Source organism: Haematobia irritans, chromosome 4 (genome assembly GCF_050003625.1).
Source record: "Haematobia irritans isolate KBUSLIRL chromosome 4, ASM5000362v1, whole genome shotgun sequence".
NCBI lineage: Eukaryota > Metazoa > Arthropoda > Insecta > Diptera > Muscidae > Haematobia > Haematobia irritans.
The window spans coordinates 204,604,555-204,676,643 of record NC_134400.1 but is presented as its reverse complement, the minus strand read 5'-3'; the positions used below and the strand labels follow the sequence as shown (position 1 = coordinate 204,676,643).

General features: G+C 32.0%; 1 protein-coding gene across 1 annotated transcript; it reads left to right on the top strand.

The window, feature by feature from the left end:
- The first annotated feature begins 17,952 nt into the window (after positions 1 to 17,952).
- On the top strand, positions 17,953 to 49,030 carry lin-28 (protein lin-28 homolog). The gene is made up of 5 exons (XM_075305487.1): positions 17,953 to 18,408; positions 38,565 to 38,683; positions 38,754 to 38,865; positions 39,221 to 39,405; positions 48,698 to 49,030. The coding sequence occupies exons 1-5, from the start codon at positions 18,234 to 18,236 to the stop codon at positions 48,782 to 48,784; spliced, it is 678 nt and encodes a 225-aa protein (XP_075161602.1). The 5' UTR covers positions 17,953 to 18,233; the 3' UTR covers positions 48,785 to 49,030.
- Positions 49,031 to 72,089: the final 23,059 nt, after the last annotated feature.

Sequence of the window (72,089 nt, the reverse complement as noted above, 5' to 3'; positions counted from 1 at the left end):
AAATTAAATTAAATTAAATTAAATTAAATTAAATTAAATTAAATTAAATTAAATTAAATTAAATTAAATTAAATTAAATTAAATTAAATTAAATTAAATTAAATTAAATTAAATTAAATTAAATTAAATTAAATTAAATTAAATTAAATTAAATTAAATTAAATTAAATTAAATTAAATTAAATTAAATTAAATTAAATTAAATTAAATTAAATTAAATTAAATTAAATTAAATTAAATTAAATTAAATTAAATTAAATTAAATTAAATTAAATTAAATTAAATTAAATTAAATTAAATTAAATTAAATTAAATTAAATTAAATTAAATTAAATTAAATTAAATTAAATTAAATTAAATTAAATTAAATTAAATTAAATTAAATTAAATTAAATTAAATTAAATTAAATTAAATTAAATTAAATTAAATTAAATTAAATTAAATTAAATTAAATTAAATTAAATTAAATTAAATTAAATTAAATTACAATAAATTAAATTAAATTTCAAGTAAAATAATTTAAATTAAATATTCACCAAATTGTTGATATTTATTTTTCCCTACCCCAAACATTCACGGGCATTTTGCCTGATTCTCAAGACATTTTTGTTTCTGTATATATAAAACCCTCTTGTAATTAGTCCAAATAAAAAATTAATATAGACTTGTAATAGTAGCCACTTTTATATTTGTAGTGTAGTTTAATGAAACGATGAAGGAAAAAAAGAAAAAATAAAAAACACAAAATCGTAGCTGAAAAATCGGTGCTTTTAAAAGTCTTCATTCATTTGGTGTCCAAAATTTTTATTTTTTTTTAATTGTGGCTTTGCTATAAAAACCAAAAATAAGGCTGAAAATGTAAAACATTGGAAGTGTTCCTAATTTTTTTTTATAAATTAAAGCAAAGCAAAATCATTAAAATAAAACGAAGAAGATCTTGTAATCTTTAATACAACATAGCAAAAACAAACAAATGGACCACCAAATGAAGAAGGCTAATATTTTTGGGAAAATGTTATGTTTTTTCAAAACTAGAAACTATAGAAATAAATTTATAATAATGTATTATTATTAATATGGAGTAAAATATATAGAAAATAAAAACAAACAAAACTTACTTTGTAAAATAAATAAAAATGATATAAACATTTTTTTAAGCAGTATTTCTAGAAAATGTACCAATTATTCAAATCCAAAACCTAGATCCCTTATTTGTAATATCTATATAAACAGGGTTTTTATTTAGTAAGACGAAAAACTAATTTCCTTCATTTTAATATGCCCACCGTATTTTGTTGATCTTATAAAGATTTTTGGGGAATTTTCTTTAACAGAGAAATCATAAAATTTATCTAAATTTCTAAACCCTTTTTTTATAGCTCTAGTAATTCCCTTTTCTTAGTTTTTATAAAAATTTTGTTATATCTGTAATACATATATATTCTATATAAAAAAACAACAACCAAGAAGAAAAAAATGAAATTTTTGAAAATTTATAACATGAGGCTGATTAGTTTTATAAGACTCAAATAACAAAAACATACATCTTAAAATTTGTATAAATAAATAAATAGACACAATGAGAAGAAAATAACATCAATTGAAGTTGGCCCATTTGAAAATAAAAACAAAAAACATAGAAGAATAGGTCAACTTCTACAACAAACCCTAACTAAATACTTTGTAATCATAGTTTTCCTTAAAACCATAAAATACATAAAATTAATCGATAAGCATACATATAATTACAAAAATAAATTTAAGTGAAAAAAACAAAACGCAAAACATGCATATACTTTATATACATATTTATATTATATACAATATTATATACAAACAAAAAACAACAACAACAACAAATAAATCAATAAATAAATACATCATATGAAACCAATAAAACAATATTTGTACGTTACCCTTTTGTAAGATTTAAAGCTAAACCGAATAAATAACAGCAAACAAAATCAACATAAATCCAATGAAAACATTTATACAACCCACACATACAAACAAATAAATCCGTAATAATAATAATGATAAATTTATATAAATAAAAAACAAAATATTTGAAAAGAAATTTAAATCCCATTGGTTAACCCAGAGGTCTTTATTTTGTTCTCCTAATTGGCCAAAGAGTATTAAGAGGCAGCTTAGTCATTGCAAAACTAAGGCCATAGAGGTCTCCCCATGATCCGATAATGCATTTACCCGATGTTTTTGGCGATACTTACTTCACTCTAAAACACATGAATTTAACTATAGGCCTATTTGCGTTCAGTACTGAATGTAAATTCTGTCTAAGATATCCAGAACATCGTTGGTTTAACGTTTGTTAAGTTTTTTCCCCCATTCACAATAGCTTTTTATTGTGATGTGATTGTGAACTATAAAGAAATTTTACTGGATGTGAAATTGGTCTGTGCTATCCAGAAAATCGTTGCACTGGTGGTAATCTTCTATCCCTAACTTCTTGTCAGTGCATAAGGTTTTGTTTTCGTTAAGTTTTTCTCATTCACAATAGCTTTTTATTGTGATTAAACTGTAAACAAATTTTAATGGATGTAAAATTGGTCTGAGTTATTGAGAAAATCGTTGCACTGGTGGTAATCTCATCAGTGCAAATCGAGCCTGTATTACAAGGTTTAATATTCGTTAAGTGAAGTTTTATTCATTCACAATAGCTTTATAGTGTAATTAAATTAGAAGCAAAATATTTTTAATATTGGTCTGTTGTGCTATTCAGAAAATCTCGCCAATATTGTCCGAATGGATTTTTGTAAAGTGTTGATTTTACCACTCCAAATAGCTTCTTATTGTGATTAAATTAGAAGCACAATATACGAATGTGAAATTTCGTCTAAGCTAAACAGAAAATCGTTGCACTGGTAATCTTCTATCACTAATCATCAGTGAAAATCTCGTCTGTTTTACACGGTTTAATATTCGTTAAGTGTAATTTTCTTCATTCACAATAGCTTTCTATTGCAATTACATCAGAAGCAAAATATTTGTAATATTGGACTGTTGTGCTATTCCGAAAATCTCGCCAGTATTGTCAGCATGAATTTTTGTTAAGTGTTGATTTTACCATTCAGGATGAATTTTTGTAAAGTGTTGATTTTACCATTCCAAATAGCTTCTTATTGTGATTAGATAAGAAGCAAAATTTACGGAATGTAAAATTTCGTCTGAGCTAAACCGTTCGTTGCACTGGTGGTAAACTTCTATCCCTAACTACTCATCAATGCAAATCTTGCCATTATTTCCAGATTGCATTTGCGAAAGTGAAGTTTTTTCCATTCACAATAGCCTAAAATTGTGATTAATTTAGAGCCAAAAAAAGTATGGAAAATAATCGCACTAGCTAATATTTGTTCCTATTTGAACACTTTATGCAGCCACCGTGGTACAATGGTTAGCATGCCCGCCTTGCATACACAAGGTCGTGGGTTCGATTCCTGTTCGACCGAACACCAAAAAGTTTTTCAGCGGTGGATTATCCCACCTCAGTAATGCTAGTGACATTTATGAGGATTTCAAAGCTTCTCTAAGTGGTTTCACTGCAATGTGGAACGTCGTTCGGACTCGGCTATAAAAAGGAGGTCCCTTGTCTTTCAGATTAACATGGAATCGGGCAGCACTCAGTGATAAGAGAGAAGTTCACCAATGTGGTATCACAATGGACTGAATAGTCAAAGTGAGTCTGATACATCAGACTGCCACCTAACCTAACCTAACACTTTATGCAATAAAAGTGTTAGGTTAGGTTTTCGATTAACGCTTATTGCATTTTCTTTTAGATCCTTAAGGCTTTCAAACGGCCGATAACGCCATCACACGATAGGTTAGGTTAGGTTAGGTGGCAGCCCGATGTATCAGGCTCACTTAGAGTATTCAGTCCATTGTGATACCAAAGTGGTGAACTTCTCCATTACACGATGCATGAAAGTGACTCTGCGGTAAATTTTGACAAAATTTTATATCTATAGAAAATTTTGACAAAATTTTATTTCTATAGAAAATTTTGACAAAATTTTATTTCTGTAGAAAATTTTGACAAAATTCTATTTCCATAGAAAATTTTGCAGAAATTTTATTTCTATCGGAAATTTTGTAAAAATTTTATTTCGATAGAAAATGTTGACAAAATTTTATTTCCCTGAAAATTTTGACAAAATTTTATTTCTGTAGAAAATTTTGTCAAAAGTTTATTTCTCTGAAAATTTTGACAAAATTTTATTTCTATCGACAATTTTGTTGAAATTTAATTTCTATAAAAAAATTTGACAAAATGTTATTTCTATACAAATTTTTGACAAAATTTTATTTCTACAGAAAATTTTGACAAAATTTTATTTCTATACAAAATTTTGACAAAATTCTATTTCCATAGAAAATTTTGTCGAAATTTTATTTCTATAGAACATTTTGACAAAATTTTAATTCTATAGAAAATTTTGACAAAATTTTATTTCTATAGAAACTTTCGATAAAATTTTATTTCTATAGAAAATTTTGACAACATTTTATTTCTATAGACAATTTTGTTGAAATTTAATTTCTATAGAAAATTTTGACAAAATTTTATTTCTCTGAAAATTTTGACAAAATTTTATTTCTACAAAAAATTTTGACAAAATTTTATTTCATTAGAAAAATTTGACAAAATTTTATTTCTATAGAAAATTTTCACAAAATTTTATTTCTATAGAAAATTTTGTCCAAATTTTATTTCTATAGAAAATTCTGACAAAATTTTATTTCTCTGAAAATTTTGACAAAATTTTATTTCTATAGAAAATTTTGTCGAAATTTTATTTCTATAGAAAATGTTTACAAAATTTTATTTCTCTGAAAATTTTGACAAAATTCTATTTCCATAGAAAATTTTGTCGAAATTTTATTTCTATAGGAAATTTTGACAAAATTTTATTTCTATAGAAAATTTTGACGAAATTTTATTTCTATAGAAAATTTTGACGAAATTTTATTTCTATAGAAAATTCTGACAAAATTTTATTTCTACAGAAAATTTGGACAAAATTTTATTTCTACAGAAAATTTTGACAAAATTCTATTTCCAAAGAAAATTTTGTCGAAATTTTATTTCTATAGAAAATTTTGACAAAATTTTATTTCTATAGAAAATGTTGACAAAATTTTTCCCTGAACATTTTGACAAAATTTTATTTCTATAGAAAATTTTGTCAAAAGTTTATTTGACTGAAAATTTTGACAAAATTTTATTTCTATAGACAATTTTGTTGAAATTTAATTTCTATAGAAAATTTTGACAAAATGTTATTTCTATACAAATTTTTGACAAAAATTTATTTCTACAGAAAATTTTGACAAAATTTTATTTCTATAGAAAATTTTGACAAAATTTTATTTCCATAGAACATTTTGACAAAATTTTATTTCTATACAAAATTTTGACAAAATTCTATTTCCATAGAAAATTTTGTCGAAATTTTATTTCTATAGAACATTTTGACAAAATTTTAATTCTATAGAAAATTTTGACAAAATTTTATTTCTATAGAAAATTTCGACAAAATTTTATTTCTATAGAAAATTGTAACAACATTTTATTTCTATAGACAATTTTGTTGAAATTTAATTTCTATAGAAAATTTTGACAAAATTTTATTTCTCTGAAAATTTTGACGAAATTTTATTTCTATAGAAAATTTTGACGAAATTTTATTTCTATAGAAAATTCTGACAAAATTTTATTTCTACAGAAAATTTGGACAAAATTTTATTTCTATAGAAAATTTTGACAAAATTTTATTTCTATAGAAAATTTTGTCCAAATTTTATTTCTATAGGAAATTCTGACAAAATTTTATTTCTATACAAAATTTTGACAAAATTCTATTTCCATAGAAAATTTTGTCGAAATTTTATTTCTATAGAAAATTTTGTAAAAATTTTATTTCTATAGGAAATTTTGTAAAAATTTTATTTCTATAGAAAGTGTTCACAAAATTTTATTTCTATAGAAAATTTTGACAAAATTTTATTTCTATAGACAATTTTGTTGAAATTTAATTTTATTAAAATTTAATTTCTATAGAAAATTTTGACACAATTTTATTTCTCTGAAAATTTTGACAAAATTTTATTTCCATAGAAAATTTTGTCGAAATGTTATTTCTATAGGAAATTTTTTAAAAATTGTATTTCTATAGAAAATTTTGTTGAAATTTTATTTCTATAGAAAATTTTGACACAATTTTATTTTTATAGAAAATTGTGTCCAAATTTTATTTCTATAGAAAATTTTGTCCAAATTTTATTTCTATAGAAAATGTTGTCAAAACTTTATTTCTATAGAAAATTTTGACACAATTTTATTTTTATAGAAAATTTTGTCGAAATTTTATTTCTATAGAAAATGTTGTCGAAATTTTATTTCTATAGAAAATTTTGACAAAATTTTATTTCTACGGAAAATTTTGACAAAATTTCAAATCGATGATTTGAGTTTGGCAAAGGAAAAGAGATATGCTTGCAAATTTGTTTAGGCAGTAGCCGACTATCAAACCTTTTTTCGGAAGGTTCAAGTGTAGTTCACTTTGGGTTGAGTGAATTACCCGAATTTATTCTGATAATTGGTTGATAGTTTTGCTGCAAGTAGAGGATGCTGATGAGAAATGTGGTAATTCCGAAACAGTTGTACATCCAACCATCTTGCAATCTATAGGGCTTTGTCCAAATAAATTTGACAAGCATACTTTTCCTCTGTTGGTTAAGCTACACTTGTAGTTTAGACAATGCATGGTTTTCAGCTGAGATCAAAAAAAACAAAAATTATTGAAGAGAAACCAACAATAACAAACAAGACGAAAATGTTATTTCTATAGAAAATTTTGTTGAAATTTAATTTCTATACAAAATTTTGTCAGAATTTTATTTCTATAGAAAATTTTTTGAAATTTTATTTCTATAGAAAATTTTGTCAAAATTTTATTTCTATAGAAAATTTTGTCAAAATTTTATTTCTATAGAAAATTTTGTCAAAATTTTATTTCTATAGAAAATTTTGTTGAAATTTTATTTCTATAGAAAATTTTGACAAAATTTTAGTTCTATGGAAAATGTTTCCTTACAAAAGGGCAAATTAACGCACATTAATTTCCTTTTAAAAAACAACATTGTTTGTCTAAAATTTTATTCCTCCGAAAATACAACTCTTCCTTCAAAGTTCTTAATCATAAAAATGGAATTTTTGTATGACTTCATATGATCTAATAAATCGTTTCCTATTTTCCGCATATAGTCGATTAAACCATAAGAATTCGAATTTATAGAATAATTTATTTCACATAATTTTTCTCATTTATAAAAATTAGTGATCATAATTATATTTAAAAAAAATATTCAATTTTTTTTAGCAATTTTCTTATACTCTATTGTTTTTAATACTTCTGGGTATTTATAAAAAAAAAAATCATGAAAATAATCTGTACATCGACATCCATACATATGAACATAATAAATAATAATTATTGCAATAATTTAATAAAAAAAACTATCACTTTAATCCTTATATATAATTCATTAAAATACAATACAGATAAATGCAATCATACACTTACATATACCAATTTCAAATAATTTATAAACATTTTATTATTTGCTTAACAAAATTGTATATTCAAATAATGGGAAATATTGGTATTCATATTAATCCACAATTTATATTTGGGATATTTCAAATTAGAAATTTTCAACTAATTTTTTAAAATATTATTTTAATAACAAAATACAATAGAGATTCGGATTTTTTTTTGTTCGTACCCCTCCTCATATTTGCAATTTATGTTAATGTATACCATATCACCAATTAATAATAATAAAATTTATGTGAACAAATTAATAAAAGCGATTTTTATTTTTATTTTTACCATAAAATAATACAATAATATAATTTAAATGATAACAGCTCTTTTGTACTTTGAAAGAATAATCAGTCAAAGAAGCTTACCAGCAATAAAAATATTAAAGAAAAATATAAAAAAATATATAGTTTTATTACCTTTAGATGGGTGGAATTTTATCGGTATCTCCTCAAAGTGGATACCCCCACCATAGGAGGGTATAAAAAGTTACACGTGACACGTCGAAATATTGCTCAAGACCCCATAAAATATACATTCTGGGTCGTGGTGAAATTCTGAGTCGATCTAGCCAAGTCTGTCCGTCCGTCTGCTGAAATCACGCTAACTTCCGAACGAAATAAGCTATCGAGTTGAAACTTGGCACAAGTAGTTGTTATTGATGTAGGTCGGATGGTATTGCAAATGGGCCAAATCGGACCACTTTTACGTATAGCCCCCATATAAACCGACCCCCAGATTTGGTTTGCGGAGTCTCTTAGAGAAGCAAATTTCATCCGATCCGGTTGAAATTTAGTACGTGGTGTTTATATATGGCCCTTAACAACCATGGAAAAATTGGTCCATATCAGGGGTCAAATCACCGCAGTCGAAATCGAGTTCTTCGTCATCGTAATGTGGCTTACGCGAATCACCGCAGTCGTTATCGAACTGTTTCTACTCGAAGTTGACCACGAAAACGAAGTATGTAGTGATTTTTGAGCAGAAAAAAGGTAAACAAAAAGAAGCAAGTTGGTGAAAATGTAAGTATTATTCTATTTTGGCAAAATACATTTAAGAAAATATAATATTACTTGCATTTAGGGAAACGGATCAAAGAAAGGAATGTCTCAGTAGCCGCATCACAAAAAAACTTTTTTTTTTTCAAGAACATATTTAAAAGCTTCTTTTGACAGACGAAAAAGTCTTTTAAATCTATGGATGTTAAAAACACAATTAGTTAAAAGCACTCACTTCAAATAGAATCACTTACTCTACTTCAGGCAATGCTAAAGGACTGCTTTTGTCACGAATATTTTTCCTTATTAATGCCACTTTGTACTCATCCTCTGAATCCGAAGACGGGGAAAACAAAAAAAAAACACTTGGATACATAATATATTTTTACACATATATTTTAACACACAAAAACAATATATATATATATATATATATATATATATATATATATATATATATATATATATATATATATATATATATATATATATATATATATATATATATATATATATATATATATATATATATATATATATATATATATATATATATATATATATATATATATATATATATATATATATATATATATATATATATATATATATATAAAGGGTGATTTGTTAAGAGCTTGATAACTTTTTTTTTTAAAAAAAACGCATAAAATTTGCAAAATCTCATCGGTTCTTTATTTGAAACGTTAGATTGGTCCATGACATTTACTTTTTGAAGATAATTTCATTTAAATGTTGACCGCGGCTGCGTCTTAGGTGGTCCATTCGGAAAGTCCAATTTTGGGCAACTTTTTCGAGCATTTCGGCCGGAATAGCCCGAATTTCTTCGGAAATGTTGTCTTCCAAAGCTGGAATAGTTGCTGGCTTATTTCTGTAGACTTTAGACTTGACGTAGCCCCACAAAAAATAGTCTAAAGGCGTCAAATCGCATGATCTTGGTGGCCAACTTACCGGTCCATTTCTTGAGATGAATTGTTCTCCGAAGTTTTCCCTCAAAATGGCCATAGAATCGCGAGCTGTGTGGCATGTAGCGCCATCTTGTTGAAACCACATGTCAACCAAGTTCAGTTCTTCCATTTTTGGCAACAAAAAGTTTGTTAGCATCGAACGATAGCGATCGCCATTCACCGTAACGTTGCGTCCAACAGCATCTTTGAAAAAATACGGTCCAATGATTCCACCAGCGTACAAACCACACCAAACAGTGCATTTTTCGGGATGCATGGGCAGTTCTTGAACGGCTTCTGGTTGCTCTTCACTCCAAATGCGGCAATTTTGCTTATTTACGTAGCCATTCAACCAGAAATGAGCCTCATCGCTGAACAAAATTTGTCGATAAAAAAGCGGATTTTCTGCCAACTTTTCTAGGGCCCATTCACTGAAAATTCGACGTTGTGGCAGATCGTAAGTCTATTCATGATGAAATGTCAAAGCATACTGAGCATCTTTCTCTTTGACACCATGTCTGAAATCCCACGTGATCTGTCAAATACTAATGCATGAAAATCCTAACCTCAAAAGAATCACCCTTTATATATATATATATATATATATATATATATATATATATATATATATATATATATATATATATATATATATATATATATATATATATATATATATATATATATATATATATCTCAGAAATAACATATTTTGATCACAAAAAATTAGTTTGAAATTCTATTTCGCTTCCAATTTCTAATTACAATTTCTAACTATTTCCATAGGAATTTTGTCAAAATTTTATTTCTATAGCAAATTTTGTCAAAATTTTATTTCTATAGAAAATTTTGTCAAAACTTTATTTCTATAGAAAATTTTGTCATAATTTTATTTCTATAGAAAATTTTGTCAAAATTTTATTTCTATAGAAAATTTTGTCAACATTTTATTTCTATAGAAAATTTTGTCAAAATTTTATTTCTATAGAAAATTTTGTCAAAATTTTATTTCTATAGAAAATTTTGTCACAATTTTATTTCTATAGAAAATTTTGTCAAAATTTCATTTCTATAAAAAATTTTATCAAAATTTTATTTCTATAGAACATTTCGCCAAAATTTTATTTCTCTAGAAAATTTTGTCAAAATTTAATTTCTCTAGAAAATTTTGTCAAAATTTTATTTCTATAGAAATTTTTTTCAAAAATTTATTTCTATAGAAAATTTTCTCAAAATTTTATTTCTATAGAAAATTTTGTCAAAATTTTATTTCCATAGAAAATTTTGTCAAAATTTTATTTCTATAGAAAATTTTGTCAAAATTTCATTTCTATAAATAATTTTGTCAAAATTTTATTTCTATAGAAAAATTTCTCAAAATTTTATTTGCTATAGAAAATTTTGTCAAAATTTTATTTTTATAGAAAATTTTATCAAAATTTTACTTTTATAGAAAATTTTGTCAAAATTTTATTTTTATAGAAAATGTTGTCAAAATTTTTCCTATAGAAAATTTATGGAGTACCTCTTAGTTGAAGAGATATATTTTTATACCCTGCGCCACACTGTGGAACAGGGTATTATAAGTTAGTGCATATGTTTGCAACACCCAGAAGGAGGCGAGATAGATAGACATATGGTGTCTTTGGCAAAAATGCTCAGGCTGAGCTCCTGAGTCGACTAATACGGTCCCAGAAGCCAGAGTTTTACACCAATTTGGTTAAAATTTTGCACTAGGAGTACAATTAGTAGTGTAGTCAAGTGTGCCAAATTTTATTGAAATCGGTTCAGATTTAGATATATCTCCCATATATAGCTTTCGCCCGATTTACACTCATATGACCACAGAGGCCAATTTTTAACTCCGATTTAGTTGAAATTTTGCACAGAGAGTAGAATTAGCATTGTTGCTATGCGTGCCAAATTTGGTTGAAAACGGTTCAGATTTAGATATATCTCCCATATATAGCTTTCGCCCGATTTACACTCATATGACCACAGAGGCCAATTTTTAACTCCGATTTAGTTGAAATTTTGCACAGGGAGTAGAATTAGCATTGTTGCTATGCGTGCCAAATTTGGTTGAAAACGGTTCAGATTTAGATATAGCTCCCACATATATGTTTTTCCGATTTCGACAAAAATGGTTAAAATACCAACGTTTTCCTTGTAAAATCGCCACTGATTAGTCAAAAAGGTGTAAAAATACCTCTAATTTTCCTAAACTTCTAATACATATATATCGAGCGATAAATCATAAATAAACTTTTGCGAAGTTTCCTAAAAATTGCTTCAGATTTAAATATTTCCCATATTTTTTACTAACATTGTGTTCCACCCTAGTGCATTAGCCGACTTAAATTTTAAGTCTATAGATTTTGTAGAAATCTATTAAATTCTGTCCAGATCGAGTTATATTTAAATGTATGTATTTGGGACAAACCTTTATATATAGCCCTCAACATATTTGACGTATGTGATATGGTATCGAAAATTTAGATCTACAAAGTGGTGCAGGGTATAATATAGTCGGCCCCGCCCGACTTTAGACTTTCCTTACTTGTTCAAATTCTACCAAAACACAAAGAATTCGACCAATCTACCAAACAGCAAAAAATTTGTCATTTCTGGTAGAATTCTGTGGTAGAAAACTGTGGCAACCGTGTTCATAATTGTATATAGCCCCCATATAAAGCGAACCCCATATTTTAATTCTGGCTCTCTAATTACCGCGAAAAGTTCATATCGGTTGGTAATTATTTGTAGACTTCCATAGAAGAACTGAATTAAATTAACGATGTTAAAGAGTTTTAAGATACCTTGCCATCGGCAAGTGTTACCGCAACCCAAGTAATTTGATTGTGGATGACAGTCTTTAGTAGAAGTTTCTACGCAATCCGTGGTGGAGGGTACATAAGATTTTGCCTGGCCAAACTTACGGCCGTATATACTTGTTAATTTTATTTTTTAATTTTACTGTTCGAAATCAAAACAACCGATATCAAACATTAGAATCAGTTTAGATTTGTTTGAATTGACTACCTTTGGCTCGTGGCCCTCAAACTGTCGGCCATCATGTGCTCTGTGATATTTGGGCTCATTCCCGGCGACGGCGGTCTTGATATGATCGACACTATGGTATTTTTTAGTGCCAAACCTCTTTCCAATATGCCCTTGGCACTAAAAGCTAACAGATTGGAATTTGTTTGTTCACAAACAGCTCAATGGTCATTTTTTTCAATTGGTGAAGAATCCTTTCTCGCCATATGTTTAGAAAGATATCAAACTTTATCAACTCACAGTACTGCCAATTAGCACAATGACATGGGTGACATCTATATTTGATGTCTGCAGTAATCAGTTATACCATATTACGAGTGAAGCGCCGATATCCACCCGTTCCGACATCTAGTAGTGACTTTAATTTCTATATACAGTGGCAACAATTGCTATAAACAATGGGCGACATCTATATTTGACCTACTAACGGTTCCCTTTAAGCATAACCGCCTGCATGCTACTGACATCTATATACACAAATTAGCTGATGACAGTGACATCTATATGTGGAATAATAGTTAACGGAATACAGCAATCCCTCGATTTACGTCGCCTCGGTTTACGTTGTTTCGATTTACGTCGTCAAATGTTTTGTTCCATCCAACTTCGATTTAAGTCGACAAGTTTTTTGCCAACTTTATCAGAAACTCCTTTCATAAGTGAAGTAAGTACCAACGATAATGACGTCGAAACATTTATTTCTGAAATTCTTACCGAAAATTCGTCAAATTCTGAATATGAATGAATAAAAGACTGAATTACCTTTATTGTTAAAGTTTTTATTATGTACACGCCATGCATACAATGCACTTATGTGTAAGTATGAGCAATTTTTAATTCGGTTTACGTCGTTTCGATTAACGTCGTCAAATTCGGGAACCAATCACGACGTAAATCGAGGGATTACTGTACCGACAACACAAACCATTACCGATAAATTAAACTACTGGCATTCAAATATCTATGGGGTAGGTGAAAAAGTGTATTTGTTTTTTGCCTTTATGACGTCTTCTTTTATTGTGGCATGTCCCGGCATCCATATGATGCGTGTCCGGCCATATTCTGAGTATTCCTTGATCATCCGTTTGCATTTCAATACGGTTTACGATCGATTCGTAATGTCTGCTATTGCCTTCATTGCTCAACGGCAATCTGTGAAATATATTCACGTTTTGTGTTCTCGTGTTATTTCCCGGGATTTCATTGTGGCATGCACAATATTTCTCTTCAACTAAGATGTACTTGACAAATTAGCTCTAGAAATTAAAATATTGACAGAAATTTTCTATAGAAATAAAATTTTTACAAAATTTTCTATAGAAATAAAATTCTGACAATAAATAAAATTTTGACAAAAATTTCCATAGCAATAAAATTTTGATAAATTTTTCCATAGAAATAAAATTTTGACAAAATTTTCCATAGACATAAATTTTTGACAAAATTTCTATGGAAATAAAATTTTGACAAAATTTCTATGGAAATAAAATTTTGACAAAATTTTCTATAGAAATAAAATTTTGACAAAATTTTCTATAGAAATAAAATTTTGACAAAAAATTCCATAGCAATAAAATTTTGATAAATTTTTCCATAGAAATAAAATTTTGACAAAATTTTCCATAGACATAAATTTTTGACAAAATTTCTATGGAAATAAAATTTTGACAAAATTTTCTATAGAAATAAAATTTTGACAAAATTTTCTATAGAACTAAAATTGTGACAAAATTTTCTATAGAAACAAATTTTGACAAAAATTTCCATAGCAATAAAATTTTGATAAATTTTTCCATAGAAATAAAATTTTGACAAAATTTTCCATAGACATAAATTTTTGACAAAATTTTCCATAGACATAAATTTTTGACAAAATTTCTATGGAAATAAAATTGTGACAAAATTTTCTATAGAAATAAAATTTTGACAAAATTTTCTATAGAACTAAAATTTTGACAAAATTTTCTATAGAAATAAAATTTTGACAAAAATTTCCATAGTAATAAAATTTTGATAAATTTTTCCATAGAAATAAAATTTTGACAAAATTTTCCATAGACATCAATTTTTGACAAAATTTCTATGGAAATAAAATTTTGACAAAATTTTCTATAGAAATAAAATTCTGACAAAATTTTCTATAGAAATAAAATTTTGACAAAACTTTCTATAGAAATAAAATTTTGACAAAAATTTCCATAGCAATAAAATTTTGATAAATTTTTCCATAGAAATAAAATTTTGACAAAATGTTCTATAGAAATAAAAATTTTACAAAATTATGTATAGAAATAACATTTTTAAAAAATGTTGTATAGGAATAAAGTTTTAAGCAAATTTTCTATAGAAATAAAGTTTTGACAAAATTGTCTATAGAAATAAAATTTGGACACCATTTTCTATAGAAATAAAATGTTGACAAAATTTTCTATAGAAATAAAATGTTGACAAAATTTTCTATAGAAATAAAATGTTGACAAAATTTTCTATAGACATACAATTTTGACAAAATTTTCTCTAGAAATAAAATTTTGACAAAATCTTCTATAGAAATAAAATTTTGACAAAATTTTCTATAGAAATAAAATTTTGACAAAATTTTCCATAGAAATAAAATGTTGACAAAATTTTCCATAGAAATAAAATGTTGACAAAATTTTCTATAGAAATAAAATTTTGACAAAATTTTCTATAGAAATAAATTTTTGGACAAAATTTTTCATAGAAATAAATTTTTGGAAAAATTTTCCATAGAAATAAATTTTTGACAAATTTTCTATAGAAATAAAATTTTGACAAACTTTTCTATAGAAATAAAAGCTTGACAAAATTTTCTATATTTTGACAGAAATTTTCTATAGAAATAAAATTCTGACAAACTTTTCTATAGAAATAAAAGCTTGACAAAATTTTCTATATTTTGACAGAAATTTTCTATAGAAATAAAATTCTGACAAAATTTTCTATAGAAATAAAATTATGACAAAATTTTCCATAGCAATAAAATTTTGATAAAATTTTCCATTGAAATAAAATTTTGACAAAATTTTCTATAGAAATAAAATTTTTACAAAATGTTGTATAGGAATAAAATTTTGAACAAATTTTCTATAGAAATAAAATTTTGACACAATTTTCTATAGAAATAAAATTTTGACAAAATTTTCTATAGAAATAAAATTTTGACAAAATGCGCTATATTTTGACAGAAATTATCTACAGAAATAAAATTTTGACAAAATTTTCCATAGACATAAAATTTTGACAAAATTTTCCATAGACATAAATTTTTGACAAAATTTTCCAGAGGCATCAATTTTTGACAAAATTTCTATGGAAATAAAATTTTGACAAAATTTTCCATAGCAATAAAATTTTGACAACATTTTCCATAGAAATAAAATTTTGACAAAATTTTCTACAGAAATAAAATTTTTAAAAAATTTTGTATAGAAATAAAATTAAAAAAAAAAATTGTATAGGAATAATATTTTGACAAAACGTTCTATATTTTGACAGAAATTTTCTATAGAAATAACATTTTGACAAAATTTTCTATAGAAATAAAATTTTGACAAAATTTTCTATAGAAAAAAAAATTTGACAACATTTTTTATAGAAATAAAATTTTGACAAAATTTTCTATAGAAATAAAACTTTGACAAAATTTTCTATATTTTGACTATAGAAATAAAATTTTGACAAAATTTTCCATAGAAATAAAATTTTGACAAAATTGTCTATAGGAATCAAATTTTGAGCAAATTTTCTATAGAAATAAAATTTTGACAAAATTTGGATAAAATTTTCTATCGAAATAAAATCTTCACAAAATGTTCTATATCTTGACAGAAATTGTATATAGAAATAAATTTTTGGACAAAATTTTCCATAGAAATAATTGTTTGACAAATTTTCTATGGAAATTAAATTTTTACAAAATTTTCTATTGAAATAAAATTCTGACAAAATTTTCTATAGAAATAAAATTTTGACAAAATTTTCCATTGCAATGAAATTTTGACAAAATTTTCCATAGAAATAATACTTTGACAAAATTTTCTATAGAAATAAAATTTTTATAAAATTTTCTATAGAAATAAAATTGTGAGCAAATTTTCTATAGAAATAAAATTTTGACAAAATTTGGACAACATTTTCTATAGCATACTACAAAAATGTTCCAATTTTTACGATTTCTGTTTATAAACAGCTGCTTGAATACTTGAAACATAGACCAAGGAAGGTATAGACAACGAAAGTGAATTCACAGCGCTGTAGTTTGTCTGCACACCGTAGATGGCTCTTTTTCGTCTGCAAATGAGTGATTTTTTAATTTGGCTTTATTTGTGTTTTCTTTCCTTTGTTCTCTTGAGGAAACACCAAATATTGAAAAAGCATATAAAATTCTATCCATCGACACCTTTTTTGTAATGCAAATTGGCTGATTTGTACGGTAATTCTCGTTTTCCAAAAAGAAATTGCGTCACTTGACTGCGCAATTGAGTGGAATGACTGCGCTCTGCAAATAAACAAAACCATGGTGAATTATCAAGGTATGTCTCTATTTTAATTGGTCTATGACTTGAAAGGTTTTGGAACTATAAATAATGATTTCATGTCTAGTGTGAACGTAGTATTAAGAGATTTCGGGTATAATTTGAACGTATGTTGGTTGTCGCCTCGGCTACAGTCATTCATATCCACCACAAGCAACCAAAAATAAAAAAACACCAACATCAATCAGTAAAGATCAATCGAAGATATTGTGTATGGGACCAAAGTTTTTTCTTCAACCGATACTCTTAATCATCGATTGAAGAAAACAAAAAAGAATGGACGCCAACGGTATCACAAATGCGTTTGAAGTATGAATGAATGACTGACTGGGAACCAAGAACGCAGCCTGTTTCAAAAACCAAAAAACAACAACAACAAAAAAACACATGGTTGTTGGTGGTTCAATGTTGCCTCGACTTAGGAATTGCCATAGATTCTAATTTCGGGTTCCTTACTACGGTGAGCGTGTGTGTGCGTGCCAGCAAGCAGATGGACGGACAACAAATGGTCTACTACTCGGTAAACTGCGTATTGATAAAATGTTGATGTTTTCATTGTTAATACAGCCTGCCTGCGTGACATTGTTGTTATTGCTGCCACATCTAATGAGGACAGCGCAGCAGCAGCAGCAGCAGTAGCAGAATAGTTTCCTATTGAAAATATTTTTGTTATTTGTTTTTTTTTTTTGGGGTTCTTAGAAATAGTTAAACGCAAGCAAACATCAGTGTGTTTGTTGTGTGCGTTGTGAGTGTAACATGCGTTTGCATTTGGAAAAGAAGCGGATAATAGAGCAAACCTAGAGACGAGTGAACGAAGAGAGACAGTGAGACAGAGACAGACATAAAACGCAAAAGATGGATTTTTGAATGAATGAAAAAATGTTTGTGGGAATTCTGTTTTTTGTTTTTAACCAAAGAAAGGAAGTTTATAAGAAATTTAACTAATAAGCCAAGATAAAGAAATTGTATAAGATATTTATTTGAAATCAAAAATAATAAAGTGTTTGAAAAAGATAAAAAAAAATGGCAGATACTACTACACTGCATAGCTTGAATACAACTTGTGATTCGGAAAACAGTGAAAACTCCATAGCCAATCCAGAGTCACAATGTGAAACATCCTCCGAAGCCAATCGAGATTTACAATTGGATAATAGTAATCCTCAAATTCAATGTGGCTCTAAGCTGCGTCCCGAAGGTGAGTATTTTCAAAAGAATCGTTGTTTGAATCGATTAGGATATGTGATATATGACTGACCATATTTGTATCGATACTCTAGCCTACTTTATTAATATTACAAGAAATTTGGAATTTTCTCATTTGATATATCAACGAACACTATTATTTCGAGCCATAAATAATCTACCAAAATTTGGAGAAAATTCTACCAAACAAAAAAAAAAAATTCTATAGAAAATTTGTTAAAAATTTTATTTCTATGGAAAATTTTGTCAGAATTTTATTTTTCTATAGAAAATTTTGTCAAAATTTTATTTCTATAACAAGTAAGGAAAGTCTAAAGTCGGGCGGGGCCGACTATATTATACCCTGCACCACTTTGTAAAATTTTATATCTATAGAAAATTTAGTCAAAATTTTATTTCTATAACAAGTAAGGAAAGCCTAAAGTCGGGCGGGGCCGACTATATTATACCCTGCACCACTTTGTAGATCTAAATTTTCGATACCATATCACATCCGTCAAATGTGTTGGGTGCTATATATAAAGGTTTGTCCAAATACACACATTTAAATATCACTCGATCTGGACAGAATTTGATAGACTTCTACAAAATCTATAGACTTAAAATTTAAGTCGGCTAATACACTAGGGTGGAACACAATGTTAGTAAAAAACAAGTAAGGAAAGTCTAAAGTCGGGCGGGGCCGACTATATTATACCCTGCACCACTTTGTAGATCTAAATTTTCGATACCATATCACATCCGTCAAATGTGTTGGGGGCTATATATAAAGGTTTGTCCCAAATACATACATTTAAATATCACTCGATTTGGACAGAATTTGATCGACTTCTACAAAATCTATAGACTCAACATTTAAGATGGCTAATGCACTAGGGTGGAACACAATTTTAGTAAAAAAAATATGGGAAACATTTAAATCTGAATCAATTTTAAGGAAACTTCGCTAAAGTTTATTAATCATTTATCGCTCGATATATATGTATTAGAAGTTTAGAAAAATTAGAGTCATTTTTACAACTTTTCGACTAAGCAGTGGCGATTTTACAAGGAAAATGTTGGTCGAAATCAGAAAAACATATATATGGGAGCTAAATCTAAATCTGAACCGATGTCAACCAAATTTGGCACGCATAGCTACAATGCTAATTCTACTCCCTGTGCAAAATTTCAACTAAATCGGAGTTAAAAATTGGCCTCTGTGGTCATATGAGTGTAAATCGGGCGAAAGCTATATATGAGAGATATATCTAAATCTGAACCGATGTCAACCAACTTTGGCACGCATAGCAACAATGCTAATTCTACTCCCTGTGCAAAATTTCAACTAAATCGGAGTTAAAAATTGGCCTCTGTGGTCATATGAGTGTAAATCGGGCGAAAGCTATATATGGGAGATATATCTAAATCTGAACCGCTTTCAACCAAATTTGGCACGCATAGCTATAATGCTAATTCTACTCCCTGTGCAAAATTTCAACTAAATCGGAGCAAAAACTTGGCCTCTGTGGGCAAATGAGTGTAAATCGGGCGAAAGCTATATATGGGAGCTATATCTAAATCTGAACCGATTTGGCTGATATTTTGCAAGTTTTGCGAGACTCATAAAATATTCGGATGTACGGAATTTGAGGAAGATCGGTTGATATACACGCCAATTATGACCAGATCGGTGAAAAATATATATGGCAGCTATATCTAAATCTGAACCGATTTTTTCCAAAATTAATAGGGATCGTCTTTGAGCCGAAACAGGACCCTATACCAAATTTTAGGACAATCGGACTAAAACTGCGAGCTGTACTTTGCACACAAAAATACATCAACAGACAGACAGACGGACAGACAGACAGACGGACATCGCTAAATCGACTCAGAATTTAATTCTAAGACGATCGGTATACTAAACGATGGGTCTCAGACTTTTCCTTCTTGGCGTTACATACAAATGCACAAACTTATTATACCCTGTACCACAGTAGTGGTGAAGGGTATAAATATGGGAAAAATTTAAATCTGAAGCAATTTTAAGGAAACTTCGCAAAAGTTTATTTATGATTTATCGCTCGATATATATGTATTAGAAGTTTAGGAAAATTAGAGTCATTTTTACAACTTTTCGACTAACCAGTGGCGATTTAACAAGGAAAATGTTGGTATTTTGACCATTTTTGTCGAAATCAGAAAAACATATATATGAGAGCTATATCTAAATCTGAACCGATGTCAATCACATTTGGCACACATGACTATGTTACTAATTGTACTCCTAGTGCAAAATTTCAACCAAATTGGGCCAAAACTCTGGCTTATGGGGCCATATAAGTCCATATCGTGCGAAAAATATATATGGAAGCTATATCTAAATCTGAACCGATTTCAAATTTGGCACACATGACTATACTACCAATTGTAATCATTGTGCAAAATTTCAAGCTAATCGGGATAAAACTCTGGCTTCTGGGTCCATATAAGTGCATATCGAGCGAAAGATATATATGGGAGCTATATCTAAATCTGAATCGATTTCAACTTTGGCACGCATAGCTACAACGCTAAATCTACTCCCTGTGCAAAATTTCAACCAAATTCGGCCAAAAAGCTGGCTTCTGGGGCCATATTAGTCCATATCGGGCGAAAAATAAATATGGGAACTATATCTAAATCTGAACCGATTTCAATCAAATTTTGCACACTTGACTATACGACTAAGTGTTATGTTTGTACAAAGTTTCAAGCAAATCGGTATAAAACTCTGGCTGCTGGGTCCATATTAGTGCATATCGGGCGAAAGATATATATGGGAGCTATATTTAAATCTGAACCGATTTCTTCCAAAATCAATAGGGTTCTATTCTGACCCAAATTAGGAACATGTGCCAAATTTGAAGGCGATTGGACTTAAATTGCGACCTAGACTTTGATCACAAAAATGTGTTCATAGACAGACGGACATGGTTATATCGACTCAGGGACCCACCCTGAGCATTATTGCCAAAGACACCATGTGTCTATCTCGTCTCCTTCTGGGTGTTACAAACATATGCACTAACTTATAATACCCTGTTCCACAGTGTGGCGCAGGGTATAAAAATTTTTGACAAAACTTTATTTCTATAGAAAATTTTGACAGATTTTTTAGCGACCTATGTGGCTTTAAATCTAGGATCAATACAATTAAAATTAGGTTACAGATTTCTCTTTTCGCGTTATATTAACACAAAGCTATTCACGTACAAACAAATGCCAGTTTAAAAATTCAAATTATACTTCAAAGTAAAAACTAAATTCTTAATATCCATTTCTGGAATAGATACTGACAAACTCAAATGCAGGACAAGAAGACGAGGCGGGAAGGGATACTGATAAACTCCGTAAATTTCTGCAGAACCTGAAGAAGGTAATGGATAACGGGTAATGGATGAAACTCTTATTCGCATCTACACTCTTAGAAAAATATGTTTTTCATATGTTCCGATATAAACAAAATGTGTTTCGGGCACAATTTTAAAACACAATATATTTAAGTGCAAACATGTAATGTTCCTAAACTAACACTAAATGTTTGGGACATCTATGTTAATATGTTAGAATATATTATGTTTGGGGCATGAATGTTTCATAAAAATCATATGTGTGAATGCAAACATATATAAATTTACAAATTTCGACTAAACATACATATGTTGTGATATTTTATTCAAAGCGACAGAGAGAGTATAGAGAAAGAAATAGAGATGGAAACCGGGAGAGTTGACGAAAGATATCAACATAACACAGCGAAAGAGTCAAAAGAGAACAATTTCTGTGAAACCGCTTGTATGTTGTTTCGGAAAACTGTTTTATGATAAGGCCAAAAATTTGATATGCTTAAGTCTAAATATTATTTAATTTGAATAAAGACATTCGGTACCAAGAGAATAGACATTTTAAAAACAAACAGCATATGTTTTCGCCTTGAGAGCAGCATTTTATGTATGTGTGGACATGTGTTTTGTTTATTTTGTTATTTTTGCAATAAAAAAATAATATTTTATCCAAAAATCAGTCAATTTCGTTTATATCAAGCACTGTTACTGACTATAAATCTTTAATAACCCACATTTCGAAGTTTTATTATAAAACTTTAATATAGTGTAAATATAAATGTGTAAATTAAAAAAAAAGTGCTCGGTCGGAGCAGGGATTGAACCCACGACCCTTTGCATGCAATGCAGACATGCTAACCACTGCTCCACGTGGCAAACAAATGTATGTTTCTGTTAAATAATGTTATGTTTGCATGGGCTCGTGGGCGCTGCAAACTATGCTATATAAATGTAACTTATAACGATAATTATCTGCTGGTGACCATAACAGCTACGTAGCCCAGTGGATAGTGTGTTGGCTTACAAACTGTATGGTCCTCGGTTCGATTCTCCGTGCAGGCGAAAGGTAAAATTTAAAAAAATTATAAAAGTGAATAATTTCTTTAACATTATTTGTATTACAGAAAAAGGTGCCAAGAACAAATATATTTCGTGGAAGTGAAAATAACGAGTATGTTAGGGAATAAGCACAATCGTATTTGGGAAAAATTCTTCCAAGCATATAATATTTTTGGGCTCAAAATGCTTCCAAACATATAATATGTTCACATAAAACAAACATATTAATGTTTCGGCAGTATCCAATAATATATGTGCTTCCTGCAAAATATGTTTGGAACATATGTTAAAGAAGCGATTTTTTTTGAGGGTGTATGCACTCATAAAAAGTATTCTCGAATTTGAATAGAAACATACGTTATTAAATTTATAGTCAATCCTAGAATTGTCTGTGTAATTTACGTGGTAGTGGTAAACTTGATCCTGCAAAACGCGAGCATGATTAAAATCAGGAGCGATATAAAAATCTTCACCATAAAAGGTGTGACTAAAATTGTACACGTATTTAACTCATGAGCGTGATTATGTTCGTGAGCGTGTGTATTTTCATGAGCGAATTTTTTCCGGAATTTGTTACTCACACCCACACTCAGGAACAGATTACTTTTCGTGACATTTGATTGGTTAGTCACTCATATCTCCTAAAGTATGGGTCCTAGATCGAAGCGGAAATAAATTGGTGATTTCCATTCCATCCAAATCCTGTAAATCTCGGAATTTTTATATAAAAAAAAAAAAACAGATCGAAAAGAAGCTTAATTTATTAATTCACAACACAAAAATCTAAAATTCCATTAAAATCCTGAATTTTTTCGTAAACTATAAGTTTGCAATTTTTCGAAAACTGAGTCGAACAACGAAAAGCACCTTAATTCGTAATTACCCTATTAAATATTTACTTGAATTATTTGTAGAATTAATTTAACTTTTTCATTGGAAAAATATTGTTCATATTTTTTTCTGTGTAAAATCGAACCATAAATCTATTTATATTAAATTAATCGTTAATCGTTTTAGGATATCTTTAAAAACTTTCCTGTTAATATCAACCAATATTATATTCCTTTAATAGGACACATTTTCCACTTCCAATCTTAATATGACCAAGAAATCAGCTTCCTCTTTTTTTAAAAGAGCCAACTTCCTCCTATACCAGAGTATATTCATTCTAGGATATTATCCTTTGTTTAAGAAGATAAAGGACTAAATCTATTCTTCCGTTGACGAGCCAAACGAACTTCCTCCGTATAATATTTCGGTCAAAATTTTTAATTTCTCCACCGTCCAGAGATAAAAGAGCAAAACAAGAGAAAAACTAAACAAACAAGCATTCCATTCACACGGTTTTTTACGACGTTTTGCCTAAACATTAAATTTTAATTTTTGATAACGTCGTATAAAACGCACAACTCAACACACGCACAATATGGAAACTGGATAAATACCAGCAGTGTAGTCAGAATGAATTTGTAGAGGGCCTTTATTTAGAGGCTCAAGGATTTCCTTATTATATCAACCATCACAGTTATTATTGAGAATTTTGTTAAAATTTTATTTCTATAGAAACTTTTGTCAAAATGTTATTTCTGAAGAAAATGTTATCAAAATTTTATTTCTATAGGAAATTTTGTCAATATTTGATTTATATAGAATTTTTTTTTTAAATTTTAATCCAATGAAACATTTTATTTTTATAAAAAATTTTGTTAAAATTTTATTTCTATAGAATATTTTGTCAAAATTGTATTTCTATAGAAAATATTGTCAAGATTTTATTTCTATAGAAAATTTTGTGTAAAATTTTATTTCTATAGAAAATTTTGTCAAAATTTTATTTTTATAGAAAATTTTGTAAAATTTTATATATAAAAAATTTTGTCAAAATTTTATTTCCATAGAAAATTTTGTCAAAATTTTATTTCTGTAGACAATTTTATTGTTAAATTTTATTTAAAAAAATTGTCAAAATTTTATTTCTATAGAAATTTTGTCAAAATTTTATTTCTATAGAAAATTTTGTCAACATTTCATTTCTATAGAAAATTTTGTCAAAATTTTATTTCCATAGAAAATGTTGTCACAATTTTATTTCTATAGAAAATTTTCTCAAAATTTTATTTCTATAGAAAATTTTCTCAAAATTTTATTTTTATAGAAAATTTTGTAAAATTTTATTTTAAAAAAATTTTCGTTAAATTTTATTAAAAAAAAAAATGTCAAAATTTTATTTAAAAAAAATTGTCAAAATTTTATTTCTATAGAAAATTTTGTCAAAATTTTATTTCTATAGAAACTTTTGTCAAAATTTTATTTCTGTAGAAAATTTTGTCAAAATTTTACTTTCATAGAAACTTTTGTCAAAATTTTATTTCCATAGAAAATGTCAAAATTTCATTTCTATAGAAAATTTCGTCAACATTTGATTTCTATAAAAAATTTTGTCAAAATTTTATTTCCATAGAAAATTTTGTCAAAATTTTATTTCTGTAGAAAATTTTGTCAAAATTTATTTTTATAGAAAATTTTGTTTAAAAAAAAAAATTTGTTAAATTTTATTTAAAAAAATTGTCAAAATTTGATTTCTATAGAAAATCTTGTCAAAAGTTTATTTCTATAGAAAATTTTGTCAAAATATTATCTAACAAAAAAATTGTCAAAATTTTATTTTTATAGAAAATTTTGTAAAATTTCATTTCTATAAAAAATGTTGTCAACATTTTATTTCCATAGAAAATTTTGTCAAAATTTTATATCCATAGAAAATTTTGTCAAAATTTTATTTCTATAGAAAATTTTGTCAAAATTTTATTTCTATAGAAAATTTTGTCAAAATTTTATTTTTATATAAAATTTTGTAAAATTTTATTTTTATGTAAAATTTTGTAAAATTTTATTTCTGTAATTTTTTTTTTTCAAAATTTTATTTCCGTAGAAAAATTTGTCAAAATTTTATTTCTATAGAAAATTTTGTCAAAATTTTATTGCTATAGAAACTTTTGTCAAAATTTTATTTCTGTAGAAAATTTTGTCAAAATTTTATTTCTATAGAAAATTTTGTCAAAATTTTTTTCTAAAGAATATTTTGTCAAAATTTTATTTCTATATAAAATATTGTCAAGATTTTATTTTTATACAAAATTCTGTCAATTTGTTTTTTATAGAAAATTTTGTCAAAATTTTATGTCTATAGAAAATTTTGTCAAGATTTTATTTCTATAGAAAATTTTGTGCAAAATTTTATTTCTATAGAAAATTTTGTCAAAATTTTATTTTTATAGAAAATTTTGTAAAATTTTATTTCTATAAAAAATTTTGTCAAAATTTTATTTCCATAGAAAATTTTGTCAAAATTTTATTTCCATAGAAAATTTTGACAAAATTTTATTTCCATAGAAAATTTGTCAAAATTTTATTTATGTAGAAAATTTTATTGTTAAATTTTATTTAAAAAAATTGTCAAAATGTTATTTCTATAGAAAATGTTATCAAAAGTTTATTTCTACAGAAAATTTTGTCAAAATTTTATTTCTACAGAAAATTTTGTCAAAATTTGATTTCTATAGAAAATTTTGTTAAAATTTTACTTTTATAGTAACTTTTGCCAAAATTTTATTTCCATAGAAAATTTTGTCAAAATTTTATTTCTATAGAAAATTTTGTCAAAATTTTATTTTTTTAGAAAATTTTGTAAAATTTTGTTTTGAAAAAATTTTGTAAAATTTTATTTAAAAAAATTTTTGTCAAAATTTTATTTCTATAGAAAATTTTGTAAAAATTTTGCTTCTATAAAAAATTTTGTCAAAATTTTATTTAAAAAAAAAATTGTCAAAATTTTATTTCTATAGAAAATATTGTCAAAATGTTATTTCTATAGAAAATTTTGTCTACAATTTTATTTGTTGTTTTTTATTGAGGCTTAAAACCATACATTGACTAAACTACAAGTGTAGCTTAACCAACAGAGGAAAAGAATGTTTGTCAAATTTATTTGGGCAAAGCCCTATAGACTGCAAGATGGTTGGATGGACGCACGTTTCGGAATTACCACATTCCTCATCAGCATCCTCTACTTGCAGCAAAACTATCAACCAATTATCACAATAAATTCAGGCAGTTTATTAAACCCAACAAAAATCACACTTTAACCCTCCGAAAAAAGGTTTTACATTGATAGCCGGCTTATGCCGAAATAAATTCGAAACAAACATATTTCTTTTCCTATGCCACTGTCAAATCATCGATTTGAATTCAGTTGGCTGGGTTTATTTTGAGCGTGCCTCCTCTTCTTTTTCCATTCGTTTTACACAATTTTATTTCTATATATATTTTGTCAAAATTTTTTTTCTATAAAATTTCGTCAAAATTTTATTTCTATAGAAAATTTTGTCAAAAGTTTATTTCTATAGAAAATTGTGTCAAAATTTTATTTCTATAGAAAATTTTGTCAACATTTCATTTCTATAGAAAATTTTGTCAAAATTTTATTTCTATAGAAAATTTTGTCAAAATTTTATTTCTATGGAAAATTTTGTCAAAATTTTATTTCTATAGAAAATTTTGTCAAAATTTATTTCTACAGAAAATTTTGTCAAAATTTATTTCTACAGAAAATTTTGTCAAAATTTTATTTCTATAGAAAATTTTGTCAAAATTCTATATGGGGACCAAATATGTTCTGATATCCAGATTTGTCTTCTTGAACTTACTGAAGGCCCATATTTCAGCCGATCTACTGTAATTGGATATTTGATATCGGTATTTCGTATGGGCCGATATCCAAATTTCACTGCTTTGCTCTCCTCAAGGCTTATTTTTAACCCAAACCCTTTGAAATTCCGTCTAGTGTTCATACCTAAGATGGTAAATATTGGTCCATAATTAGTAATGCATATAACAGGTTGGCTGATAAGTCCCCGGTCTAACAAAAAAAAAACACAGTTTTTTGTCAAAACTCGTTTTTATTATTCAACATAGTTCTCTTCAAGAGCGATACAACGATTATAACGACCTTCCAATTTTTTGATACCATTTTGGTAGTACTCCTTCGGTTTTGCCTCAAAATTGGCCTCAGTTTCGGCGATCACCTCTTCATTGCAGCCAATTTTTTTCTCTGCGAGCATCCTTTTGAGGTGTGAGAACAAGAAAAAGTTGCTGGGGCCAGATCTGGAGAATACGGTGGGTGGGGAAGCAATTCGAAGCCCAATTCATGAATGTTGCCATCGTTCCCTATGACTTGTGGCACGGTGCGTTGTCTTGGTGGAACAACACTTTTTATACCCACCACCATAGAATGGTGACGGGGATATAATAAGTTTGTCATTCCGTTTGTAACACATCGAAATATCGATTTCCGACTACATAAAGTATATATATTCATGATCAGGGAGAAATTCGAAGACGATATAACGATGTCCGTCTGTCTGTCTGTCTGTTGTAATCACGCTACAGTCTTCAATAATGAAGCAATCGTGCTGAAATTTTGCACAAACTCGTCTTTTGCTTGCAGACAGGTCAAGTTCGAAGATGGGCTATATCGGTCCAGGTTTTGATATAGTCCCCATATAAACCGACCTCCCGATTTGGGGTCTTGGGCTTATAGAAATCGTAGTTTTTATCCAATTTGCCTGAAATTTGAAATCTAGAGGTATTTTATTGACCATAAAGAGGTATGCCAAAAATGGTGAGTATCGGTCCATGTTTTGGTATAGCCCCCGTATAGATTGATCTTCCGATTTTACTTCTTGGGCTTATAGAAACCGCAGTTTTTATTCAATTTACCTGAAGTTGGAAATCTAGAGGTATTGTAGGACCACAAATACGTGTGCCAAAAATTGTGAGTATCGGTCCATGTTTTGGTATGGTCCCCATATAAAACGACCTCCCGATTTGGGGTCTTGGGCTTATAGAAGCCGTAGTTTTTATGCAATTTGTCTGAAATTGGAAATCTAGAGGTATTTTAGGACCATAAAGAGGTGTGCCGAAAATGGTGAGTATCGGTCCATATTTTGGTATAGCACCCATATAGACCGATTTCCCGATTTTACTTCTTGGGCTTCTAGAATCCGAAGTTTTTATCCTATTTGCCTGAAATTGGAAATCTAGAATTTTCGGATCATAAAGAGGTGTGCCGAAAACGGAGAGTATCGGTCCATATTTTAGTATAGCCCCCATAAGAACGATCTCCCGATTTAACTCCTTGGGTTTCTAGAAACCGTAGTTTTTATCCGATTTGCCTGAAATTGTAAATATTCTGGTATTTTAGGCGTGTTACGTGTATCGGATTAAGTTTTTATCGGTCCATTTGGTAATGCCGACTTCACTTCTTGAGGGCGCACTGATCATGAAAATTGCTTGAAACTCAATGTAAAATTTCCAGATTTTACTTCTCGGGTGAAAATCTACAGATTTAAGATTTCAAATCAAGATGTTATTTTATAATTTTCTTGCACACTTACAAGATATGTTAATGATTCCTCTAAAATTCAAACAAAAATGGTTCTTATAAATCCAGAATCTGATATAGTCCTCATAGGTGAAATCTTTAAATTTATCTTCGGGAAGTATCCTCAAGTCCTCAAGCCCTCCTGAAATTTCAAAGGAAACCCTAATATTTGGTTCATGGTGGTTGGTATTTAAGATTCGGTCCGGCTGAACTTACTGCTGTATATACTTGTTTCTTCTTCATATGGGGCCGTTTTGCCGCGATTTTTCCTTCTCAAAATAATTGATAAAAATTATTCCATGCGCATCCCAACAAACAGAGGCCATTACTTTGCCAGCGGACTTTTGAGTCTTTCCACGCTTCGGAGACGGTTCACCGGTCGCTGTCCACTCAGCCAACTGTCGATTGGACTCAGGAGTGTAGTGATGGAGCCACGTTTCATCCATTGTCACATATCGACGGAAAAACTCGGGCGTATTACGAGTTAACAGCTGCAAACACCGCTCAGAATCATCAACACGTTGTTGTTGTTTTTGGTCAAATGTGAGCTTGCGCGGCACCCATTTTACACAGAGCTTCCGCATATCCAAATATCAATGAATGATATGACCAACACGTTCCTTTGATATCTTTAAGGTCTCTGCAATCTCGATCAACTTCATTTTACCGTCGTTCAAAATCATTTTGTGGATTTTTTTGATGTTTTCGTCGGTAACCACTTCTTTCGGGCGTCCACTGCGTTCACTGTCCTCCGTGCTCATTTCACCACGCTTGAATTTTATTTTCCTGGGGCAGAGTCCGGAAACTCATTATCAAGCCAATATTTGCTTCCACCGTATTTTTCCCCTTCAGAAAACAGTATTTTATCAAAACACGAAATTCCTTTTTTCCATTTTTTTTACAATAACAAAAGTTGCTTCACAAAAGACGCTCTATCTCACGAACTAATTGACTTACAGACGTCAAATTTTGACACGAATCATTTGAAGGTTGGTACTATAAAAAAATAATATGCATTTCATACTAGCGAGCCACCGTGGTGCAATGGTTAGCATGCCCGCCTTGCATACACAAGGTCGTGGGTTCGATTCCTGCTACGACCGAACACCAAAAAGTTTTTCAGCGGTGGATTATCCCACCTCAGTAATGCTGGTGACATTTCTGAGGGTTCCAAAGCTTCTCTAAGTGGTTTCACTGGAATGTGGAACGCCGTTCGGACTCGGCTATAAAAAGGAGGTCCCTTGTCATTGAGCTTAACATGGAATCGGGCAGCACTCAGTGATAAGAGAGAAGTTCACCACTGTGGTATCACAATGGACTGAACAGTCTAAGTGAGCCTGATACATCGGGCTGCCACATAACCTAACCTAACCACACTAGCGACGCCATCTATGTGTCAGACCGGGGACTTATCAGCGTTCGTTGTTAGTAGAATTTTGTACTTTTGTCCGTACATCTAGAGAAGGAATATGATCATGAAAAACCTATATCGAGAGCATAATGTTACTTTTTCTTTTTCGTCACAAAAAAGTTTTTGAAATTTATATAGATGAATAAATAGGAATTTTACAAATATATTCACTTCGTGTGATGTCATGTAATTTTCTTCTCGCTTGCCCATGGTGATGGGATCATGGTGCAGATCATAAGGCCTCTTAAAATACACCACTGTATTGGGATTAACACCCCGAATGTTTGTGACAAACAATCTAACAACAACAACAACAGACGAATATAAACAAGAAAACAACAATAAGATAATCAACAAAATAATAAAGAGAAATCCATTTGGTAATGCCGACTTCACTTCTTGAGGGCGCACTGATCATGAAAATTGCTTGAAACTCAATGTAAAATTTCCAGATTTTACTTCTCGGGTGAAAATCTACAGATTTAAGATTTCAAATCAAGATGTTATTTTATAATTTTCTTGCACACTTACAAGAGATGTTAATGATTCCTCTAAAACTCAAACAAAAATGGTTCTTATAAATCCAGAATCTGATATAGTCCTCATAGGTGAAATCTTTAAATTTATCTTCGGGAAGTGTCCTCAAGTCCTCAAGCCCTCCTGAAATTTCAAAGGAAACCCTAATATTTGGTTCATGGTGGTTGGTATTTAAGATTCGGCCCGGCTGAACTTACTGCTGTATATACTTGTTTCTCCTTCATATGGGGCCGTTTTGCCGCGATTTTCCCTTCTCAAAATAATCGATAAAAATTATTCCATGCGCATCCCAACAAACAGAGGCCATTACTTTGCCAGCGGACTTTTGAGTCTTTCCACGCTTCGGAGACGGTTCACCGGTCGCTGTCCACTCAGCCAACTGTCGATTAGACTCAGGAGTGTAGTGATGGAGCCATGGTGATGGGATCATGGTGCAGATCATAAGGCCTCTTAAAATACACCACTGTATGGGGATTAACACCCCGAATGTTTGTGACAAACAATCTAACAACAACAACAACAGACGAATATAAACAAGAAAACAACAATAAGATAATCAACAAAATAATAAAGAGAAATCAAAATGAAAACATTCATGCCGCACAATCGAAATTGAACCAATCAAACATGACCGACCCACCCAAAAGCAATGACAGACAGTTCATCCAATCACGAAATGGAATGTGAACTTCACACCAGTGCCAAAAATCCCAAATTTAAATTTAAAATTTTTTACAAAAATCCTCAATACATTTTTCAAATTTTTTTTTGAGAAAAAAAAAAATAAATTAGAAACTCAGTAATAATTTAAAAATTAAAAAAAAAAAATAAAAATAATATTGTCCAACCAGCTCGTAAGCTGCAAAAATATCAAGATTTCGAACCACAACACCAAAAGGCCGGTGATCGTCTTCCAAATTCTGGAGATATGAAAATGGGAGTTCGGTCATCTTGTATGTTATTTATGGACGAAAATTTACTTCTAAATATTCAAGTAGTAAAATTGGGTGGTGGACACGATTGCCACAGTTGGTAGAATTCTCCCAGAAATGGTAAATATTTTCTTATTGTTTGGTAGATTGGTAGAATTTTTGATGTTTTTGTAGATTCAGCAAAGAGATACTTCATAAATTTTCTATAGAAATAAACTTATTACAAAAAATTTTTATAAAAATAAAATTTTGACAAAATTGTCTATAGAAATAAATGATTGACAAAATTTCCTATATAGAAAAAAAAAATCTCCACAAAATTTTCTATATAGAAAAAAATTTTGGAAAATTTTCTATATAGAAAAAAAAAATTGGGAACAAAAGATTTTTGTGTTTGGTAAAATTTTCTTCCAATTTTGGTAGATTATTTTTGGCTCGACTGACAACCGTGGTGGTAGATCAATATTAAGGTGAATTATCTTCATCATTTCAGTATTTATCGGGTATATTGTCCAGTGTTGAACACTGATTACAGGGGCAACGAGTCTGAAAAGATTTTGCAATTGTGGAATAATATCTTAGCCAAACTGAGTAAAATTCAAAAAAAAAGAGCTTGGGCCCCGAAATAAAATCCTGTGTCAGTTTCTAGTTCAAATGCTCCATTTGTACTTTTTCGAATACCGTGTAGTAAAGATCAGCATAGTTTCCTTTTTTAAATGTTGAGGAACCACTGGAGTTATTTTGTAAAAATGTAGAAATTTGATGTTAATTTCAACAAGTATAAAGGGCCGTAAGTTCGGCCAGGCCGAATCTTATGTACCCTCCACCATGGATTGCGTAGAAACTTCTACAAAAGACTGTCATCCACAATCGAATTACTTGGGTTGTGGTATCTTAAATCGTTTTCTAAATTATGAGTTAGTCCTTACGTGGTATATATTAGACAAAAAAGGTATGTATAGGTAAGTCTACAAATAATTACGAATCAATATGGACTTTTGCACGGTACATAGGGAGCCAGAATTGAAATATGGGGGTCGCTTATATGGGGGCTATATACAATTATTGATATGGACTAATTTTTGTGTGATTGGGGATCGATTTATCTGAGGGCTACATATAACTATAGACCGATATGGACCTAGTAAGGCAGGGTTGTTAACGGCCATATACTAGCACAATGTACCAAATTTCAACTGACTCGGATGAAATTTGCTCCTCCAAGTGGCTCCTAAACCAAATCTCGGGATCGGTTTATATGGGGGCTATATATGATTATGGACTGATATGGACCACTTTTGGCATGGTTGTTAAATATCATGTACTAAATTCACGTACCAAATTTCAACCAAATCGGATGAATTTTGCTCTTCCAAGGGGCTCCGGAGGTCAAATCTGTGGATCGGTTTATATGGGGGCTATATATAATTATGGACCGATTTCGACCAATTTTTGCATGGGTGTTTGAGGCCATATATTAACACCACATACCAAATTTCAACCGAATCGGTTGAATTTTGCTCTTCCACGAGGCTCCGGAGGTCAAATCTGGGGATCGGTTTATATGGGGGCTATATATAATTATGGACCGATGTGGACCAATTTTTGCATGGTTGTTAGAGACCATATACCAACACCATGTACCAAATTTCAGCCGGATCGGGTGAAATTTGCTTCTCTTAGAGGCTCCGCAAGCCAAATCGGGGGATCGGTTTATATGGGGGCTATATATAATTATGGACCGATTTCGACCAATTTTTGCATGGTTGTTAGAGACCATAAATGAACACCATGTATCAAATTTCAGCCGGATCGGATGAAATTTGTTTCTCTTAGAGGCTCCGAAAGCCAAATCGGGGGATCGGTTTATATGGGGGCTATATATAATTATGGACCGATGTGGACCAATTTTTGCATGGTTGTTAGATACCATATACTAACACCATGTACCAAATTTCAGCCGGATTGGATGAAATTTGCTTCTCTTAGAGGGTCTGAAAGCCAAATATGGGGGTCCGTTTATATGGGGACCGATATGGCCGATTTGCAATACCATCCGACCTACATCAATAACAACTACTTGTGCCAAGTTTCAAGTCGATAGCTTGTTTCGTTCGAAAGTTAGCGTGATTTCAACAGACGGACGGACGGACGGACATGCTCAGATCGACTCAGAATTTCACCACGACCCAGAATATATATACTTTATGGGGTCTTAGAGCAATATTTCGATGTGTTACAAACGGAATGACAAAGTTAATATACCCCCATCCTATGGTGGAGGGTATAACAAATTCCCCGATTAAAACAAAAAAAAAACCCCAAATTTATGAAAATTCCCCACAAAATCCCCAACTCAGAAATTTCGTCCCCATTCACGAAAAAATATCCCCAGTTTGGCGAAAAATCCCCATTACGGACAACACTGCTTCACACTACTATTACATTCAGGTGTTTATGTTAGTAGAGGTTTTAGCAGGGACTAAAAAAGCTCATTTTCTCGATTTATTCAGAATTTTCTTTTTTTTTCTTTTTTGTGATCACGAATTAATCTCATTTCCACTCTAGGATGTTTATTTAAGGTGATACAAGTCAAATAAGTTTTTCATATAAAAATTTCGATATTTTGGGGGTTTTTAATACAAAATTTCAGTTATAATGGCCAACTTACCGGTCCATTTCTTGAGATGAATTGTTCTCCGAAGTTTTCCCTCAAAATGGCCATAGAATCGCGAGCTGTGTGGCATGTAGCGCCATCTTGTTGAAACCACATGTCAACCAAGTTCAGTTCTTCCATTTTTGGCAACAAAAAGTTTGTTAGCATCGAACGATAGCGATCGCCATTCACCGTAACGTTGCGTCCAACAGCATCTTTGAAAAAATACGGTCCAATGATTCCACCAGCGTACAAACCACTCCAAACAGTGCATTTTTCGGGATGCATGGGCAGTTCTTGAACGGCTTCTGGTTGCTCTTCACTCCAAATGCGGCAATTTTGCTTATTTACGTAGCCATTCAACCAGAAATGAGCCTCATCGCTGAACAAAATTTGTCGATAAAAAAGCGGATTTTCTGCCAACTTTTCTAGGGCCCATTCACTGAAAATTCGACGTTGTGGCAGATCGTAAGTCTATTCATGATGAAATGTCAAAGCATACTGAGCATCTTTCTCTTTGACACCATGTCTGAAATCCCACGTGATCTGTCAAATACTAATGCATGAAAATCCTAACCTCAAAAGAATCACCCTTTATGAGTGTGGTCACGAATTGATCCCCATTTCGCCCTAGGATGAATATTTAACGAGATACAAGCAATATAAATAAAAAAATATAGATTTTTAAAATGTTCATAGAAATTTTAGGAGACGAGATAGACACATTGTGTCTTTGGCAAAAATGCTCCGGGTGGGCTCCTGAGTCGATATAGCGATGTCCGTCTGTCCGTGAACACATTTTTGTAATCAAAGTCTAGGTCGCAGTTTTAGTCCAATCGACTTCAATTTGGCACAAGTATGTGTTTTGGCTCAGAATAGATCCCTATTGATTTTGGAAGAAATCGGTTCAGATTTAGATATAGCTCCCATATATATATTTCGCCCGATATGGACTTATATGACCCCAGAAGCCAGAGTTTTACCCTAATTTGCTTAAAATTTTGCACAAGAAGAACAATTAGTACTATAGTCAAGTGTGCCAAATTTTATTGAAATCGGTTCAGATTTAGATATAGCTCCCATATATATCTTTCGCCCGATATGGACTAATATGGTCCTAAAAGCCAGAGTTTTGGCCAAATTTGGTTGAAATTTTGCACAGGGAGTAGATTTAGCATTGTATCTATGCTTGCCAAATTTGGTTGAAATCGATTCAGATTTAGATATAGCTCCCATATATATCTTTCGCCCGATATGCACTTATATGGACCCAGAAGCCAGAGTTTTATCCCGATTAGCTTGAAATTTTGCACAAGGAGTACAATTGGTAGTATAGTCATGTGTGCCAAATTTGATTGAAATCGGTTCTGATTTAGATATAGCTTCCATATATATTTTTTGCCCGATATGGACTTATATGGCCCCAGAAGCCAGAGTTTTGGCCCAATTTGGTTGAAATTTTGCACTAGGAGTACAATTAGTAATATAGTCATGTGTGCCAAATTTGTTTTTCTGATTTCGACAAAAATGGTCAAAATACCAACATTTTCCTTGTTAAATCGCCACTGCTTAGTCGAAAAGTTGTAAAAATGGCTCTTATTTTCCTAAACTTCTAATACATATATATCGAGCGATAAATCATAAATAAACTTTTGCGAAGATTCCTTAAAATTGCTTCAGATTTGAATGCTTCCCATATTTTTTTTACTAAAATTGTGTTCCACCCAAGTACATTAGCCAACTTAAATTTTGAGTCTACAGATTTTGTAAAGTCTATCAAATTCTGTCCAAATCGAGTGATATTTAAATTTATGTATTTGGGACAAACCTTTATATGTATATAGCACCCAACACATTTGACGGATGTGATATGGTATCGAAAATTTAGATCTACAAAGTGGTGCAGGGTATAATATAGTCGGCCCCGCCCGACTTTAGACTTTCCTTACTTGTTGATATTAAGGATGTCTATATAAAATTTTATTTTTGTTTTTTTGGGAGTAGTGTTGAATTATCCCCATTTCCATATTTTTAGATATACAAGCAAACTAAGTTATTCACATGAAAATGTCAATTTTTTTATACCCACCACCATACGATGGGGGGTATATTAACTTTGTCATTCCGTTTGTAACTCATCGAAATATTGCTCTAAGACCCCATAAAGTATATATATTCTGGGTCGTGGTGATATTCTGAGTCGATCTGAGCATGTCCGCCCGTCCGTCCGTCTGTTGAAATCACGCAAACTTCCGAACGGAACAAGCTTTCGACTTGAAACTTGGCACAAGTAGTTCTTATACCACATCAATAAGAACTACTTGTGCCATCCGATCCAGCTGAAATTTGGTACATGGTGTTAGTATATGGTCCCTAACAACCATACAAAAATTGGTCCACATCGGTCCATAATCATATATAGCCCCCATATAAACCGATCCCCGATTTTGCTTGCGGAGCCTCTAAGAGAAGTAAATTTCATCCGATCCGGCTGAAATTTGGTACATGGTATAAGTATATGGTCTCTAAAGACCATACAAAAATTGGTCCATATCGGTCCATAATTATATATAGCCCCCATATAAACCGATCTCCAGATTTGACCTCCGGAGCCTCTTGGAAGACCAAAATTCATCCGATTCAGTTCATATTTGGTACGTGGTGTTAATATATGGCCTCAAACACCCATGAAAAAATTGGTCGAAATCGGTCCATAATTATTTATAGCCCCCATATAAACCGATCCCCAGATTTGACCTCCGGAGCCCCTCGGAAAAGCAAAATTCATCCGATTCGGTTGAAGTTTGGTACGTGATGTTAGTATATTGTATTCAACAACCATGCAGGAATTGGTTCATATCAGTCCATAATTATATATAGTTCCCATATAAACCGATCCCCAGATTTGACCTCCTGTGCCTTATGGAGAAGCAAAATTCATCCGATCTGGTTGAAATTTGGTACGTGGTGGTAGTATATGATATTTAACAACTATGCCAAAAGTGGTCCATATCAGTCCATAATCATATATAGCCCCCATATAAACCGATCCAGAGATTTGGTTTTGGAGCCTCTTGGAGGAGCCGTTAACAACCATGCCTAACTAGGTCCATATCGGTCTATAGTTATATATAGCCCTCAGATAAATCGATCCCCAATCACACAAAAATTCGTCCATATCAAGTTCATAAATGTATATAGCGCCCACATAAGCGACCCCCATATTTCAATTCTGGCTCTCTACGTATCGTGCAAAAAGTCCATATCGATTCGTAATTATTTGTAGACTTACCTATACATAACTTTTTTGTCTAATATATACCACGTATGGACTAACTCACAATTTAGAAAACGATGTTAAGAAGTTTTAAGATACCATTTTCATCAAAATCGAATTGATCTTCTCTCTCTATATATATTTGGAGATAAGTTTCTCATATCAAATTTGGGATTTTTTCGAGGATTTTTGCGGGTGGCCACGAATTAATCTCATTTTCACTTCAGGACACATATTTAGAAGATAGAAGTAATAAAAAATTTGTAAAAAAAAAAATTGTAATACATATTTGTAATTTACTAACCATTATCAATTATTTTATTTTTTTATTTATTGTAATTTTTAATTATAATAAATATGCAAATAAATAAATAAACAAGCAAAATAAGTTTTTCATATACAAAATTAGTTTTTTGAGGATTTTCATATAAAAAATATTTTTTGTTTCCGTTTCTTTTATTTTCAGACATAGCACCCCATGAAATAGAAGGCATCCGATATGGAAAATGTAAATGGTTTAATGTGGCCAAAGGATGGGGCTTTCTAACACCAAATGATGGGGGCCATGAAGTTTTCGTACACCAGGTAAAACAGTGCACTTTTAATATTCCTTGTCTTGTATACTTTAACTATTTAATTTGCCTTCAATTTTTAGAGCACTATACAAATGTCTGGATTTCGATCACTTGGTGAACAAGAGGAGGTGGAGTTTGAATGTCGTTTAACTGATAGAGGACTAGAAGCCTTTCGAGTTAGTGGAATACAAGGTGAGGAAGTGTGACATACATGATGTAGTACACAGAAAAAAATTGCACGAAAATTTTTCCAATTAAAGTCTTGAGTTTTAAAAAATATTAAATTAAAAATTTAATTGAATCAACAAATGTTTTAATTGAAATAAAAATCAATCACACAAATTAATAGTATCAATTTTATTAATTGGATCAATTAATTTCTTAATTGACTGTCAATTAATTTTTTAATTGCTACTATCATTTCTGTGATTGAAGACATTTCAATTAAAAAATTAATTGGATAAATTAATTTCGTGATTGAGTCAGAAAAAATTTTTTTTTGTGTGTAGAATTGATTTTATGTATTCGGTTTTCTATATAATTTTAGGTTTGGATTGTCATGGAAGCACATTCCGTCCCCGCTCTAAGAAACGCCATCGACGGGTTCGATGCTATAATTGTGGTGAATTTGCCAATCATATAGCCTCAAAGTGTCATCTGGGACCTCAACCGAAACGATGTCATCTGTGTAAACAAGATGATCATTTGTTCGCCAATTGTCCCACCAAGAAGGTAAGAGTTTATCGAGTGAGATCGATATGATAAAATCCGGTATGCAACTCTAACGAAAACAAAGCATACACCCAGAAAAAAGTGACCCCTTCGGCCGGGCCGAATTTTAAATACCCACCACCATGAATCAAGTATAATAGTTTACTATGAAAACTCTTCGTCGTAGTGGGTTACTTGATAATATATAGAATTGTAGGGGGTTTGATGACGAATCTTCTCCCAAACGTGCCAGCTCCAGAAGACAAACTTTAAAGATTCTACCTATGAAGACCAGATTTATGAGAACCAATTTTGTTTGAGATCGGTGTATATGGGGCTATACCAAAACGTGGAGCGATAGGCACCATTTGCTACTAACATATTTGTGATCTTAAAATACCTCCAGATTTTCAATTTCAAACAAATCGGCCAGAAAATATAGTCTCTAGACGCCCAAGAATTAAAAATCGAGAGGTCAGTCTATATGGGGGTTATACCAAAAAATGGACCGATATACTTCAATTTCGGCACTCTTATTTGTGGTCTAAAAATCCCTATAGACCCAATAGAATTTCAGGCAAATCATGTAATAAATACAGTTTATTGTTGCTCAAGAATTTCAGGCAAAGCGGATGGTAAATATAGTTTCTAGAAGCCCAAGAAGCAAAATGGGAGATCGGTTTGTATGGGGGCTATACCAAAAAATGGACCGATGGGCACCATTTTCGGCACACCTTTTTATGGTCCCAAAAGAACTCTACATTTTTAATTTCAGGAAAATCGGATAGAAAATATAGTTTCTAGAAGCCCAAGAAGCAAAATCGGGAAATCAGTCTCTATGGGGGCTATATCAAAACATGGACCGATGAGCACCATTTTCGGCACACCTTTTTATTTTTCTCAAATACCTCTAGATTTCCAATTTCAGGCAAATCGGATGGTAAATATAGTTTCTAGAAGCCCTAAAAGCAAAATCGGGATATCGGTCTATATAGGGGCTATACAAAAACATGGACCGATGAGAACCATTTTCGGCACACCTTTTTATGGTCCTCAAATACCTCTATATTTTCAATTTCAGGCAAATTGGATAAAAACTACGGTTTTTATAGGCCCAAGACTCCAAATCGGAGGTTGGTTTATATGGGGGCTATATCAAAACATGGACCGATGCGGACCATTTACAACACACCTCTTTATGGTCCCAAAATACCATTAGATTTTCAATTTCATACAAATCGGATAGAAAATACTGTTTCTAGACGCGTAAGAAGCAAAATCGGGAGATCGGTCTATATGGGGGCTATACCAAAACACGGACCGATATGGACCATTTTCGACACACCTCTTTATAGTCCCACAAATACTTCTAGATTTCCAATTTCAGGCAAATCGGATGGTAAATATAGTTTCTAGACGCCCAAGAAGCAAAATCGGGAGATCGGTCTATATGGGGGCTATATCAAAACATGAACCGATACGAACGATTTTCGACACACCTCCTTATGGTCTTAAAATATCTCTAGATTTTCAATTTCAGACAAATCGGATAGAAAATACTGTTTCTAGACGCCTAAGAAGCAAAATCGGGAGATCGGTCTATATGGGGGCTATACTAAAACATGGACCGATACGGACCATTTTCGACACACCTCTTTATGGTCCCAAAATACCTCTAGATTTCCAATTTCAGGCAAATCTGGTAAAAACTACGGTTTTGATAGACCCAAGACCCCAAATCGGGAGGTCGGTTTATATGGGGACTATATCAAAACTTGGACCGATATAGCCCATCTTCGAACTTGACCTGCCTGCAAACAAAAAACTAATCTGTGCCAAATTTCGGGACGATAGCTCCATTATTGAAGGCTGTAGCGTGATTACAACAGACAGACAGACAGACAGGCAGACGGACAGACGGACATGCTTATATCGTCTTAGAATTTCTCCCTGATCAAGAATATATATACTTTATATGGTCGGAAATCGATATTTCGATGTGTTACAAACGGAATGACAAACTTATTATACCCCGTCACCATTTTATGGTGGTGGGTATAATGAACTCATTGTGAAGAAAGTTGAACTTCGTATAGCGCCAAAGACATTTTTATTTGTTTGAACGATGTGATTTTCGTAGAAATTAGGAATAATGCATTCCATATATTAGTTAACATTTTCCTATATTTATATACCACTATACTACAGAATGAAAAAATTTAACTAATTTGAATTCATATATGGAATGATTTTATTGAAATTTTTTCATTCATTTCGACAAATCTTACACATTTGTGGTAAAACTTTTACTTCATAATTAGAACTGCTTACCTTCGTTTTTAAATACAATTTTATTTATTTCTATAAGCAATTTTATGTTCAATAAAAGACATGTTTTATTAATATATTGAATATATTTATTAAGAATCAACAGCATCGAATCTCTTTGAAATATTAGTTTATTATTCCACTATTTCCAATTTCCGTGTGATATTATCAACTGTAAAACGCACTTTTTCTTCTTCTTGTTCTTTTCACTTTTAATAGGTTGCTGCCTAACGATTTTGTCCTCCTTTTACAATTTCAATACCTACAAATATAAAAAAAATCATAAAACATTTTTGTTTCAAAAGGTTAGCGTCACTGAATATTACCTGATAATTGAAGATTCCAAAATGAAGACAAATGAAAGGGTTGTTATTCTGCTGGTGTTTTCTTTCTTTATACACTATCACGAACATTGATAGATTTATTTAAAAAAAACGAAAATTTTTCTCACTAATTTAAAATAACAAATATTTTATATATTTTATTTGTTATTTATTATATTATTTTACCATATTATTTTTTAACAATCTCTCCGTATACCAAAACAACGCGATTCCAACTAAAAAAACAACCGACGCGCAAATATATCGATTACAACCACGCGCAAACACATCGATTACGATGACAGGTATCGATTACAGGTAGACAATAGAAATTTAGAAAAATTTCCTATATTCTAACAAGTGTGTTTCCTTAAGATTTGAAAGGATTGCATACTTCTTAGTACGAATGAACTAAAATATTTTTCTATGCCAAGTGTTGTTCGTATGTATGAAAAACTTTCTATTATAAAGGAAGTCGCAATTATCATTTTATAAGAAATTTTACTAATTTTGAGGAAACTTGGTTTTAGTTCGGTTTTTGGTTATTTTTACGAATGCTTTGTTATCGGTGAATAAAATTTTTTTTTCAGTAGTAAATTCTTATACCCAGCGAAGAAAATAGTATGAGTAAAATTCCATGCCTTATTCTAGTTAATGAACTATTCCTAACTGCTTACAGTTTAGGATTTTTTTACTGAAACGAGTAAATTTTATTATTTTTCACAAAAATTTACCTTAATGGAAATAAAATGGATAAACTATATTGATGAAAATTTTTTCCTTTAGTTTCGAAGGCACTTTTTTCTGGGTGTAGGTATTTTTAATTGGGACGATGTTATCGATTGTTTACATTTTCTCCCATAAGAAAGATCCCAGCAAAAAGTCACAACTTTAAAAGCACTTCCAAAAATGTCCTCCCAAAGATGTTCTTTATTTGAACTGTACACACAAAAAATTTTTTTTTGATTTCAATCACGAAAATCGCGGATTCAATCATTTTTTTAATTGAAATGTCTTCAATCACGAAAATGATAGTATCAATCACCCATTTTGATTGAAAACCAACACGATTTTCAATTAAAAAATTAATTGACTTTTGTCACGGAATCAATTAATTGTGTGATTGAATCAATTAAAAACGTGATTGATTTTTAACATAAAATTCAATCACAGTTTTAATTGAATCAATTAAAATTTTAATTAATTTCGCGACAAAAATCAATCAACTATTTGATTCATTCAATTAAATAATTAATTGAAATTGGCTATAAATTTCGATCAAAAAATTTATATATTGCGACCCCAAATCGTATTTAGTTTTATTTGAAATAAAAGAAAATATGTGTTTCTTATAAAGGGTGATTTGTTAAGAGCTTGATAACTTTTTTTAAAAAAACGCATAAAATTTGCAAAATCTCATCGGTTCTTTATTTGAAACGTTAGATTGGTCCATGACATTTACTTTTTGAAGATAATTTCATTTAAATGTTGACCGCGGCTGCGTCTTAGGTGGTCCATTCGGAAAGTCCAATTTTGGGCAACTTTTTCGAGCATTTCGGCCGGAATAGCCCGAATTTCTTCGGAAATGTTGTCTTCCAAAGCTGGAATAGTTGCTGGCTTATTTCTGTAGACTTTAGACTTGACGTAGCCCCACAAAAAATAGTCTAAAGGCGTCAAATCGCATGATCTTGGTGGCCAACTTACCGGTCCATTTCTTGAGATGAATTGTTCTCCGAAGTTTTCCCTCAAAATGGCCATAGAATCGCGAGCTGTGTGGCATGTAGCGCCATCTTGTTGAAACCACATGTCAACCAAGTTCAGTTCTTCCATTTTTGGCAACAAAAAGTTTGTTAGCATCGAACGATAGCGATCGCCATTCACCGTAACGTTGCGTCCAACAGCATCTTTGAAAAAATACGGTCCAATGATTCCACCAGCGTACAAACCACACTAAACAGTGCATTTTTCGGGATGCATGGGCAGTTCTTGAACGGCTTCTGGTTGCTCTTCACTCCAAATGCGGCAATTTTGCTTATTTACGTAGCCATTCAACCAGAAATGAGCCTCATCGCTGAACAAAATTTGTCGATAAAAAAGCGGATTTTCTGCCAACTTTTCTGGGGCCCATTCACTGAAAATTCGACGTTGTGGCAGATCGTAAGTCTATTCATGATGAAATGTCAAAGCATACTGAGCATCTTTCTCTTTGACACCATGTCTGAAATCCCACGTGATCTGTCAAATACTAATGCATGAAAATACTAACCTCAAAAGAATCACCCTTTAAAACATATTCAATATTTTATAATTTTTTGAATTATGCAATAGACAAATAAATTTGGTTCTTGTTATTTGTGTTTTGTTCTAACATAACTTACTAATACAATTACTATCAATAACAACTATAGGGTGAAAAAATAAATTATATAAATCTTATAATAATAACCATGTTAGCATGTTCCTTCTAATATGTAGATGCGCCTAGATTTCCAATAATTCAGCAGCCTGTAAGCTAAATTAGAATAATTTGAATTTAATTTTGTTCAAATAAAAATTAATTTTGTTAAACATTACCTGCATAGAATATCAAGTTCAATTCTTAGTTCCAGGTTACAGATTTATAATCTTCTTTTGTAGTTGTAGTCTTTTAGCATAAAAAGGTGTATTAAGGAGCTCGGTAATTTAATTTTAGTAACAATTCCTTTCCAAAATCCACACATTGAAATCGTCTATTAAAATTTGAACCAATGAAAGACAAAAATAATGGGAAAACAGTGTAGTATTTGGTATTATATTGATGATACTTCGTAAATTCTGGAAATAGAAAAAAATATAAATGGAAAATACATATTTTTATTATTTTCGGATATTTTTCATGTTTTTAAATCCAAAAGAAAGAACTTTTTTACCATTACATAATTCAGCTCATTAGTTTATATATCAGATATACTGCTCTCTACTTGGGTTCAAACTGAAAAAGGCAGGTAAAGCAAAAATGCAATTTAATGCCAACGCCACTTCCCAACTTCAAGGTGAATCTTCCAACAAACCCATACCGCTCTTGGTTTTAAGAAAACTAAGAGTGAAAAAATTTATAATTTTAAAAGATCAAGACGGTACCCACTTTTTTGTTGCAAACATATTCTTATATATTTGATAAAATGATGGAGTTGATGGTCAAGTGATTGGTCAATTTCACAAAATAAAATTGGTCGCTAAAAGAAATGAATAAAAAAAATATATTATTTTAGTCCGTTTAATGTAAACAGGCTTCAATGGAAACCCGTATACATATTTCACAATTTCTTACCTTCAATAAACGTAGATTGTTTTCCATTTTTACAATACCACAAAACACAAACACAGGTAATTTCAAATGCGTTCTCTCATATATTTTTTTCAAACCTTTACCACGTGGTCGTTTGTTGTTGCACACTTTATTTATTTCAACCCTTTGCTATGATTTGTTGTTGCGTTCAAAATATTTATGCACACATATTGAATGCAGCAGACAGAATGTCGCCAATCATGTTTTTCAATTTACGCGAAAAACAAAAAACCAACCGTTCGTTACGAGTTACTTCCACAGACTGATCTCTCCATCATACATTGTTGAATAAATACCCATTCTCTTGTTCTCTTTTCGCTCTTTCCATTGCTCAAAATTATTCAATTTCAATCACAAAGGTGATTGGATCAATCACACGTGTAATTGGAAACGGAAAAAATTTCAATCACGTTTGTAATTTAAAATTATTTCCGAATTGATTAACAAATTGATTGAATCAATTAATATTTTAATTGGAAACGTAACAAATATCAATCATTTTTTTAATTGGTTTTTATTCGGATTTGATTAAATAATTAATTGAATCAATTAACATATTAATTGAATCCGTTTCCAAATTCAATTAAGTGCTTAATTGAAAAAATGTTGGTGATAATTTTTTGTGTGTAGATGAAGTTCAATTGAGTCAATTTATAACTCGCTTTTTCATATTCTTAATAGGAAATTTAAAAAATTTTTTATTTCAAATGCTTTAAAAACAGATTAAGAATTAAAAAAATGGTACAAATTATTAGAATTTTGCCGAAAAAAAAGCTAAATACTTTCTAGAAAAATTGCGAAATTTTGAAAATATTTGATTTTAAATATTCAAGACATGCATTAAAAATCATACAAAATTTTAAAAATTATTTATTTGTCCAAACATCACAAAATTTTTTAATTCTCATCTAAAACACTGAATTTGGACCACACCTTAAGAAGTGGTTCAAATTCAGTTCACCGGCTATTGAAATGGTGGACATCCATTCTATGACAAGCCAATTTTGCACCACTTCCAGATCCAAAAATAATATTTTCACTACTTTTTTGGCGACGCTTTTTTTACTGGGATATGGAAACTTAATACTTTTTCCAGTGAATATTTTATATACACTATTATCGACGTCCCTCCCCATTTTTCTCTTATTGACATACAACCACGGTTACCACTCGTGTCAAAAATACCACAACACAGCAGAAGTTTTTTTTCTGATTCAATCACCAAATTAATTGATCCAATTAATTTTTTAATTGAAATGTCTTCAATCACGTAAATGATAGTATCAATCACAGTTTTAATTGGGCATAGAAAAAAAATCTTGATTAAAAAGTAATTGATTTTTTCAGCAAATTTCAATTAATTTTTAATTGATTCAATTAATTTTTTAATTGATTCAATTAAAAATTTAATTGATTCAATTAAAAATTTAATTGATGTTGATTGCAAAACTCAATTAACTTATTAATTAAAAAAGGTAACTATTTTTAATTACTTTCTGAATTGACTTAGAGTTTTTATTTGGATTAACAATTTTAATTAAAAATTAAAAAAAAAATCAGCACTTTTTTTTAACTGAATTAGTCTTCCGCTTTTTGATTAAAAAGTTAATTGTATCAATTAATTTTTTAATTAAAAATTTTAAAATTTTCAATCATTGACTTAATTAACTTAATGTTTCTATCATGATTAAAAAGTTAATTGTATCAATTAATTTATTAATTGAAAAAATTTTCAACTTCAATTAACTTTTTAATTGGAAATATTTTTGTGAGATTTTTTTCTGTGTAGTTTACAAAACAAACAAAAAATCATGTAAACTTCATGATTGAGAGGCAACTTTTCTTATGTATTTTGATCTGCTGAATTCGAAAAAAATTTAAAAATTTTTTTTATGGAACAGTTTTTGAGATATCCCGTTATTTTTAGTTTTTCGATCTTTTTTCACTAAGCCAAATATATCTCGAGTTAGAAATGTCCGATTAGATCGTTTTTGGTACTTAAATGAAAGGTATTAAAATGACGAATAATCATAATTGGTTCTGCGATAAGTTATGTGGTACAAAAAATATCTATGCGAAAATGCCAAATTTTCAACAAAAAAAATCGTATTATACAATGGCCCTTTTCCGCAAAGGAAAAGAGAGATGTTTGTAAAGGGTGGTTAAAATTTCAAGGGCCGATGTTGATTTTGAATAAAACACAAACTATTTTGGAAATTATTGTAATTTTATTTTATTATGATATATTGGTATTACTCAATTATTTATGGAACAAAATATCGGCCAAATGGGCGCCGCGACCTCAGTGGCACACCTTCATCCGATGGTCCAAATTTTCAATGACGCTGAGGCATAATGGAGGTTCTACTCCGTTAATGTGCCGAATTATCTCATCCTTTAGCTCTTGAATTGTTGCTGGCTTATCGACGTACACCTTTTCTTTCAAATAACCCCAAAGAAAAAAGTCCAACGGTGTCAAATCACATGGTGTCTTGGCGGCCAATTGACATCGCCATTACGTGAGATAACACGGCCATATTGAATTTGTTGCGCAAAAGAGCCATTGTTTCGTTAGCTGTGTGGCAAGTGGCACCGTCCTGCTGAAACCACATATCGTCCACATCCATATTTTCCAATTCGGGTCATAAAAAGTTCGTTATCATCTCACGATAGCGAACACCATTCACAGTAACTGCCTGACCGGCCTCATTTTGGAAAAAATATCGCCCGATGATGCCGCCAGCCCATAAACCGCACTAAACAGTCACTTTTTGTGGGTGCATTGGTTTTTCGACAATCACTCTTGGATTCTCATTCGCCCAAATGCGGCAAATTCTGTTTATTGACGAATCCACTGAGGTGAAAATGTGCCTCATCACTGAAGATGATTTTCTTCGAAAATTGATCATCCACTGTTGCCATTTATTGGAACCATTCTGCCCATTCACGACGTCCATGGTTCAAATTGAGTAAGTCTGAAATAGAGAAATGTCAAATAAAATTCGGAAAAAAACTTGACGTTTAGGTGTGCTTCACATTCAACATCGGCCCTTACAATTTCACAATTTATAATTTGCTGGTAGAAATTTCATACGCTTTTATCGATTGTTTGCATTTTAACCTCACAAAATGAAAAGAAATTTCCTCTGGAGCTCCATACTCGACTAGATGGATTTTTTTTCGTACCCATAATTGATAGTTATCGAGAAAATATAGTGAACGTGAACTATATTATCGATTGTTGAAATTTTCTCAAAATAAGACCGTTTACCCATACTATACCCTAGACCATATAACTAATGCTAGTCAAATATTTATGTGTTTTTGTTTTCAGAACCAAAATGTAAATTCCTCAGAAAATAATCTATCAGCTACAGATACTGATGACCAAGGGAAAGATGTAACGAATGGCAATAGCTAATAGACGATGAAATCACTCAAGCCGGGTATTAAATTATGGAGAAAAACAAACCATCGTATACACCATCATCATTCGAGACATGAGACAAAACTGAGAGGCTATCTATGTAACAAATGTACAATTTAGGATTACGTACTAAATATTAAGCAAAATAACAGTTTTTTTTTTTGTAAAATTACTTACCTTAAATTAAGTATTTGAATAAGATAATATATATAAAATATAATAAAAATATATTAATACAAATATTTTGGGTTATCGAAAAAGTTTTTTCGTTTTTCTGTCGGTAGATGTCGTTAGAGTCATCCATATCAATTTGTTTGTTTGTTTGTTTTTTTATTTTATCATGCACAACAAGATTTAGATCTTATAAATTAAAGTACATGAATTATATGATTCAATAACGATATTCTCAACATCTTAATATAAACAAGTATATACAGCACTAAGTTCAGCCGGGCCGAATCTTAAATACCCACCACCATGAAACAAATATTAGGGTTTCCTTTGAAATTTCAGGAGGGCTTGAGGACTTGAGGACACTTCCCGAAGATAAATTTAAAGATTTCACCTATGAGGACTATATCAGATTCTGGATTTATAAGAACCATTTTTGTTTGAGGTTTAGAGGAATCATTAACATCTCTTGTAAGTGTGCAAGAAAATTATAAAATAACGTCTTGATTTGAAATCTTAAATCTGCAGAAGTAAAATCTGGAAATTTTACATTGAGTTTCAAGCAATTTTCATGATCAGTGCGCCTTCTACACCCTCAAGAAGTGAAGTCGGTCTATATGGAGGCATTACCAAATGGACCGATAAAAACTTAATCCGATACACGTTTTTGTGAGCCTAAAATACCAGAATATTTACAATTTCTCGCAAATCAGATAAAAACTACGGTTTCTAGAAACCCAAGGAGTTAAATCGGGAGATCGTTCTTATGGGGCCTATACTAAAATATGGACCGATACTCACCGTTTTCGGCACACCTCTTTATGACACGAAAATACCTCTAGATTTCCAATTTCAGGCAAATAGGATAAAAACTTCGGATTTTAGAAGCCCAAGAATTAAAATCGGGAAATCGGTCTATATGGGCGCTATACCAAAATATGGACCGATACTCAGCATTTTCGGCACACCTCTTTATGGTCCTAAAATACCTCTAGATTTCCAATTTCAGACAAATTGGATAAAAACCACGGTTTCTATAAGCCCAAGACCCCAAAAAGGGAGGTCGTTTTATATGGGGACCATACCAAAACATGGACCGATACTCACAATTTTTGGCACACGTATTTGTGGTCCTACAATACCTCTAGATTTCCAATTTCAGGTAAATTGAATAAAAACTGCGGTTTCTATAAGCCCAAGAAGTAAAATCGGGAGATCGGTCTATATGGGGGCTATACCAAAATATGGACCGATACTCACAATTTTTGGCACACGTATTTGAGGTCCTACAATACCTCTAGATTTCCAATTTCAGGTAAATTGAATAAAAACTGAGGTTTCTATAAGCCCAAGATAGCCCCCATATAGACCAATATAGGAGATTGGTCTATATGGGGGCTATACCAAAACATGGACCGATACTCACCATTTTTGGCACACCTCTTTATGGTCATAAAATACCTCTAGATTTCAAATTTCAGGCAAATTGGATAAAAACTTCGATTTATATAAACCCAAGCCCAAAATCGGGAGATCGGTTTATATGGGGACTATATCAAAACCTGGACCGATATAGCCCATCTTCGAACTTGACCTGCCTGCAGACAAAAGACGAGTTTGTGCAAAATTTCAGCACGATTGCTTCATTATTGAAGACTGTAGCGTGATTACAACAGACAGACAGACGGACATCGTTATATCGTCTTAGAATTTCTCCCTGATCAAGAATATATATACTTTATATAGTCGGAAATCGATATTTCGATGTGTTACAAACGGAATGACAAACTTATTATACCCCCGTCACCATTCTATGGTGGTGGGTATAATAAAAATGTATAAGTATTAAAAAGATTCCAAATAATAAAGGGTGATTTGTTAAGAGCTTGATAACTTTTTTAAAAAAAAAAACGCATAAAATTTGCAAAATCTCATCGGTTCTTTATTTGAAACGTTAGATTGGTCCATGACATTTACTTTTTGAAGATAATTTCATTTAAATGTTGACCGCGGCTGCGTCTTAGGTGGTCCATTCGGAAAGTCCAATTTTGGGCAACTTTTTCGAGCATTTCGGCCGGAATAGCCCGAATTTCTTCGGAAATGTTGTCTTCCAAAGCTGGAATAGTTGCTGGCTTATTTCTGTAGACTTTAGACTTGACGTAGCCCCACAAAAAATAGTCTAAAGGCGTCAAATCGCATGATCTTGGTGGCCAACTTACCGGTCCATTTCTTGAGATGAATTGTTCTCCGAAGTTTTCCCTCAAAATGGCCATAGAATCGCGAGCTGTGTGGCATGTAGCGCCATCTTGTTGAAACCACATGTCAACCAAGTTCAGTTCTTCCATTTTTGGCAACAAAAAGTTTGTTAGCATCGAACGATAGCGATCGCCATTCACCGTAACGTTGCGTCCAACAGCATCTTTGAAATAATACGGTCCAATGATTCCACCAGCGTACAAACCACACCAAACAGTGCATTTTTCGGGATGCATGGGCAGTTCTTGAACGGCTTCTGGTTGCTCTTCACTCCAAATGCGGCAATTTTGCTTATTTACGTAGCCATTCAACCAGAAATGAGCCTCATCGCTGAACAAAATTTGTCGATAAAAAAGCGGATTTTCTGCCAACTTTTCTAGGGCTCATTCACTGAAAATTCGACGTTGTGGCTCGTTAGTAAGTCTATTCATGATGAAATGTCAAAGCATACTGAGCATCTTTCTCTTTGACACCATGTCTGAAATCCCACGTGATCTGTCAAATACTAATGCATGAAAATCCTAACCTCAAAAGAATCACCCTTTATAAAAGGCAATTAATACAATTAAATTAATGGAAAAAATAAAAAAAATAATAATAAAAATAACGTCTTCCGGCAGATTGGTTAACTTTTACTCAAACCACCCCAGGAGAATTATACAAAATACGGCCCAAAATTTTGTGAACAGGGTATTGACGATTAGCAGCCCTGAATTTCATAAGTCAAACATTGAAAAAATAAGGAAAATACTCCAAAAAAACAGCTTCCCTTTATCCACAATTGAGAAAATAATTAAGAAAAGCAAATTACAAACACTTTTTTATAAATCGGTCGTATACATACCAAAATTACATGAAAGAGTCTGTAATGCCAATTTAATCGACAAGAATAATTTCGCAATAGCTCCAAAAACTATTAACACACTACAAAAATTATTTACGAATCTAAAATCAAAAATTGACAACATGGAAAAGTCCAACCTAATATACGAAATAAAGTGCAATGGAAATGAAAAAGATGGATGTGACAAGGTTTACATAGGAACTACGAAGAACAAACTAAAAACTCGTTTATCTGGCCATAAATCAGATCTAAAACATCGGTTACAGAGACCAATGCAAAAAACGGCACTATCAACACACTGTGCAGCAGAACATCACCACCCCGATATAGAGAGAACGTGTGTGCTACAGTGTGAGAGTAACTACAATAAGAGACTAACACTGGAGATGTTACACATTCTCAACACACCAACAGAAAAGAGAATGAACTATAACAGACATTGACAATTTGGCGCAAAGCTACAGGAATCTGATCAGAAAAACAAAAGGTCGGAAGAACAATAGTTAGTATGACAACAGACGCTGTGTCATTAGGTTCTACTCAATAGTGGGTGTAATATTTTTTTTGTTTTCGTAAGTGTTTTTAATGTAACATCAAATTTTTACGTATTTCAATGTTTTTGTATATATTTTCTTTTCTTTTTGTACACTCAGAATAATTTTCCCGATGAAGTCTTTCAATGAAAAGACGAAATATTGAATAAAAAAATAAATTAAAAAATACAGACCTCGAGCTCGTTTCAATCAACAATTCATTAATTGGAAAAACCAAATACAGGTCAAATACAATAAAAACAAGTTTATAAAAATAAATAAATAATTAAATAAGCAAAGTTTAATTAAAATAAAATTTTGAATAGAGATATAACATTATGATAATTATTTTGTATAAAACAATAAGTAACAAGTATATACGACCGTAAGTTCGGTCAGGCCGAAGCTTATGTACCCTCCATCATGGATTGCGTAGAAACTTTATCTAAACACTGCCATCCACAATCGAATCACTTAAGTTGCCGTAACGCTTGCCGATGGCAAGGTATATTAACACCTCCTAACACCATCTTCTAAATTGTATGTAAGTCCATACGTGGTACATATTAAATCAAAAAAGATCAATCCAATACGTATATAATTCAGTTTGACAAAGTAGACATAAAATTTTGACAAAATTTTCTACAGAAATAAAATTTTAACAAAATTTTCTATAGAAATAAAATTTTCACAAAATTTTCTATAGAAATAAAAATGTTGACAAAATTTTCTATAGAAAGAAAATTTTGACAAACATTTCTACAGAAATAAAATTTTAACAATATTTTCTATAGAAATAAACTTTTGACACAATTTTCTATAGAAATAAGATCTTGGTAGATTAGTTTTGGCTCGAGTGGCAACCATGATTATGAACCGAATAAAATTTGAACAAAATTTTCTATAGAAATAAAATTTTGACAATGATGAAAATTTTATTATGAACCGAATAAAATTTTAACAAAATTTTCTCTAGAAATAAAATTTTAACAAAATTTTCTCTAGAAATAAAATTTTGACAAAATTTTCTATAGAAATAAAATTTTGGTAGATTATTTTTGGCTCTAGTGGCAACCATGATTATGAACCGATATGGACCAATTTTTGTGTGATTGGACCAATTTTGGTATGGTTGTTAGCGACCATATACTAACACCACGTGCCTAATTTGAACCGGATCGGATGAATTTTGCTCCTCCAAGAGGCTCCGGAGGTCAAATCTGGAGAATGTTTTATATGGGGGCTATATATAATTATGGACCGATATGGACCAATTCTGGCACGGTTGTTAAAGATCATATACTAACACCATGTTCCAAATTACAACCGGATTGGATGAAATTTGCTTCTCTTGGAGACTTCGCAAGCCAAATCTGGGGATCGGTTTATATGGGGGCTATATATAATTATGAACCGATGTGGACCAATTTTTGCATGGTTGTTAGAGACCATATACCAATATCATGTACCAAATTTCAGGCGGATCGGATGAAATTTGCTTCTCTTTGAGGCTCCGCAACCCAAATCTGGGGATCGGTTTATTTGGGCGCCACATATAATTATGGACCGATGTGAACCAATTTTAGTACGGTTGTTACAGACCATATACCAATACCATGTACCAAATTTCATCCGGATCGGATGAATTTTGCTTCTCTTTGAGGCTCCGCAAGCCAAATCTGGGGATCAGTTTATAAGGGGGCTATATATAAATATGGACCGATGTGGACCAATTTTTGCATGGTTGTTAGAGACCATATACCAATATCATGTACCAAATTTCAGGCGGATCGGATGAAATTTGCTTCTCTTTGAGGCTCCGCAACCCAAATCTGGGGATCGGTTTATTTGGGCGCCACATATAATTATGGACCGATGTGAACCAATTTTAGTACGGTTGTTACAGACCATATACCAATACCATGTACCAAATTTCATCCGGATCGGATGAATTTTGCTTCTCTTTGAGGCTCCGCAAGCCAAATCTGGGGATCAGTTTATATGGGGTCTATATATAATTATGGACCGATGTGGACCAATTTTTGCATGGTTGTTAGAGACCATATACCAACATCATGTACCAAATTTCAGCCGGATCGGATGAATTTTGCTCCTCCAAGAGGCTCCGGAGGTCAAATCTGGAGAATGTTTTATATGGGGGCTATATATAATTATGGACCGATGTGGACCAATTTTTGCATGATTGTTAGATACCATATACCAACACCATGTACCAAATTTCAGCCGGATCGGATGAAATATGCTTCTCTTAGAGGCTCCACAAGCCATATCTGGGGATCGGTTTATATGGGGGCTATATATAATTAAGGACCGATATGGACCAATTTTTGCATGGTTGTTAGAGACCATATACCAACATCATGTACCAAATGTCAGCCGGATCGGATGAAATTTTCTTCTCTTTGAGGCTCCGCAAGCCAAATCTGGGGATCGGTTTATATGGGGGCTATATATAATTATGGACCGATGTGAACCAAATTTTGCATGGTTGTTAGAGACCATATACCAACACCATGTACCAAATTTCAGCCGGATCGGATGAAATTTGTTTCTCATTTAGGCTCCGCAAACCAAATCTGGGGATCGGTTTATATGGGGGCTATATATAATTATGATCCGATGTGGACCAATTTTTGCATGGTTGTTAGAGACCATATACCAACACCATATACCAAATTTCAGCCGGATCGGATGAAATATGCTTCTGTTAGAGGGTTCACAAGCCAAATTTGAGGGTCCCTTTATATGGGGGCTATACGTAAAAGTGGACCGATATGGCCCATTTTCAATACCATCCGACCTACATAGATAAAAACTATTGTGTCAAGTCGATAGCTTGTTTCGTTCGGAAGTTAGCGTGATTGCAACAGACGGACGGACGGGCATGCTTAGATCGACTCAGAATTTCACCACGACCCAGAATATATATACTTTATGTGGTCTTAGAGCAATATTTCGATGTGTTACAAACGGAATGACAAAGTTAATATACCCCCACATCCTATGATGGAGGGTATAAAAAAGAAAAAACAAGTATATACGGCCGTAAGTTCGGCCAGGCCGAAGATTATGTACCCTCCATCATGGATTGCGTAGAAACTTCCTCTAAACACTGCCATCCAGAATCGAATTACTTAAGTTGCGGTAACGCTTGCCGATGGCAAGGTATCTTAAAACCTCCTAACACCATCTTCTAAATTGATGTAAGTCCATACGTGGTATATATTAAATCAAAAAGATCGATCCAATACGTATATAATTCAGTTTGACAAAGTAGACATAAAATTTTGACAAAATTTTCTACAGAAATAAAATTTTCACAAAATTTTCTATAGAAATAAAAATTTTGACAAAATTTTCTATAGAAAGAAAATTTTGACAAAATTTTCTACAGAAATAAAATTTTAACAAAATTTTCTATAGAAATAAACTTTTGACAAAATTTTCTATAGAAATAAAATCTTGGTAGATTATTTTTGCCTCGAGTGCCAACCATGATTATGAACCGAATAAAATTTGAACAAAATCTACTATAGAAAAAAATTTTGACAAAATTTTCTATAGAAATAAAATTTTGACAAAATTTTCTATAGAAATAAAATTTTGACAAAATTTTCTATAGAAAGAAAATTTTGACAATGATGAAAATTTTATTATGAACCGAATAAAATTTTAACAAAACTTTCTCTAGAAATAAAATTTTGACAAAATTTTCTCTAGAAATAAAATTTTGGTAGATTATTTTTGGCTCTAGTGGCAACCATGATTATGAACCGATATGGACCAATTTTTGTGTGATTGGACCAATTTTGGTATGGTTGTTAGCGACCATATACTAACACCACGTTCCTAATTTGAACCGGATCGGATGAATTTTGCTCCTCCAAGAGGCTCCGGATGTCAAATCTGGAGAACATTTTATATGGGGGCTATATATAATTATGGACCGATATGGACCAATTCTGCCACGGTTGTTAAAGATCATATACTAACACCATGTTCCAAATTACAACCGGATTGGATGAAATTTGCTTCTCTTGGAGACTTCGCAAGCCAAATCTGGGGATCGGTTTATATGGGGGCTATATATAATTATGAACCGATGTGGACCAATTTTTGCATGGTTGTTAGAGACCATATACCAATATCATGTACCAAATTTCAGGCGCATCGGATGAAATTTGCTTCTCTTTGAGGCTCCGCAACCCAAATCTGGGGATCGGTTTATATGGGCGCTATATATAATTATGGACCGATGTGAACCAATTTTTGCACGGTTGTTAGAGACCATATACCAATACCATGTACCAAATTTCAGCCGGATCGGATGCAATTTGCTTCTCTTTGAGGCTTCGCAAGCCAAATCTGGAGATCGGTTTATATGGGGTCTATATATAATTATGGACCGATGTGGACCAATTTTTGCATGGTTGTTAGAGACCATATACCAACATCATGTACCAAATTTTAGCCGGATCGGATGAAATTTGCTTCTCTTTGAGGCTCCGCAAGCCAAATCTGGGGATCGGTTTATATGGGGGCTATATATAATTATGGACCGATGTGGACCAATTTTTGCACGGTTGTTAGAGACCATATACCAACATCATGTACCAAATTTCAACCGGATCGGATGAATTTTGCTCCTCTAAGAGGCTCCGGAGTTCAAATCTGGGGATCGGTTTATATGGGGGCTATACATAACTATGGACCGATATGGACCAATTTTTGCATGGTTTTTAGAGACCATATACCAACATCATGTACCAAATTTCAGCCGGATCGGATGAAATTTTCTTCTCTTTGAGGCTCCGCAAACCAAATCTGGGGATCGGTTTATATGGGGGCTATATATAATTATGGACCGATGTGGACCAATTTTTGCATGGTTGTTAGAGACCATATACCAACACCATATACCAAATTTCAGCCGGATCGGATGAAATATGCTTCTGTTAGAGGGTCCACAAGCCAAATTTGAGGGTCCCTTTATATGGGGGGCTATACGTAAAAGTGGACCGATATGGCCCATTTTCAATACCATCCGACCTACATCGATAACAACTATTGTGTCAAGTCGATAGCTTGTTTCGTTCGGAAGTTAGCGTAATTGCAACAGACGGACGGACGGGCATGCTTAGATCGACTCAGAATTTCACCACGACCCAGAATATATATACTTTATGTGGTCTTAGAGCAATATTTCGATGTGTTACAAACGGAATGACAAAGTTAATATACCCCATCCTATGATGGAGGGTATAAAAAAGAAAAAAATAAGTGAAAGTTAGCATAGACCTGTATATTATATTAGATCTGGTTAAGATAAGTAATAAGTTTTTCCTTAAAAACATTTGCGTTACTGTTAAGCTGTAGACTTTGTGGAAGAACATTCCAGAGTCGCACTGCATTTATAAAGAAGTGCCATTCCGAAAACATGGATCGATACCGAAATGGAGTCAATGTCTTGCCCCGATTGGATCTCGCAAACTGAAGCCTCTCGTAGAGATAAGGAGGTTTCCGAGTATATATACTTTTATGAAGAAACAAAATAGTCCTGTATTTAAGCAGATTTTCCAAAGACATGTCGTAGAGCAAGCTACTGTACCGGGAGATATGTTCGAAACGATTAAGTCGATACACATATCTAATTATATTGTTATATAAAACATTCATTTTCCTTTTACTTGCAGCATCACATCTCGCAAATAGCTCACATCCATATAATAAACTCGGAATAATCACACATTTCGCCAAAAGAATTCGAATATTTAGTGGTGTTAGGTGCTGGATATGCCACAAAGACCTTAGTTTTGAATATGTCTGTCCTATAACATTATTCATACGGTTCGTCCAAGTAAGAGTGCTATTTAACGTAATGCCCAAGTTCTTCACTGAGTTCACAATCTCTATCCTCTGGCCGTTGCGAACGATATCGATATCACTTGGAAGTTGAAAACCGCGTTTACCCAAAACATGACATTTGGTCTTCCTGGGGTTAAGGTAGAGACCGTTTGCTGTCGCCCATCTCTGAACTGTGGTCAGATCGTCATTTAACAAAGTAGCCTTATCGTAAATTGTCCCAGAATCCCCTGTTATGTAGACCTGAACGTCATCGGCATACATGCGTATCCTACAATGGTTCAAACGCAATGAAAGGTCGTTGATATAAACGGAAAAAAGCAGGGGGCCAAGAACAGATCCCTGGGGAACACCCTTTAAACATGAACGAACATCAGAGACACATGTCCGATTATGCACAGACTATGTTCGTTCGCTTAAATAAGAATTCAGCAGGCGGACAGAACTTGAAGAGAAATTGAAGAACTTTCCCAATTTCAAACATAGGGAATGATTGACGGTGTCGAATGCTTTCGAATGGTCCAGTAAAACAAGAAACCCAACCTTACCACTGTCTAATTCAGTCCTCAAATCCTCACACACGTCCGTTAGGGCAGTGAGACAGCCATGTCCTGGGCGGAAACCTGATTGTCTAGTCGATATCAAAGAGAATTGCGTCAAGTGTCTCATCATCTGATCATGCAATAACTTCTCAAAGATCTTGGAGATATACGGCAGAAGCGCTATTGGACGATATTCCGTTACAGACTTTGGAAGAGGAATCACCTTGGCATGCTTCCAAATCTTGGGGAAAGAGCTGGTGGTGAGAATGGTGTTGAAAATATATGTGATATATCTTACAATGTATGGCAGCAGTATCCTCAGAAACTTTGGATCTATCCCGTCACTTCCTATCGCGTTAGACCTCACACCAGCAAAAGCCCGTAAAACATCAGACACCCCCACACAATTAAACTCAAATCCGTATAAGTCGTCAGAATGAATAATCTCACTAAGGTCGTCATCATAAAAGGAAATATCAATGTCAGTCGTCGGTGTCTTAATAAAAGATTCGTTTAGCTCATTAACATCAATTCTTCAGTCAGAAATATTGACGGATCTACCAATACCTATGTCTTTTATCAGTCTCCATTTAGCCCTTGATTCAACAGCAGAACTAAAACGGGAAGAATAGAAATGAATTTTCGCCTCTTTAATCATGGAATTTACACTACTCCTGATTGCACGGAATTCGTCCTTCAGAGCAGGCGATATCCTGTGTTACCAATCACATTGGGTCGTAACCATAGGGTTTTGTAAATGTGACGTTTTAGGTCTTATTTGAAAAAAAAACGGAGTACTTAACCAAAAAACATTTGAAGGAGGCCTTATGAAAATAACAAAAAATGACAGAGTTATATGATTCGGAGATAACACCGTCCGATTTTAGGATCCAGTTTCCAGCTGGAGAGATCGATGAGCTTGGAATATCACACAAGTGGAAAAGTTGGCATTTAAAGGAAATTAAGAATGACAGAGGTATGAGTTTCGGTTATAAACCCCATCCGATTCTAAGATTCAGAGTCATGGTAGAGATTGACTAGCATTGAGGCGCATACAAGAAGAAGAGAAGGTGAAATTTGAAGGCTCTTTTAAGGGATCTAAGATGGCAAAGGTATGACCTTTTCCGCTATGAGAGGAATCAGGGATGACAGATTTACAAGGTTCGGAGATAACCCCAGGATCCAGAGTCTCGCCAAAGAGTCCAGATCGAGAGATTGACACACATGAGAAAAATGTTACATTTAAGAAGGCTCTATGAGGATGGCAGAAGTATGAGATGATATTCGGAGATATACACCGTCCAATTCTAGGGTCCAAAGTCCAGCTAAAGAGATCGATCATTCGGAATCACACACAACCGGAAAAGAGCAATTTTAAGAAGGAATTAAAGATGAAGCAGTGATGTGATTTGGAGATAAGCCTCTTCCAATTCTAGGATCCAGAGTCCAGCTGGATAGATCGACCAGCTTGGAATATCATACAAGCGGAAAATCTTGTATGATATTCCAATTCTAGGTTTCGGAGTCGTGCTAGAAATCGACCAGCTTGGAAACGCTGGGGAACGTGACATTTGAAGGCCCTACTAAGGGATCTAAGATGGCAAAGGTATGATATTCGTAGATAAACCTCTACCGATTTCAGGATGAAACAGATGGGTCTGCTTGTAATCGTACACAAGCGGAAAAATTTAGCATCGAGATGGACACACAAGAGAAACAGAAGGCTCTATGAGAATCTAGGATGGCAGAGGTATGAGATTCGGACATAACAGATTGGCTGATAAGTCCCCGGTCTGATACATAGATGTCGTCGCTAGTATTAAATGCATATTATTTTTATATAGTACCAACCTTCAAATGATTCGTGTCAAAATTAAAAATACGGTGGAAGCAAAAACATGGCTTGATAATAAGTTTCCGGACTCTGCCCCAGGGAAATCAACAATAATTGATTGGTATGCAAAATTCAAGCGTGGTGAAATGAGCACGGAGGACGGTGAACGCAGTGGACGCCCGAAAGAGGTGGTTACAGACATGATCAAAAAAACAGAAAACATCAAAAAAAATCTACAAAATGATTTTGAATGACCGTAAAATGAAGTAATGGCCTCTGCTTTTTGTGATGCGCATGGAATAATTTTTATCGACTATCTTGAGAAGGGAAAAACCATCAACAGTGACTATTATATGGCGTTATTGGAGCGTTTGAAGGTCGAAATCGCGGCAAAACGGCCCCATATGAAGAAGAAAAAAGTGTTGTTCCACCAAGACAACGCACCGTGCCACAAGTCATTGAGAACGATGGCAAAAATTCATGAATTGGGCTTCGAATTGCTTCCCCACCCACCGTATTCTCCAGATCTGGCACCCAGCTACTTTTTCTTGTTCTCAGACCTCAAAAGGATGCTCGCAGGGAAAAATTTGGCTGCAATGAAGAGGTGATCGCCGAAACTGAGGCCTATTTTGAGGCAAAACCGAAGGAGTACTACCAAAATGGTATCAAAAAATTGGAAGGTCGTTATAATCGTTGTATCGCTCTTGAAGAGAATTATGTTGAATAATAAAAACGAATTTTGACAAAAAAATGTGTTTTTCTTTGTAAGACCGCGGACTTATCAGCTAACCTGTTAAAACCCATCGCGCCATAGATCGACCTGCATGGGAACACATACAAACAGATAAGGTGGTATGTGAAGACTATTTTAAGGGATCTAAGATAGAAAGGTATGAGATTCGGGGATAAACATCGACTCTAAAATGAAACAGATGGGCCTGATTGTAATCGTTAACAAGCGGAAAGAGTGGCATTTGAAGATGGCCTTTACAAATGCATCAAGGGTGGCAGAGGTGTGAGATTTGTAGATAAGCTAGGGTCCAGAGTCCGGCCTGTAATCGCACACCGACGGAAAGGTTGAAGATCCTATTAAAGGAATTAAGGATGGTAGATTTACAACGTTCGGAGATAACCCAATTCCAGGATCCAGAGTCCTGCCAAAGAGTCCAGCTAGAGAGATCGGCCAGATTGGAATAGCACATAAGCGTAAAGATGGCATTTGAAGGATGCCCCATGAACCAGGAACTAGACACGACAGAGGGATGAGATTGGGGGATAAGTCCCGTCCAATTCTAGAATCGAAAGTCCAGCTGAGGTGATCGACGAGCTTGTAATCGAATTCAAGAGAAAAATGAGAATCTAGGATAGCAGAAGTACGAGATTCGCAAATATATACCTCTAATTCTAGAGTCCAAAGCCCAGCCAAAGGTATCGATCAGTTGTTATCGCCTACAAGCAGAAAAACTGCAATTCTAAGCAGGAATTAAAGATGAAAACTGGATGAGATTTGGAGATAAGCCTCGTCCAATTCTAGGGTCCAGAGTCCAGATAAGGAGACCGACGTGCTCGTAATCGGATATAGGATTCAAGTGGCGATTCGGAATCTCGCAAAGGGAAGGGCGACATTTGCATTTCGTTTGAGTTGCAAACTGTGAAGAACGATATCGCACGAAATGCTTCTGCAATAAAAATTGTCGTGCAGACAGAAGAAAAAGGTGAATCTTCCATGCCCTTACGTTGGAAATCCCCCATTGGGGACATACTCCAGGTAATAAGGGCCGCCAAGAAGGGCTCGAACTATGTCGTCAGTGATATTGTACCATTCCTACGGAATAATTTACCACAATTCTTCCTGGTTTCTAGGCTTCCGAAAAAGAGAGAAGTTCACCACTGTGGTACCACAATGAACTGAATTGAATAGTTTAAATGAGCCTGCTACATCGGGCTGCTACCTAGCCTAGGCTTCCGAATAGAAACTTCTCATTTCGTAGTCTCTATTTCATACTCTCCATTCATTTTCTATGAGATTAAGGCCAGTCAGCACCACTTGTTCTCATTTAACCACGATTAAATGACCGGCGATGTATGCTTAGTATCATTGCTTTGTGAAAAGATCCTGATCTGGGAGAAATTGTCTGCGTACTCACCATCTAAATTGTTCTTCAAAAATTCCCAATAAAGGGTGATACGGTCAAAATTTGGTCAATATAAACTTGACGTATTTCTTTCAATTTTACATTTAAAAAACCTGAACACCCCTCATTTTGAAAGTGTGTGTGTGTAGAATGTTGCTCCTATTTTGATTTTGGAATTCACTCTTCAGTTGACAAAATGCCGTCCAAGCAAGAAGAGCAATGTTTGGGGAATGTTTGTCGACAGCCAGGAAGTCTGGATCGGGGGGAAATCGAAAACCGGAAGCCGCTGAGACGACAAAGAGAGTTACCGGTAGTTTCAAGCAAAACCCTAACCTCTCTCTCTCCGAGATGCCGCAAATAAGCTGGGTTTATCGTCTACAACCGTGCATCGAGCCAAAAGACGAGCCAGACTATCGACTTGCAAGAAGGTAGTGACTCCAAATCGCGATGATAAACAAAATACGACGGCCAAAGCGCGATCCCGGAAGCTGTACACGACGATGCTGACGAAGTTTGACTGCGTGGAAATGGACGACGAAACCTACATCAAAGCCGACTACAAGCAGCTTCCGGGACAGGAGTTTTACACGGCAAAAGGAAGGGGAAAGGTAGCAGATATTTTCAAGCACATAAAACTGTCAAAGTTCGCAAAGAAATATTTGGTTTGGCAAGCCATCTGTATCTGTGGCTTGAAAAGCAGCATTTTCATAGCTTCCGGGACTGTCAACCAAGAAATTTACGTGAAAGAGTGTTTGAATAAACGTCTGCTGCCTTTCTTGAAGAAAAACGGTTGTTCCGTACTGTTTTGGCCGGATTTGGCATCTTGCCATTACGGTAAAAAGGCCATGGAGTGGTATGCCGCCAACAACGTGCAGGTGGTTCCCAAGCAGAAGAACCCTCCCAACACGCCAGAGCTCCGCCCAATTGAGAAATACTGGGCTATAGTCAAGTGGAACCTAAAGAAGACCAAAAAAAAAAAACTGCTAAGGACGAGCAGCAGTTCAAGTCAAACTGGCTTTCTGCGGCGAAGAAGGTGGACAAGGTGGCTGTATAAAATCTGATGGCAGGTGTCAAGCGTGAGGCCCGGCAATTCGGATTTGGAAAAGCGAAAGCCTAACTGAATATTTTTCCTGAATTTTATACTAATTGAACTTGAAAAAGAAATTTAATTTGATTTTTTAAATAAACGATTTCACCGATTTACACGCTTTTTCCCTTGACCAAATTTTGACCGTATCACCCTTTAGATGGGTCATCAATTTTTTTTTTCAACTTTTTTATTTTGATTATAACTTCTAGACACGAAAGTTTAACACCTGTAGATGCATTCCATGGCAACCACTAAGTTAAGTGTGTAGCCATTGCAAATGCCAAAGTATTCCATAAAAGTCTCAAAAAGCCTTAAGGAGTAACTACTTTTAGTTTTCAGGTGCAATCATCCGAATGTTCTCGGGTAAATGTCCTGTCAAGCAGACCAAGTCGTCGTTAAGGGCGGGCCTCGTAATGGATGTTCAACATTGGATTGTACATCGACTAATGTGTAATGGAATTGCATACATTTAGCGACATCGCTGGTTTTTTTGGCTGAAGTGGTAACTACCGTTAAATGGATTTTGAAGCGCTGCAACTCCAAAACTTACTTAAAAGCTTTTAACATTTCTAGACTACAAAGAAAGTGAAGGGTGTGAATGATGTGACCTATTATTTAATAGAACGAATGATTTTTGGGTCATGCAAAATTTTACACGTTGATATATAATTTAATTATATTTTTATATATTTATTTTAAATGTTTTTCATTGACTAATTTAAAATCTCAACATTTGTTTTAAATTCATTCGAAGATAATCTACTTTTGTAAAGCTTTTGATGGAGAGCATTGTATTTCGAGAGAAACTACAATGTCTCTGACATGCGCTCTAATTTCAACTGATAAGAAAGTTTTGGTCTCATTTAGTCACGTGCTAGCTAACTAACCAGGCAGGCAGGCAGGCTGGCGGTTTGTTTGCATCTACATTCGGTCTTTGTACTACAAATAAATATTACGCGAAAGTAATGCTGAGACCCAGAGCAGCAGAATCTATGCCAGTCGCTTTAACACCCCTCAACATCGGGCAACTCGACCATTTTGCAAACAATGAACAAAGACAGTGATTTCATCTAAACTATCCAAATTGTATCTTTTTTATAATTGTTACCAAATAATATTAACCCTTCAATGCCTCCCAAACGGGAAGCTATTAGTGGAAGATGGACAAAAAGTAACAAAATTAAAAAAATAAGAACTCTACAAGAGACTTCACAGCATACCGGTAAAAAAATGTAGGTTAGGTTAGACTACTCAGTCCATTGTGATATCACAGTGGTGAACTTCTCACTTATCACAGAGTGCTACGATATTTCACGTTTTAACTCAACGACAAGAGACCTCCTTTTTTATAGACGAGTCCTAACGACGTTTCATATTTTATGGAACTCTTATAAATCGCCGTTAAAAATTTTTGGAATTTAAATTGGAATTGAACCCATTACCCTTTGTATGCAAGGTGGGCATTGTACCACGATGGCTTCCCAAACACGGTTGACACTCGAGACAAAAATAATCTATCCACATTTGGAGAAAATTTTACCAAAAAACTACCAAACAAAAAAATTTCATTTTCAAAAATTTATATAGAAAATTTTGAAAAATTTTATATTCATAGAAATTAAAAAAAAAAAAAATTTCTATAAATTTTTTTTAAAAATTTTATTTCTATAGAAAATTTTGTCAAAATTTTAGTTCTATAGAAAATTTTGCCAAACTTTTATTTCTATAGAAAATTTCTGTCAAAATTTTATTTCTGTAGAAAATTTTGTCAAAATTTTATTTCTGTAGAAAATTTTGTCAAAATTTTATTTCTGTAGAAAATTTTGTCAAAATTTTATTTCTGTAGAAAATTTTGCAAAATTTTATTTCTATAGAAAATTTCGTCAACATTTTATTTCTATAGAAAATTTTGTCAAAATTTTATTTCTGTAGAAAATTTTTGTCAAAAATTTATTTCTATAGAAAATGTTGTCAAAATTTTATTTCTATAGAAAATGTTGTCAAAATTTTATTTCTATAGAAAATTGTGTCAAAATTTTATTTCTATAGAAAATGTTGTCAAAATTTTATTTCTATAGAAAATGTTGTCAAAATTTTATTTCTATAGAAAATTGTGTAAAATTTTATTTCTATAGAAAAATTTTGCCAAAATTTTATTTCTGTAAAAAATTTTGTCAAAATTTTATTTCTATAGAAAATTTTGTCAAAATTTTATTTCTACAGAAAATTTTGACAAAATTTTATTTCTACTGAAAATTTTTACAAAATTTTATTTCTATAGAAAATTTTGACAAAATTTTATTTCTATAGAAAATTTTGTCAAAATTTTATTTCTATAGAAAATTTTCCAATATTTTATTTCTATAGAAAATTTTGTCAAAATTTTATTTCTATAGAAAATTTTGACAAAATTTTATTTCTATAGAAAATTTTGTCAAAATTCTATTTCTATAGAAAATTTTATCAAAATTTCATTTCTATAGAAAATTTTGTCAAGATTTTATTTCTATAGAAAAATTTGTCAACATTTTATTTCTATAGAAAATTTTGTCAAAATTTTATTTCTATAGAAAATTTTGTCAAAATTTTATTTCTGTAAAAAATTTTGTCAAAATTTTATTTCTATAGAAAATTTTGTCAAAATTTTATTTCTGTAGAAAATTTTGTTAAGATTTTATTTCTATAGAAAATTTTGTCAAAATTTTATTTCTATAGAAAATTTTGTCAAAATTTTATTTCTATAGAAAATTTTGTCAAAATGTTATTTCTATAGAAAATTTTGTCAAAATTTTATTTCTGTAGAAAATTTTATCAAAATTTTATTTCTATAGAAAAATTTGTCAAAATTTTATTTCTATAGAAAATTTTGTCAAAATTTTATTTCTATAGAAAATTTTGTCAAAATTTTATTTCTATAGAAAATTTTGTCAAAATTTTATTTCTATAGAAATTTTTGACAAAATTTTATTTGTATAGAAAATTTTTTAAAAATTTTAGTTCTATAGAAAATTTTGTCAAAATTTTATTTCTATAGAAAATTTTGTCAACATTTTTTTTTATAGAAAATTTTGTTAAAACTTTATTTCTATAGAAAATTTTGTCAAAATTTTATTTCTATAGAAAATTTTGGCAAAATTTTATTTCTATAGAAAATTTTGACAAAATTTTATTTGTATGGAAAATTTTGACAAAATTTTACTTGTATAGACAATTTTGACAAAATTTTATTTGTATAGAAAATTTTGACAAAATTTTATTTGTATAGAAAATTTTGTCAAAATTTTATTTCTGTAGAAATTTTTTCAAAATTTTAGTTCTATAGAAAATTTTGTCAAAATTTTATTTCTATAGAAAATTTTGTCAAAAATTTTTTTATAGAAAATTTTTTCAAAATTTTAGTTCTATAGAAAATTTTGTCAACATTTTATTTCTATAGAAAATTTTGTCAAAATTTTATTTCTATAGAAAATTTTGTAAAAATTTTAGTTCTATAGAAAATTGTGCCAAAATTTTATTTCTGTAGAAAATTTTGTCAAAATTTTATTTCTATAGAAAATTTTGTCAAAATTTTATTTGTATAGAAAATTTTGACAAAATTTTATTTGTATAGAAAATTTTGACAAAATTTTATTTGTATAGAAATTTTTTGAAAATTTTTATTTGTATAGAAAATGTTGTCAAAATTTTATCTACTATTTTTGGTAGAATTCTACCAACTGTGGCAATCGTGTCCCCAAAGTGTAACCAAAAGAGCAATGAAAATATTCTCTTTGGACCCGGAAGTGGTGCAAAAATGGACCAGAAGCAATGCATTTTAGATGGGATTGTCATAGAGGCTGATGGCTGATATGTATTGCAACCAACTTGCTATCATTTCTAAACTACTCGTCTGACAGCTGACAGATTTATTCCACAGGTGGCTACCGTTAGATCCCTTCCTTTACATTTTAATAAAACTTTTGTTTCTCGCTACAGTGAATAAAGTGAATGAAAAAATGGCAATAATCCAAAAAGTGGCCATATCGTGAGAACGGCTGCAACACCTCTATTGAAGAATTAGCTAGGACTCCAAAAAAAAACAAAAGCTCACGGATATACCAAAAAACGATAGACTGGACAGACCCAAGGAATTGGCCAGTTGCCAAATTTGGTTTTCTCCCATAAGAAGTCATTCCACATAGAAAAGGTTGTGAACAAACGAAATGATCGTGTTTTCTTGCCAAATAGATCAGCTGAAAATTTAAACCTAGATTGGCCACAAACGCCGACCGTTGGGCCAAAATAAATGTCGAATTTTATTATATTAAAGACGGTTCTTAAGTCCAGGACAGATCGGACTCAGCAAACGTCAACCAAGAATGACTTAAAAAGCATCTTAATTTATACCGCACATTGGCCATCAAAATCTCCGGATCTCAATCCGTTGTACTTTTACACCTGATGCATTTTGGGAAACAATGAGCTAAAGTATCGTAGAGCCACTTTCGTCTAGCTTTCTCGCCCAATTCGAACCAATCTAAACTGATTCTTAAGTTTGAAGTTATTTCCGACCTTTTTGCTTTTGAACAATAAATTTTCGCATTACATATCAACCGCCCTATTATTAAAAAAAAATTGTTGTTTCGTAGACGTGTTTCGCCTAAAGATTTCCGTCTAAAGGTCGGCTTGGGCATTAAAGTGTTAATGGTCTTGTGTTAGTTTGAGTAGCTGGCGTTTGGTTGATTGATTTTTCCTTTGATTATTAATATGTTGACATTGAAAGACAACAGTTTGAGAGTCAATAGGAGATCAGTGATGACAAGAGTTATGACAGTTGAAGCAACTGGATTAATACGATTGTAATTTCAAGCAGTGTTGCCAACTATTGAGAGGCAAAATTAGATAGATCAAACAAAATGTATAGCAAAAAATCGCTAAATTTTGTAAAAAATAGCTAAATGAAATTTATTTAAAATTAGCATTAAAATTAACTAAAATTTACTATTTTCAGCAAATAGTACATTGTATCTAAGAAGAAATAATTCATTGTTGATGATCGTTTTATATTGAGGCTATACCTAAATGTATTCTAGGGAGCCACCGAGGTGCAATGATTAGCATGTCCGCCTTACATACAAAGGTCCCTTGGTTCAATCCCATTTTCGACCGAAGACCAAAAAAAATTCAGCAGTGGATTATGCCCCCTCAATAATATCTAGATGGTTTCATAGTTATGTGAAACGCCGTTGTTGGTGAGGAGAGTGTGATGTTTTATGTACTAAAATGATCAGTTGGACGAAGAGAGAGTGTAGCTCATCCTTGAAAGCTCTGCATTTATCCGTAGGACGATTTCTGTCCGCCTCCTAAATTTGATTTCGAATTTAATTATGAAATTGATGTTACAACTGATCCAATTGTAAATTTACATCAATTTAATTTTACTTCAATTTAACTAAATTGTATTCTATTTTTGAGAGAGAGAGAGTTGTTCCTCAACTTATAAGTTATTCCGGGTACATTGGATTAGAAGACCAACCGGAAAGGCACAATATGATTTGCCGAGTTGAGAGGCCATACCTCTGACAGGGAAAATAAACTGTTCGACGAATTGACATTTTTGTAAAACAAAAAAAAAACGAAAAGTCGTCACGTCATTCAGTATATACAACACTAGAAACCACTGTGTACAATAATATAGCAACAAACATGCCGGGGTAAACGAAAACTGAATCTCATAAAAAGCTTGAACAAACACAATTGAATGAATCCACCATAACACAATCAGCAAAAATGGGTAGATTTCGGAAGGATAGTTATATGGATGATATGAGGCAGCTGTAAAATACACAAGGATGTTATAGATTCTCTCACTCAAGCAAACATCCTTAAGCAATTCACAACAATATCACATACATAGGTGAAAGAGAACTAGAGATATGGAAACAGTGAGAGCGAGAGAGTGAGAGACCATTCAATATTCAAAGAACATGGGGACCAACAACAATGTCAAAGGATGAAACATTCTTTCAACAATTGTAAACGGCGAGTGGCGGCGACGTCGGCGGAATATGCCTTTGAACTGGCACTGCTAAACACAGTTGTTTGTTGTTGATTTTTTAATGCAAGTGAAAACATTTTCGAGATTTCATTTCTGTTGTTTTTTGGTTCTCTTTTTTTTTAACCGGATACATCATCTATCTGTATGAAGGCTAGGACGACTTTGGAGGAAGAGAAAGTTGAGTGCAAATGTTATGGCCTGGGGTAGGGCCTGTTGGGGAGCTAATGGATACCAAAGCAAGACCAAATAAGCCAGCAGCCTCATCTAACATGACACCATAGTAGCTTTTATTCTTCTAACTTGTAAAAAAGAACCCCCCCCAAAAACAAGGAGGATGCAAGCAAACGCGCAAAATAGTTGCACCGCAGTTTCACTTTGACTGTGCACGCAGGCATACGCGGCTTCTTCGAGAGCATTATCACTAAAGGATACGGCAATACGGCTTTATCATACACAGTGAGATTTGTGCTGATGATAGTGAAAATTGTCAATAAAAATAACGGGAATAAAAAAATTATTAACAATAAATAAAAAAAACAATTGCAATGTTTATTTATTGATTATATTAAAGAAAAAATCTAAAAAAAAATAAATAAAATTTAGATTTTTTTTGTATAAAGTGAAAAAGTAAAAACAAAATCATAATACCATTTTCCCCATTTCCTTAATGATTTTTTTTAGAACATCCTATTCCCTAATTCATCTTGGTTGTTTGTTTAAACAATTACATAATCTAACATGGTATTGGAATAGCCCTTTTGTAAAGCCTATGATAGTCCCAAGGAATTAACAGGCATTGATGTCCCCAAAAAAAAAAAAAAACAAACCAAAGAAAACACAAGACAACAACCAGATTTAAATACAGGCCATGCCCAACAGGAGACTTTTGCCCTTACAAGTCAATGAAACCAAAAATTCTTGTTCACAATACAGAGTCACAGAGTTTTTTGTATTACAACAACAACAGCATGAGCAGCAGCAGCATCAGTAATACAAATCCCAAGCGGGTGTGTCTGTATGTGTGTGTGTGTGAGTGCGTGAGTTCATATTTGAGAGCTTTTCTTTCAACAGAACCTACATCAACAACAAACACCAAACAACCGTTATTGAAAGAGAGAATTCTGGAGAATTATACTTCATTTTTTTCTCCATGGGTGTTTACTGTAACAATGTAGTGCTTACTATTTGGAGAAGCTTCTTGACATTTTTGGAGGGAAAATTCATAATTAATAGGAGATTCGTAATATTTCTATCAATTGTGTGGGTGGTTGGGAGTGTAAGCGTAATTTTGAAAATGTGTAAGCATTAAGATTTGTATTTGAATTATAATGAGTTTTTGGGGGAATTTACAAGGACCAAGCCTTTTTCGTTTTGTCTCTTATGGTGATAGCACAGCCACACCATTACCTCTCAAACTGCAACTGGCTGGCTGACTGACTTGGTGACCTAAAAAGAACTTTGAAATAAAATTAAAAAGAAATATTAAAAGACCTGATTCAAAGGACCTCTGTGGCAGCATCAAAACCACAGCAGCAACAACAACAACAACAGTCATCCACAGAACAATAGCAAAAACAATCAATGGTTTTCCTTGACATCGTCATAGTCATCGTAGTGGTTGTTGTTGTTGTTATTGTACTCAGCCCAATAGTTGCCGACAATGCCGTTGTCGTCGTCGCATCATCATTGTTGTCTTCTAACGAAGAAGACAATACCATTGGATGGATAAATGCAGTGTGACTTTTTCAATTGTCCCTGTATCTGCTGCAGTCAAAGTTTTTATATATATGAATATGTACACGGGGTGTGTGTGTGTGTGTGTTAATGGGCATTACAACAAATCACTATTCACAATAAAGATTACAAATATATACTGTTGGTACGCACATCATCATTATCAACAACAACATAATGAAAACACCAAACCAAATGGTTTTTGTTGTGATATAGTAGGGTTATCCTTTTAATATAATT

What these genes read in the sequence shown, in the direction of transcription:
- lin-28 (XM_075305487.1), top strand. Translation starts at nt 18,234, where the DNA reads ATGGCAGATACTACTACACTGCATAGCTTGAATACAACTTGTGATTCG. An exon ending in ATGAAGTTTTCGTACACCAG is followed by an intron (nt 38,684 to 38,753) that starts GTAAAACAGTGC and finishes TTCAATTTTTAG; the next exon opens with AGCACTATACAAATGTCTGG. An exon ending in TCGAGTTAGTGGAATACAAG is followed by an intron (nt 38,866 to 39,220) that starts GTGAGGAAGTGT and finishes ATATAATTTTAG; the next exon opens with GTTTGGATTGTCATGGAAGC.